Source organism: Salvia splendens, chromosome 4 (assembly GCF_004379255.2).
Source record: "Salvia splendens isolate huo1 chromosome 4, SspV2, whole genome shotgun sequence".
Lineage (NCBI taxonomy): Eukaryota > Viridiplantae > Streptophyta > Magnoliopsida > Lamiales > Lamiaceae > Salvia > Salvia splendens.
In genome coordinates, this window is record NC_056035.1 from 28,069,930 (window position 1) to 28,142,018 (window position 72,089).

Consider the following 72,089-nt stretch of genomic DNA (forward strand, 5'->3'; position numbering starts at 1 on the left):
TCGTGAGAGGAGGTTGGCAAGTTAGAAGAGCTTAGTTGACACTACAATTAGCTTCCTTTAAAACGACACTGTTAATTGAGAGCGGAGACTTTTCAAGAGTCTTAGGGAGCTTTATGGAGTTACAAATCTAGGATTGACGCCCCTAGTGTATGTAATCTACACTTGTGCCGCATGGGCAAAACTTATGTGACTCGTCCTACTGAAGTATGAACTGTATTATGGTGTTGTAGTTGGAATTTGTATAACCATAACTGCGAAAGCACATCCCTGAAATTTCCTTATGTCATCTGTTTAATCTCCTTGTTTTATCTGCAATAGTTGTTTATTTCTGTTTTTATTTTTAAAAATCTCAAATCTTTCGGTTTTCCAATTAGTAGAAGAAGCTTAGTAGAAGGTAGACAATTTGTGTCTGTTTTCCCTATGTTCGATAACCGGTACTGACCTTTAGCTATACTATATATACTTTGTATACTTGCAGGTTTATTTAGTGCTAATAAAAGGTGCATGTTGAAAACCCAAGAAAAAGCCTTAAAAATGAGTAAATTCGGCCACACAACAACAAAACAGCCTTCTGCGCTTCTACATCTCCTCATTTCACCCGGCCGGGCAAACTCACTGACCAAAATTTCCAAAACAGTGCAAGAAGCCCGGTCAGGCTTTTTCCTCCCTAAATTCGCCCGGCCGCGCGAATTCTCCGTACTCGCCATCTCTTCTGCGCGGTTTTAGTAAATAGGCCATAAATCTCTCCATTGGACTCCGATTGAGGCGTGCAAGATATTAGTGGTTTTTGGAGAGCGTTTGAATGTCGTCCTGATTGACAATTTACTGATTGAATCCAGCTGTGTTGACATCTTTAATGCACGACTTCCATAATCGTATCAACCGTCATGAGAGAAAAAAAATGGCAAGTAAGGGTTTCCTGCACTAAGTCACTAGCCACTAAATTGGTGGGTTAATATTTCCAGCATATCGAGGAAAGATTTCCGGACTTATGTAGACTTTTGAAAGTATTCTTGAACTTCAAAAGGGGCATTTTATAACAATCAAACAAATAAAATTGAGTAGCTATCCACCTTTTTCTAATTATCTCCAATCAATCAAATGAGGCCTGTGACACAATATAAAGCCCAAATTCATTAAAAAAATTATTGTGAAATTAATTATTCCTATGTTTGTTTTTCTTTTCAAAACCCAGTTGCATACTCCTTCCGTCCCATAAAAATATGTGTATTCATTTTTATCCGTCCAACAAAAATATATGCATTCCATTTTTTAGAAAGTTATATCAATTTAATAAAGTAGGTGACCCATTATCCACTAACACTACTTTAACTACTATTCTCTTCATCTATCTTAATTTATCAATTTTATCTTAATTCTCGTACTATATCCATTGCCCTTATTTTTATGGGACAAAGCGAGTATAACACAAAAACAGGTAAGATTCATGACTCACTGAGCTCACGTCACGAAATCAAACTGCCAAAATTGCATATTAGTATTATCTTATGACAAAAATTATGATTGTAATATTGTGGTAATATTATAATAATGATATATTTTGAGTTCTAATATGCCACAAAATATGGAGTATTATACTCCATATTTTAAGCCGGCTGAGCTATTATTAATTTGCTAAATAATGATTAAGTTTATCTTCTGACTTTGTACTAATATCATTTTTTGCATTTTTTACTTTATCTAAAAGTACGTAACTAAAGGAAGAATCACTATTAGATGATGGTATATTAGTTATGAACTAACCAATAAATTTAAAAAATCCTACCCCATAATTATTCATTAGAGACTGAGGTGTGAATACTAAGATATACTTAAGTAGTATTTTTAAAAATAAACTTCACAACCATCCTTTTACATCTTGGACGAAAATAAATATAAGAAAAAAAATTGGATACAGTCAAAATGGAATATTGCATTTTCGTGGATTTAATTGAGAACTTGAGTATATAGTAAATCCATTTGGTGACAAGACATCTAATGAAATTGGAAACAATATAAAGAATATTTTAACATGACTCATGCATAAGAGCATCCACAACAGGAAGAATATCCCCACAGACAAGCACTAGGACATCCCAAAAACACCTCCTGCTACCTCACTAGGACATCTCACCCCACTGCCACATCACTAGGACATCGCACTACACAATAGCGGACAAGCACTAGGACATCCCGACGGACAAGCACAATAAAAATTCACAAATTCACAAATACGCAATTACGGAATTAAAATTTCTACACGAATACGGGCGAAGAAAGTGCAATAATAATTTTATTAAATAAAAAAATTAAAATAGTACAATGCAATTTTTTTTAAAAAAAGCACATGATAGTATGCCTTGAATCTTTATAGTTTGCCGCTAGCCCCCAGCCCGACAGTATGATATGTTTATGTTTTAGGTCTTCATTTTCAACGATCGTTGTGCATGATATTACATGCGTTAGCCGGTCCGTGGTGCAAATGAAATGAAGTACAACGAGCCGGATATATAGAGTTGAAATTAAAAAAAAAATTAAAAAAAAAAATTGAAAATGCTCTCGTCCGTCGGGACGTCCGTCGACCACCTACAATAGCGGACGAGCGGACGGATGCCCGCATTATCCGACGGACGACCTCTCGTCCGTCTGGCTCGTCCGTCGAGCGCTCGCCGGTCGCAATAGTAGACGAGCGCAACGGACGAGCGCAACGGTCGCTCATCCGCCGGCTTGTCCACTATTGTGGATACTCTAAGATGACATACATAAATCGAGAAATAAACATATTATTAATGGTTAATTTCATTAAAAATACTACCTCCGTTCCACATTAAGTGTCACATTTTGCCATTTCGGTCCGTCCCACAATAAGAGTCACATTTCACTTTTTACCATAAATGGTAAGTAGACCCCACATTCCACCAACCAATACTATTTATATTTTATTATAAAACTAATATATATAAGTGGAACTCATAGTTCACTAGATTATTTAACCTATTTTTCTTTACATTTCTTATGCCCACACTAAATGTGACACTTCATGTGAGACGGAGGTAGTATGAATTATATAAGGTGGGCCTCTGATAGGCGGGACCTAAGATGATCCTGGGGCTGAACCGGGCCAATGTTTACAAAATGGCCCAAATAGAGCCTGCTTCAACCCATGAGCCCAGCTCTGGCCCGTTCTATTTCACTGATGGGCTGGGCCTGCCTGACCCAGTTGACAATTCTACATGTAAATGTGTGTTTTGAATCAGACAGTGTCCATTTCCGTTCACTGCTTGAATTTAATCTAATTCTCCGATGGGCTGGGCCTGCCTGACCCAGTTTACAATTCTACATGTAAATGTGTGTTTTGAATCAGACAGTGTCCATTTCCGTTCACTGCTTGAATTTAATCTAATTCTCTTCATATGGAGTAATCTTATATTCATTCGACTTTGACGAAAGAACTTGGATAGAAGCAAAATGGAGATATTAAACAACTTCTTGGGCAAAGCAAAAAAGGATCAAATCTTATCAACATCAATTATCGATACGATCGGAAATAGTAAGTCAATAACCAAGCACAATAGATGTTTGCTTAATAAATTAGTTCAAGAGTGGTGGGACCCGCACAACAAACCTATGTTGGTCCCTTTGCACAACTCATTCTTACCTGAATTCCACACTAAACATGAATACATTTCATTGATTATCCATTCTCTCTTTTACATTTCGTCTACTTTTTCTATTAAAACAAAAAAATAAAATGGTGTCACAAGTCGAAAACCGCGTCTCCATTCTATTTTCGACGCGTTCCTATCTGTTCAATTTATTCCATCTATTTTTACTAATAATTTTTAAATAGTTTTATAGGAATCAATTCACTTGAACATTATTATAAAATGTTACTACTTAGAAACTCTGCGAACTACATAATTAAAATTTGACAATAAAATTTAGAATGTTTTGAACTAATAATACGACACCAAAACAATAAATATTGACCCTTCGTCGTTCCAGTTTAATTGGGATATTTTCCTTTTTTTTTACTATTATCATTTCTCCTATTTTATCCTTTTATCTTTCTTATTTTATTTTTTATTTTATTCTTTTTCATACTTTACTATTAATAATTTAATTAATTATAACTATTCATGTATTAAAATTAAAATATCTTAATTAGATCGGACGGAGAAGTATCAATTTGAGCGATAAACATTTAAAATTACATAAAAGACATACACACTTATATTTGATGAGAATCCAATACTTAAATTATGTTTCTTAATTACTAATTTAATTAATTATAACTATCTAAATTCATGTATTAAAATGAAAATATTTTAATTAGGCCATAACGGAGGAAGCATCAATTTGAGTGATAAACATTTAAAATTACATAAAATACATACACACTTATATTTGATGAGAATCCAATACTTAAATTATGTTTCTTAATTACTAATTTAATTAATTATAGGGCATCCACAATGGGACGCCCGATGGCACGCCCGATGCGTGCCATTGTCCGCCCCATTGTGGGTGCCCGCCATCGTCCGCGCCCTACGCCCACGCCCGATGCATCGTCCGCGTCGTTGTAGGCTCGGCGGATGATGGTCGCGGACGATGCCACGCGTTTTTTTATATTTTTTCTATTTAAACTTCGTTTCTCATTTACTTGTTCATACGAACATCTCGCCTCTCTCGTTTCACTCCTCTCTCACATTTCTACCTATCTCACATACCAAAATGAACCACGACGATGACACCACTAGTTCTAGCTCATCGGAGTCGGGTAGTTCGCACTCGGAGACCTCAGCAGCCTTAGATGCAGCCGTTGAAGAGGCCATGGCGGAATGCTTACTCGAACTGCAGCGCAAGGAGGAGGCGGCGGCGGAGAAGATCCGCAGGCCTATTCGACGTCGAACGTCTGTCTGACGCCACCACGCGGTAGCTCACCAACGTCTGGTTGAAGACTATTTTGCCGATCAACCACGGTGGGGACCGACTGTTTTCCACAGGGGGTTTAGAATGCCGCGTTACCTATTTCTCAGCATTGTCCGGACATTGTCGTCACGTGATGAATACTTTACGTATCGGGAAGACGGCATCGGAAGACCCGGCCTTACACCGATGCAAAAGTGCACGGCTGCACTCCGTCAGTTGGCATACGGCACCACGACGGACATTTTTGATGAGTACCTCCACGTCGGGGAGACAACAGGCCGGGAGTGCTTGAAGAGAATTTGTAGGGGAGTTGTGGAGGCCTACGACGACACATATTTGCGCAAGCCGACTGCTGCTGATTGCCTGGGCCTGATGAAGATGCACGAGACGGCGCACGACTTTCCTGGGATGCTAGGGAGCATCGACTGTATGTACTGGGAGTGGAAGAATTGTCCGACGGCGTGGAGAGACCAATTTACTAGTGGATACAAGGGCAGCCACCCGACTTTGATCCTCGAAGCCGTCGCTGACCATCGGCTCTGGATCTGGCATGCGTACTTCGGCGTAGCCGGGTCGAACAACGACATCAACGTCCTCAACTCCTCCACACTCTTCGCCGAGCAATGCAACGGCAATGGCCCGACCATCGAGTTCACTGCCAACAAGCGCCGATACCACATGGGGTACTACTTGGCCGATGGCATATACCCACAGTGGCCTGTTTTTCTGAAGACGATCAGCTGCCCAATGGGTGAGAAGAGGGTTTTATTTGCGCAAAAGCAGGAGTCGGCGCGAAAGGATGTCGAGCGGGCATTTGGTGTGCTCCGATCACGGTGGGCCGTTGTGAGAGGGTCGACTCGTCTTTGGTTCAAGGAAATCATCGCCGACGTCATGTATGCGTGCATTATCATGCACAACATGATAGTCAAGCATGAAGGTGGGAGCATCACCGAGTGGAACGATGATGACGGTGCATCTAGCTCGTCCAGCACGGCGACCGAGCCCCCGCTAGAGGATTGCCGTCGGGCTTCGACGAGGTTCTAGCTAGACGGGTCTTAATGCGCAACTCATGAACGACATGATTGAAGAAGTGTGGACCCGTAACCGCCGTCATTGAGTTTGCGTATTTTTTAATTCGTATTGTAATGTATTAATATTTATATATGAAATGAAGTTTTTTTCTAATTTTTTGTTATTTAAATATTGAAATAAAATAAAATGCATAGGGCGCGCCTTAAGGCGCTTCATTACAGGTGGGGGTAGGAGGATAAAACTGCTGACGTGACGCGCTATAGGGCGCGCCTTAGAGCGCCCCATTGTGGATGCCCTGACTATCTAAATTCATGTATTAAAATGAAAGTATTTTAATTAGGCCAGAACGGAGGAAGCATCAATTCGAGTGATAAACATTTAAAATTACATAAAATAACATACGCACTCATTTAATGAGAATCCAGATACTAAACTCGCAGCTAGATTAATAGAGACCGATCAGACAGCACATATATTTCTAAATCTAAATATTTGATTACCAAATCTAGACTAAAGTCTCAAAATGGTCCTTAACATATTGTGTTTTTTTGATTTTGGTCCAAAACATTATCTTTTGAATTATTCGGTCCTTCACATTTGAAATCGGATCACATTTGGTCCATTTTGAACGGTTCCGTCAAATTTTTAAAGGTTTTAATTACCGGGTCACAAATCCTTCACTAATCCGTCATTAACTGGGAGAAACGGATCCGTCACTAATCCGTCACTAAATCCGTCACTAATACACGCAGGGTGCAGCCATTGTGGTTGAGGGAATTCCACGGTAGGGTTTCGTGGCTAAGCCCAAATTTTGGCTGATTAAGCCGATCTCATCGATACCCTACACCAAAAACACAATTTCAACACAAAACCACACTCGCTATAATCAATTCAGCTAATAATCCCAAATTTTCAGCAACTTAATCAGCCAAAATTAACCAAATCAAATAAAAAAACACACACAATCAGCTCATTTTTCAACGAAAACATAACCTTCCGGCGAACAAAATGAAAAAAATCAAACAGATTGAGCTTCAATTTATTCACCTTTCAAAAAATAAACAGATTCAGATCTGACAGTGAAAAATCAGCTGGAAGTGAATAAGCAAAAAAGGAATGAGGTCAGAGGTGCAGTAAATTGTGAAATTTGAGGTTTGAGAGAAATCGGAATAGCGCTTCTCTCTCTAGATTTGCTGCGAAGTTGGGGAGAGAGAAAGGTATAAAAATGTGACGGATTAGTGACGGATCAGTGACTCCCAGTTAGTGACGGACTAGTGACGGATTTGTGACACGATAATTAAAACCGTCAAAAATTTTACGGAACCGTCCAAAATGGACCAAATGTGATCCGATTTCAAATGTGAGGGACTGAATAATTCAAAAGATAATGTTTTGGACCAAAATAAAAAAAACGCAATATGTTAAGGAACATTTTAGGATTTTAGTCCCAAATCTATAATAAGGACAAAATTACATACATTTTGAATGAAGCATTTAAATTTAATAATCAAAATAAAGATTATTGTCAAAACATATATAAAACATTCTTCTTCCCCTCTCTCCAGCTTTTTGTGATCATATTTCCCTCTCCAAATTCAACTACACCGCCTGCAATCTGATTTACTCTCTGCTGCTTTCTTTAAAAAAAAAAAAAAAAAAAAAATTCTCTGCGCAACTTACAAATGACTTGAAGCTCGCATTTTTGGTGTTCTACTGCTGATTTTCGAGGTATTTTTTCTTGCTTATTCGTTTTTTAATTGCTGTAACCCTTGCTGTTCCTCCAAATATCTTGCTTTTCAGCTGGAATTCTTGTGGATCTGTGATTTACGCTACTTATCATTAATTTTGAGGTGTTTATAGAGGCGCTGTTGTGATTGAAATAGAAATTAGGGATATTGATGTAGCTCAATTTGATTGTTGCAGAAAATTAGGTGGCTAGGGTTTTCCATCAATCATCTATGAAGAAGAGCAATAAGGTTGTGCTGTGGTGGGCTCTGTGTTTTGTAATTGATGTAGTTTCAGCAGCTGATTACTCACCGACGGATAAGATCTTCCTGAACTGCGGAGGGCCTCCTGATTCCTCCGACACCGATGGCCGGAAATGGACGTCGGATATCGGGTCGAAGTTTGCCCTTTCGAGCACCAAATCTTCGACTGCACCCGCGTCTGTGCAGAAACCGTCAGTACCGGAGGTTCCTTACATGACTGCTAGGATTTTTCAATCCGAGTTCACCTACAGTTTCCCGGTGGGGTCGGGTCGCAAGTTCCTGCGCTTGCATTTCTATCCTGCGTCGTATAATGGTCTAAATGCTTCGGATGCTGTCTTCTCGGTGACTTCGGGAGAATTCACCCTGATGAGGAACTTTAGCGCTGCTCTGACCACGGAGGCGCTGAACTACGACTATTTGATGAAGGAGTTCTCTGTGAATGTCCCGGATCAGGTGCTGAATGTTACATTCACCCCATCCCCGAACGCGTCCAACTCGTACGCATTCGTCAATGGGATAGAGGTCGTTTCACATCCGGATATTTACACCACAGAAGGGACTGAACCTGTTGTCGTTGTTGGTCAGTCCACTGGCTTCATTATCGACAACAGCACAGCGCTGGAGAATGTTTATCGGCTGAATGTGGGTGGAAATGACATTTCCTCGTCTGGTGATACTGGTCTGTTCAGATCATGGCGTGACGATTCAGTTTATATATTTGGTGCTGCAAATGGGGTTACAGAGGTTCCTGATAACACGACGATTGCATACCCTTCCGGGAAGCCAACCTACATTGCCCCTCTTGATGTATATAGTACCCTGAGATCAATGGGTCCAAATGCATCCATCAACCAGAATTACAACCTAACTTGGCTCTTCGATATCGATTCCGGCTTCTCTTACCTAATTAGGCTCCATTTCTGCGAGGTTACAGATGCCATAACCAAGCAAAATCAAAGAGTGTTTAGTATCTACCTGAATAATCAGACTGCAGAGGAGCAGGCAGATGTAATTGCTTGGGCAGGTGGTAACGGAATCCCCGTATACAAGGACTATGTTGTCTTTGTCCCTAATGGGCCTCCCCGTCAGGATCTTTGGCTTGCATTGCATCCTTACACTCCAATGAAGCCCCAGTACTATGACGCCATCTTGAATGGAGTCGAAATATTTAAGTTAAGTGATAAAACTGGTAATCTTGCTGGTGTCAATCCACTACCTCTTCCACAGACACCAGATGAGTTGTTGGATAACCAGTCCTCTGGAGGTAAAGATAACAAAGGTATTATCGGAGGGGCGGTTGGTGGAGGAATTGGTGCACTTCTTGTTCTCGGTCTGATTGTCTGTGTGGTTGTCCAACGTCGTAGGCAGAAGAAGGATTCCAGCACTAGTGATGGCTGGCTTCCACTGTCCCTGTATGGAAATTCTCATTCTTCGGGTTCTGCCAAGACAAACACCACAGGCAGTTATGCCTCGTCCCTGCCATCGAATCTTTGCCGCCACTTTTCAGTTGCTGAGATCAAGTCTGCTACTAACGACTTTGACGAGGCTCTTCTTCTTGGAGTTGGAGGGTTTGGAAAGGTTTATCGGGGTGAGATTGATAGTGGCACGAAGGTGGCAATTAAGCGTGGAAACCCGCTCTCTGAGCAAGGTATTCATGAATTCCAAACTGAGATCGAAATGCTCTCAAAGCTTCGCCACCGCCACCTGGTTTCACTCATTGGGTATTGTGAAGAGAACTGTGAAATGATCCTTGTATACGATTACATGGATTATGGAACTCTCCGCGAGCATCTATACAAGACTCAGAAGCCCCCCTTGCCGTGGAAACAGAGGCTCGAGATTTGCATAGGTGCTGCTCGTGGCTTGCACTACTTGCACACTGGCGCGAAGCATACAATCATTCACCGTGATGTCAAGACAACCAACATCCTCTTGGATGAGAAGTGGGTGGCTAAGGTGTCCGACTTCGGTCTGTCAAAAACTTGCCCATCGCTGGACCATACTCATGTCAGTACCGTGGTCAAGGGAAGCTTCGGCTATCTGGATCCCGAGTACTTCAGGCGCCAACAACTGACCGAAAAATCTGATGTTTACTCTTATGGAGTCGTTCTGTTTGAGATCGTATGTGCTCGGCCAGCTCTAAACCCTGCACTCCCGAAAGAACAAGTCAGCTTGGCCGAGTGGGCTCAGCATTGCTACAAGAAAGGCATCCTCGACCAGATAACGGATCCCTACCTAAAGGGAAAGATAGCTCCAGAATGCTTCAAGAAATTTACAGAGACAGCAGTCAAGTGTGTGTCGGACATTGGAACAGACCGCCCTTCCATGGGGGATGTCCTGTGGAACCTTGAATTTGCGCTGCAGCTGCAGGAGAGTGCGGAGGAAAGCGGGAAGGGTCTTGGCAAGATAGATGTTGAGTCATACGACGTGAAGGACCCTGATTCATCCTCGGGTTTCGATGGAAACATCACCGATTCGAAGAGCAGTGGATTGTCGATGAGCATTGGTGGCCGAAGCCTCGCGAGTGAAGACTCGGATGGCCTAACTCCGAGTGCTGTATTTTCTCAGATAATGAATCCGAAAGGGAGGTGATATGAGCAATGAATTGGTTAATTTTTTTGGCTTGTATTATTATTTTTTTTTACAAAAAAGTTGAATATTTATTTATATATAGTGTCTGTTTGAGCCCAAATACCGAAAGATTGTGTAAACCGTGACTTGTTCCTTTGTATATTTGGCTAAGATAAAGATTGAAATTTTGAGACTCGTTTCCCTGTCTTTTTCACAATAATATTATGGTTTTGACAATTAACAGATGAAGAAAACACATTGCTTTAAACCAATTACAAATAGGGGCATTTACAATTGTGTAGCCAAAGCATAAGCATACATCTAGACTTTTTAGATGGAATAAATATTAGACATTTTAGGAAAAAATACACTCTTTACTCATATCTTATAATAGCATATCCCACACATACATACTCGAAACATTAGCACTCTTGGATTTACAATTTTATACGTCCTTAATCACAAGAAAAAGAAGAGAAGATCTGCCAATTCCTTGAGCTCGATGGCAGGATACGAGCCAAAGTAACTACGTTTGACATGGTGGGGCGACTGAATCTAGTACGGCAATCAACTTCTTCTCTAGTTCTGGCTTATTAGCACCCACAAGTTTGTCGATTTGTTGACCGTCTTTAAGGAAGAAGAAGGTCGGAGTTGCCTTTATATCCCATGATGTGCTAAATTCCTGAAGCAAGCAACAACAAAAAACTCATGTATCAGAGCTATAGTATGACTTGTCCTTTTGGTCATGTAGGAGCATAAACTTACCGTAAGTTCATCTACATCGACTGTGAGGCACATTATCGAAGGGTGTTTCTCTGACAGCTCGACGTAGAAAGGTGCAATTACTCTACAAGGGCCACACCACGCAGCACTAAAATTGGCTACTACCTGTCGTACGATTAAACCATGTTAGGAATGAAAAACACCGAAAATGCTCCAACCTTTCCAACACAACAGATAGAACTTGATTCTTGAAGTGAATAATGGTTAAACCATATATACTAAAACTAATCACTTTTGCAGGACTCTGTTTTTCCACATTAGAAAGCAGAGGTTGAAGGGAAGGACATTAGAGTCATCCCCATGTACAAATATTTATCCACAGAGGAGTTACACAAGGGATTAAAATATGACAAAGAAAGTACTCCTACAAACTTTCTATATTTGGAGATAAATCTCTCTCTCTCTCTTCTCTATTCATCAAAATATACAACTACCTTTTTATTTCTACTTACTCCACCTAACAACTCACTCCTAAAATCCCATGCCACTCAAGAATGTGGACATCTTGAGTGGGACGGAGGGAGTAGCTACTTCACTGATCACTCCCTTACAAAACACCATTAGCTAACTGTATCTCCTCCTTTCTCTAACCCAAACATGCCGCTATGAGGAAGGTAAGGTGGGAGTTGAATACAACAAAAAGATCAAGCCAAAAAAAGATCATGCCGCAATCAATGATAAGATCAAGCCAAAAAAAGAAAGAAAAAATTAAGGGATGGAGTTGTTTAAAGGATAATTCTTGCTAAGAAGAACGCCCATGTTGTGGCAATTCCACCCAGAAGGTAATGGGTTACTCCTACAGCACGTCCTTGTACAATGCTCAAAATTTCAATGAATGGGGATGATTTGGATTGATGTAAATACAGGACTCCTTTTTTTGAGTTTCGAAAGCAAAGGTTAAAACTTTATCTTTATATTTTATAGTATTATTTTTAAATGAAAATCAAGCCTTAACCCTCACCAACGAATCTTTCTTTTGTATTGACCAATTAAAAACCTTAAAACTTCAAAACAATAGAAAGATCAAGTATTAGCTCTTCCAATAATGAAATGTATGTAGCTATTAAACGATTATGTTAATTGAGACTTAACAGATTCACAAAGGCTGTCTAATTTATGAAAACAGAGTGGGAAGAAAAGCAAGAAGCAGTTACTGACAAGCTTTCCATCTCTCTTTGCTTCATCAAGCTTTTGCTCCCAAGCTTCCTTGGTTGTGATGAGATGCACATTTCCACCAGTAAAATCAACTTTGTGATCAGACCCATCCACATCATCATGCTCCTACATGATTTGAACTTATCATCAGGATTACATTTTTAAATGCATGAAAAATTAGGAAGATTAGTGCATACCTTAGTAAAGCAATTCCCCATAATTGGAAGCCGTAATCTAACAAAGAAGAGGTTGGTTAAGATTAAGAAGAATCAGCGCAATTGAAAAGTGAGGAAATGAAGAATAGTAAACCTTGACTGGGTAGAGAGGGGAGAATAAGAAGATTCCAGTTCCGGCGGATTAGACGGAGATTGAGAGACAAATCACCCAAATCCCCAATCCCCAATTGTTGTCTAATTCCTGTTCGTGTTTTCTGATTAGCCCCCTTTGGCTTTTGCTAGAGAGGACCCAAATCTTGTGGAATTATTGAAAATTAATTAGATTCAGATGAGCCATGAATTATTTACCATGGAGCCTCCTTCACTGATTACATCAATTATTTACCCTTCTAATTAACTTACACTACAATCCTTCTTTTTTTACCTCCTAAACTCGTAACACTCTCTACTTGTATACACAACAATTTTCTCTCGCTTTACAGCTCATTAGAGCATCCACAACGGTGGACGGCGGCCCCGCGTCCGTCCGTGCCAGCGGCGAGGACGCATACCGCTGCCGCTGCGCTCGCGCCGTGCCAGCGAGCAGGCGACGTGGCGGCTTACGATTGGGCAACGGCATAGCCGTTGCCTTTGAATTATTATTTTTTTATTTTAAAATTCGATTTTTAATTATATAAAATGATAAAAAATAAAAAAAATATTTTACAAATCCCAAAAATATGGCATTTTTTCCCGTTTTTTCTGATTTTTTTTATTTTTTCCCCCCAAAATCATGTATAAATACACACATTCATCATCCATTTATCACATCAAATCATCTCTCATTCATCTTTCATTCATAATTCTCATACAAACTATCAACACATTCATCCCTCACTCAAAACCTCAAATGGATTTCACTCATATTATGGCGGAAGCGGAGCGCGAAGAACAAGAATACTACGAACAACATCGTGCCGCGTACGAAGCATACGTCGCGGCGAATACCCCCGCTTCTCCTCCTCAACGAACCAGATCAAATCGCCGCTACATCCATCGTGACCGGGAGGGAGCCCACGAAAGGCTCGTTGCCGACTACTTTGCCGACCAGCCGCGGTTTCCGACAGATTACTTCAGGCGCCGTTTTCGCATGTCAAAGCGCTTGTTCATGCGAATTGTCAACACATTGTCCGCACGTGTTGAATTTTTCCAAACAGGTCCAGATGCAGCCGGCCGACAAAGTATCACACCATTGCAGAAGTGTACGCCGTTGCAGAAGTGTACGTTGGCCAGAGAATCGAGACAAGACACACAATGCGCGATACCCGAATCCACAATCAACTACAAGAAGACCTAATCAAACACATGTGGGCGAAATTCGGCAACGCTTAGTGGTTTTTTTAATTTTTAGTATTTTAATTATGTAATTTTTAATTTTTAGGATTTTAATTATGTCGTTTTTATTTTATTTGTCATTTGTAATATTATTTAGGTTTTTTTAATGAATTTTAGTATTATTGAAATGTTTTTGTTTAATTAAATTTTAAATTAATTGTGCTCGTTCTTGCGGAAGAGCACAGCTGTGGGTGTTGTGCTCTTGCCAGAGAGTAGGCAGAAAAAGTGGGGCCGGGCCCACAACCTTGCCGCTGGCAAGAGCACGGTTGTGGATGCTCTTATTCTACTTGTACCAATAATATCCCTCCAAATCATTCTCTCATACTCTCTATTCGCTCGCGAATAGGAGTTTCATTTTTTTTCATTTAGTCCGTCCGTGAATAGCAGTCTATGTTTACTTTTACCATAAATGGTAATAGGGTCTCACATTTCACTAATTAATTTTATTCATATTTTATTTAAAACTAATATATACAAGTGAGACCTATATTCCACTAATTTTTTTTCAGCCATTTTTCTTAACATTACTTAAAATACGTGCCGCCAAGAAATGGGACTGCCAATGACAAACGGAGGGAGTATGAAGAAACGCCGCGTTAACATGACTCCATTAACATAACTTGCATTAACATAGCTTGCAACTATGTGACATATATTCCATCGGTTCTACTAAATTTGAAACGTTTATTTTTAGTACGAAAATTTATATTATTATTTTACAAATTAAATAAAGACAATTTATATTATTATTTTATGAGTCTAATAAAGACAGGATAATGTAAATGTAAGAAAAGATAAAGATGATGTTACTTTTAATTTAGGAAATATGTCATTTATAATAGGACATCAAATAGAAATATGTGTTACTTTTAATAAGACGGATGAGGTACTACATTATTCATGAAAAATAGTTTTGTTTTTCTGTCTTGGACCGCCTATAAAAAAAGTTTCTTATCTAATTATAATATTCCACTAACAATATTTGAACAACTTTTTTTTCTCATCTCTAATTTACTAATTTTTATATTAAAATTTGTGTCGTCCACAATAAAGACTATTTTAGACTATTTTTTTTGAACGGATGTAATATATTCATATAATTTGTATTGATATAGATGGATGCTTGTGTTAATATTTTTGGTGACATTGTAAAATTTAACACGAGCAACAAACAGGTACAATATTGATATATCGACCAACATAATTGTTATTTTCTTTGTTTGCATTGAAACAAAAGTATTTAACTAAAAAATAATACTCTATCCGTCTCATTAAAGATGTTTTACTTTCCTTTTTAATTTGTCCTACTAAAGACATTACATTTCCATTTCAAAAAAGTGATTTCTTATAATAATATAAATATTATATTTTCTGTTTTCACCTAACATATAAAACAAAACATACTAAAATTCTATGCAGTCCCACAGGTGTGATACTATCTTTTATGAGAAAGGAGGAAGTACATATAAAGTATTGACACAACGTTCAAGTTATATTGAAATAGTTAAGATACATTGGTCGTATTATATTTGCTCTTTTTCGAAGTGTTCATCGATAAAACACTCAAGAACTTTTTCTAGTCATATAATATAAATCAATATCAATATCAATATCAATATCAATATCAATACACACCATAGTATATATTGATATGACATGTATATTATATCAACACAATTACAACATCAATATCCACAAAGTATCTATAAGTCTATAAGTATGAATCATAATGATAACATTTCAAAAATTACATCAACACAATTCAAGAACAATATAAATACAACTACGACAATATACATATAAAATGTTTGCAATCCTACTATGGTGAATTGCGTTGATTGCAGGCATTATATTTGTATATTATCATATTCAAAATAATATACTGATTTGAATATATGCAATATTTATAGACCGACGTTGTAACTCAAACACCCAAAATAGCAATACACGTCACGGTTAATATAATATAGTATTCCACTAATATTAATACATTTACGTAAACCATATCAATACAATTCAAGATAGTAAACCAACGACACACCATTTCATAATCAAATACCAATATTTCAACTTATTTTAGCAATTACATGAACGTACAATTTCAAAACCAATTTCATCTTGAAAACTCAGAACAAGCAAAAATCGAGTAAACAAAAAAAAAATCACAACATGTTCTCTACTTATACTGCATTCGCACGAGCAACAAAGTTACAAAATCAAAATTTTAATGTAGAAAACCTTGATAATTAAGATCAGAATTACAATAAAAACATGATACATGAAGATCAAGTGAAGAGAAGAAAGAGAATAGAAAATACGCATAATCAACAACTGCTGGGATTTGTGAAATTCTCATATATGATATGATTTGATTTACTTTATTTTGGTAGGATATTTTTGTATCCCCACATATGGAGTATTCCATATCATTCAATCATTGAAGAAATATAATTATCTTTTATCGTCTTTTATTTTTCTGCAATTTACTTTTCTTGTATTGGTTCATCGGTTGCTCGACGGAATTCCTTACGCAAACGGACCTCCTTTATCCTGCGAATTCTCGCTAATATCTTCAGCTTGTATCATGAATACTCAACAAAATAATTCAATATGACGACTAGAATTTTGAGCCTCTTTGAATATAAACATCACACTTTCATCAATGTAAATCTCAGTACATATATAACTCATATCGGAAGCAAAGACTAAATAATGCCTTCACGATATTTCAATGGCGTGTTGATTCGTATTATTTTCATTGTAGCACATATCATTGCAACTAATTCAGAATATGAAACACACAAATTCAATACGATGGAGCCTCTCGCACGAGGTGGATCATAACTAATACCCAATTGAGGAAGTTAGACTATTCTACCACCCCAATACAAACTCACAAATACTTGCATGATTTCTGCATCAATAAAAAATATACAAAATAACAACAATTGAGGACAATTTTTTTCTATAAACCCTAATTTAGTAAAGTAGAGACAATTTTATTGTAAACCCTAATATTATGAAATAAACATGAAAAAGAGATGAATGTTGCAAGATTGAAGAAAACTTAACAGAACCAAAATCGCCTAGAAATCACGAGTTGCTTCTTACTTTTCTTTTCACGCAGCATTCTGCTTCTAGCTACGAGTTTTGTTTAAGATAGAGACGCATGTGGCTCATGCGTAGTTAAAAAAAACGCACGAGCCTCATGCATCGTTTAATAAAAATAAATAAAAATATAGAAACGCATGACGCTCATGCGTCGTCAGCTACACGCATGACCCTCATGCATTCATTAAAAGACAACACATGAGGGACATGCGTCGCTCACAAACTGGGGATCTAAAAAAATGCAAAACACTTATGGAATTCCATTGCCATCCTAGAACAAAAATAGAAAAAATCACATCATTGCATAACAAGGTAATTGAACTTTTTCACTGAAATTAGATTTCTTGAATACTGTAGATGCATACAGTTTCAAACTTCTTTTATTTAGACAATGAACTCAAAGCGTACTAGTATTAGTATGTGTTCGTGTTTGCTTATAGTTATACAAGCTAGAATAAAGCAGTTAAAGTAGAGACTGGTGAAAATTGGAAAAGGAAAAAAGAAGCATTGATCCACAAAGAGGTAATCTTGTACCATTGTGCAATCTAGGGATTTTGGTAAATTCTTTAATTTTGTTGTATTCTCCATTTCTGTCAGCATGCATGATTTGTATAGTTCTATACTTTTTCAGTATAGTTGTGAACAGAAAATTCAACAATTACCACTACCAAAAACAACAAATTTACCGACGGACAATTCCGCCGGTAATTCCAATATTTCTGTTGGTAAACTGTGTTATCGATGGATAATTCCATTGGTAAATTACACGTAGGTAATTTATTTTTAGCTATGTCCTTCAGAAATGCCCTCGGTAACATCGTCGGTAATTTATCAAATCCGAAGGTAACACCTTTTTCCATGGGTAATTCCGTCGGTAATTAAACTTTTTTTTTGTAGTGTACAAAGGGAATTGTCAAGTGCAGAAAGATGCAATGTTACATTGTTAGATTTCTCTAACAACCTCTTTATACAACAATAGTAGTTTTCTAGGGAGAGCTCATTTATAGAGTTTTAAAATTTAATACTAATGCCATCTTCTTTTCCACTTGTAGATTAACAATATAGACTGATATAGAAACCAATATGTGAAAGGATGGTTGCTGTGTTGTTGCATTAATTGAATGACTACATGAGTGAACAAATAAGCAAGAATGATTACAACATGGGACTATTGCTGGACGACGGCGGGTTCCCGGGATCCGATAGCTCCTTGTTCGACAAAGTGACTAATACACCTCCTAAGGTTAGGAGGAGTAGTAGAGCAAGAAAAGCTAAGTCTTTTGGTGATGATTTCCAATTGTACTTGATGGAAGGATCAAGAAATGAAATTAATTTTCAATATCAATATTGTTTTAATATTGGTGATGATCCAAGGACCTACAAAGAAGCTATGGCTTCAAGGGATGCTGCATTTTGGAAAGAGGCAATCCAAGATGAGATGGATTCTATAATCCAAAATAATACATGGAAACTGACTGATTTACCACCTTAGTGTGAACCTTTGGATAGTAAATAGATTTTCGAAACAAAATTGAAGGTGGATAGAAGCATAGACAAATATAAAGCCAGATTGGTTATCCAAGGCTTTAGACAAAAGGAAGGAATTGATTTTTTTGACACCTATGCTCCTGTTACAAGGATTTTCACCATTAGATTATTGTTAGCACTTGCTGCTATACATAATCTAATAATTCACCAAATGGATGTTAAGACTGCCTTTTTGAATGGTGAATTAGATGAATAGATTTACATGAAACAACCAAAAGGCTTTGTCATGCCTGATAATGAACATAAGGTATGTAAATTGGTTAAATCTCTTTACGGACTAAAGCAAGCCCCCAAGCAATGGCATCAAAAGTTTGATGGCGTGGTGTTGTCTAATGGTTTTGTGTTAAACCAAGCAGACAAGTGTGTATATAGCAAATTCGACACTACTGGAAAAGGGGTGATCATTTGCCTATACGTAGATGACATGTTGATCTTTGGTACTAACCAAGATCAAGTGGATAAAACAAAGGAATTTTTGTCATCTAAGTTTGAGATGAAAGACATGGGGAAGGCTGATGTGATTCTTGGAATTAAGATCACATATGGAGAACAAGGAATTTTCATTTCTCAATCACATTATATTGAGAAGGTGTTGGAAAAATTTAATTTCAAAGATTGTTCTCCAGTTAAGACTCCTTTTGATCCTAGTGCAAAACTCGTGCCTAATAAAGGAGTTGCTGTGAATTAGCTTGAGTATTCAAAGGCTATTTGATCACTCATGTATGCCATGATTAGTACTAGACCCGATATAGCCTTTGCAGTTGGAAAATTGAGTCGATATACTCACAATCCAAGTTTAATCCATTGGCAAGCAATGAATCGAGTATTTAAATACTTAAAAGGAACCATGGATTATAGTTTGTCCTATTCTGGATTTCCTTATGTTCTTGAAGGTTATTCGGATGCAAGTTGGATTACCAATATGGAAGATCATTCTTCCACAAATGGTTGGGTATTCCGTCTTGGAGGTGGTGCTATATGTTGGGCATCAAAGAAACAAACTTGTATCACGAATTCAACAATGAAACCGGAGTTTGTGGCATTAGCAGCAGCTGGTAAAGAGGCTGAATGGCTAAGAAATTTAATTTATGAAATTCCATTGTGGCCTAAACCGGTATCACCTATATCTATCAGATGCGATAGTGCATCTACCTTGACTAATGCATATAGTCAAGTGTATAATGGAAAGTCAAGACACTTAGGTGTTAGACATAGCATGATACGTGAACTTATTACGGATGGTGTGATATCTGTGGAGTTTGTGAGAACTCACAACAATTTAGCCGATCATTTGACCAAAGGGTTAAGTAGAGATCTTGTGCACAAGTCGGCTATAGGGATGGGATTAAAGTCGACTACAAATCTCTGATATTAAGATACCCAATTCCCATTTAGTATGACACTAGATGCTGAATTCAATGTGGAAGGCTTGATATTTGGAGATTGGAACACATTGAAGAATCATCCCAAGGTATGTGTTCAAACCTACAAGTCAAGGAGGTTGAATGTATATATTCTTAATAGTTCTTTTGAAAAATTGCATATGTAGGTGCAAGAATAAAGGAACAACCTATATAAGCATGAAGATTAGCCGCTTCAAGAAGCTAGGACTTGGCTTCGACATGTTTATGAACGATAAGGACATAGGCTAGTAAATATAGTGTCAAGATAGAACATATTCATATGTAAAACTTTTGTGTACATTATCTTCGTGTATTCAAAGTGAGTTCCCATGGTTCAATCCTTAGAGACACCATGGGTATTCGAATGTATGGAATGTATAATGTATTAAGGTGAAATTCAATCGTTACGATATTTCATTTATGCAAAAGTTTGAATTTTGAGATGACTTGTTTTAGTTAATCAAGGATTACACTAAAATAGGGGAGGATTGTTGGATATTTTAGTATAATTGGATTAACTTGATTGATCAACGTGATAATAATGAGACATCAAATAAGTTGGAAGTACGGAGTGTACACTTATTTGGATTCGTTATGATTAGACGGGGGTTCGGGGGCAGCGCCCCCGAGTAGCGGGGTCCAAGGGGCAGAGCCCCTGGCTGGGGTCGAGCTGTTGAAGGACTATTTTGCAATTTATTATTCCCGCCAAAAACTGTTAAAAATAGTTGTGAAACGAAGAGACGTGACTCTTCGTTTTCAGCCTCTTCTTATGATCGATTTCTGGGTTCAAAAAGTAAGAGAGAATCAACGTACGAATATCTTCGAAACCTGAATTGTATCCGATCAAATATTGGTAGAACCGCCAAATTGATTTGATCTGAAAGTGTTTCACGCTTTTCAGGAAATCCGATTGTTCACATTCTCTGTAAATCTCCATAACACATAGCGGGTCTTATCTCGGGCACCTTTGCTACACAGGCCATTGCTATCTCAAGCATCCGCATCATTTCCTCTTCAACACTCTGATATCTGACCAAATCACCGTCGAAAACCTCAGCCGTCCACTCCTCTCTCACGACGGATTGGACCCATCGCGGAAGATCCATGATATCCTCTTGACTCGGTGTCTGAATGGGTGATTTGCCTGTGAGTAGTTCAAGAAGCAGAACACCGAAGCTGTAGACATCACACTTCTGAGTATGTCTCGTTGTCTCGATGAGCTCTGGCGCTCGGTAGCCAGCGCCTCTGGATGGAGTGGTGGGGACTCCCATCAGAGGAGTGAGCCCAAAATCTGCAACACAAGGATTTGTGTCTTGGCTGAGAAGGATGTTGGAAGACTTGATGTTTCCATGAGTGAATGTGTGCTATTCCTTTGGATGCTCCTAGGCAAATCTTGACTCTACTTTCCCAATCAAGGATCCTTCCATTTTCTCTATTGGCTTCAAAGATAACACCACTTTGTCAAATGAGCCTTATATTTAGGCTGCGTTTGGTATATGAAATTGGAGGCGTGAAATTAGAATTGGAGCCTTCAATTCCAAATCTAATGTTTGGTACCACAATCAATTCCAAATCCTCTCAATTCCACAATTTGAATTCTATATCAATTAAATAGCTTAACTATACATCCACAATCCACACTTCACACATTTCACACATTTCACACATTTCACACACTTTCACACACACTACACACACTTCACTCACTACAGACTTCACTACTACACACACTTCACATACTACACACGTACACTACACACATTTCACACACTCCACACATTATATACATCACACATTTCAAGCATTAGATTTTTGGATATTTTTTTTCACTTTTAAGTTTTTTTTCTATCCGAACCGAATCGAATTGAAAAAACTGAAATTTGCAAAAAGTTTAAATTGAACCCAACCGAAAAACTAAACCAAATTTGAAATTTCAGTTTGTGAATAGTGTGTGTATTTTGTGCAAAATTTGTGAAGTGTGTGTATAGCGTGTAGAGTGTCCAGTATGTGAAGTGTGTGTATTTGTATATAGTATATGTATTTTGTATAAAATGTGTACGAGTGTGTATTTTGTGTACATATGTGTGTATAATGTGTGTGTACAAATTCTTCAAATTCAATTTCATATCAACTACTCCATTTTACCAAACATAGGATTTGTTGCAACATTATGCACGTACCATGGAGTCGTGTGTAGAGGCTGCCGGAGGGTACATGGTCGTACACTAGGAGCTTCTCGTCTTTCGAATGGTAGTAAGCACGGAGAGGAACAACGTTGAGGTGAGGTTGAAGCTTGCCAATGGCCTTCATCTGCTGCTCGAACTCTCTCTTCCCGGAGATCACTTCTCTGAGGCGCTTCACCACCACCGTCGTTCCTTCTTCCAATACAGCTGTGTACGTTGTTCCGTATGTTCCTTTCCCCAGCACCTCGGCTGAGGCTCGCAGCAAGTCCTCGAGATTGAAGCTGTAGGAGCTACCTTGGAAGAATATCAGTTGGTTCTTCTCTGCCTCTTGCACTCCACTCCCAAACTCCTCCTTAGTCATCTCGTTTCTCCTCCCTACAGCCGCTTTCCCTTTGCCTTCTCCCGCTGCTGCTCCTCGTCTCTGCTTCAAGCAGAAAACTAACAGTGCCGAGGCTGCCACCGCGGCCCCACCTACTCCCAGAGCAACTATTGTATAGAGCATTATTTTGCATATTATCATATTATATTGTCATTGCATATTAAATTGTCATTTTTACTACATAGATATTAAGTGTATCATAGAGAATATATTTATGGTTATGACGACTCAATATAGTCAAATATATAGATAGTTTTGGTTCACGAGAATTTTAAATATGAATGTGTAAATACTGTATATATGGCATAATTATTTAAATATGTGTGCATGTGTTTGTGTACCATACAATACTAATACTTATATACGCACTTATAAATATAATATCTATGCATGTATTTGGATAGAAAGTTACATGCATTCAACAAATTGTTTATGTACTGTTTATGTACGTTTTGTTAGTATAATGTACTACGTTCTTATATTATTATTTATGTAGGTGGTGTGTTGCATAGTTAGCAAAAGAAAGAAAGGGTTTGAGAAAGTTTAGAGGAACAACAAAAGTAAAGAGAAAAGTTTCAGTAAGTAGACAATAAATTCATTTAAGCTACAATTTGCACAATACACACTTAATTTTAGTTGTATGTTTCATTTTATTAATATATACAATGGTATATATTTTGATTATAGGTAGATATTAATTATATAGTTATTTTTCATCCTCAATTAAATCATGCATTTAAAATTTATAGGATCGATGGTTATAAATCAAGAATCGTAGATCGTGAAGCAAGAACAAGTGCTCAACTAGATTATCTGTATCAGGTGTGTATAAATCACACTTTTAGTTTTACATGTGTTATGTGGTTGATTGTTATATGTTGAATTGGAGTGAATTATTGGATTATATGGTGTGAAATTGATATGGATTATTTGATTTTGATGGTCGAATATGATATGAATATTTGATTGCTGAAATGGACATGTTTGTTTAGATATATTGGATAATTTGATGGAATATGATGTGGATATGTTATTGGTGCAAATGATATATTTATGATACCGATTATGTGAAGCATTGGATTAAAGAGGATCTGTGACGGTTTTGCCCTGGATCTGAAATCACAGTGAATATATTGGGACCTTCGGGTCGATCATATTGGGACCTTCGGGTCAAACATATTAGGACCTTCGGGTCAAATCATAGTGGGACCTCCGGGTCAATCATATTGGGACCTTTGGGTCAAATTACAGTGGGACCTTCGGGTCAAATCATAATAGGACCTAAGGGTCAATCACATTGGAAATCCCGGGCAGATACCAGGCTTACCTGTTACAGAATAATAAACTGAATAGAGTGGCATATGCATATGAATATGAAATGGTTTGTTTTTAAATTATGTTATACATTGTTTCTGATTATATGTATTGATAAAAGAATATGCTTGATGTTTGTACCATGTGAGATTAAAGGTGAAAATTTATATATACTGAGTTGTAGCTCATATAAACCACTAAAATTTTCAGGAATAAGATACCAGTAAAGTTTTGACTGACGTGGGTCATAGGAACTCCACGTGTTATCAGGTTCGGGCGGCTGACGCATATTGGCAACCTTCTCCTCCTCATCTTTTTGCATGTAGATAAATGTATCGTATATAGAGTGGTGAGAGGGTTCCACTACTTTACAGGATATTTTGAAATATGTATAAGATAAGTGTTTGTTTGAACTTATATAATATGGGTGTTTGATAAGGCTCATTTCATGCATCAGTTTAGGGGTAAAATGTACGCTACTTGATCAGTTTATCGCGCAAAGCAAGTGTTAAATATGCAGGAATGCCGCTTGACCAAAGCAACAAGGCCAAACTGATCAAGCGAGTACAATAGGCAAAAAAGACCAAATATCGAGGGAGTTGATCAAGGGGAGTAATCAAGCAGTCAAGGAGGGGACCACTGTTTCAGAAGAAGGACACATGAGGCTATGAGCTGGTGGTGCGCATCATTCTCTTATCAATGATAACGTTCTAGAAGGGGACACATGCTGATATATGAGACGCAAGGACAGAGCTGCGTCACGAATCTATTACTGAAAAGCGTCGTCATTCTAGAAGGAGAGCACGTAGCAATCAATGAGTCGCGCACTCTCAGCATGGGCGAATATTCCCTGCCAAGATCGTTATCCAGCTTGAGGTCGTGCCGAGCCTATAGATAGAGGATGTGTCACCACATTAAAAGGGGGGATCCTTTACTTTCCGTCTTTAGTTTAGCTCTCTAGTTCAGTTCCCTAGATAACTTAGATAAAGTAATGCTTAGTTAGAAAGGGCGATTGAAGGAGCGCTGCAGAATACTTGATATCTGTCGGCGTATTCTTAAGTTTCCCGCCGAGGATCTCCTCGGTTTACTTGCTTTCATAGTTCCGAAGTGTTAGCTTAGTTTAAATTTCACGCTGTACTGTTCTGAGTTTTAGTTTTAACCAAAGTTGCTTTCGTTTTCATCATCGTGTTTACTGTTCTGAGTAGTTAATTTTCATTCCAGTATGAGATTTATTTGACCCAGTAGTTAAAGTTCCCTTGAGCAAGTAGTTAGTTACTTTTTTTCCTAAGTTAAAATCAGTAGTTAAAAATTCCCAAAAGTAAAGCGTGGCAGCAGCCAACCCCCCTTGTTCACTACTCACACACTTGATACACTAGCTTCTCTGTGGGATCGACCCCGAACTTGCCGCTTTATTGTTAAAGTAGTGCAAAATTGGGAGTTTATAAATTACATTGGTGGCGTGCGAAAGCGAGATCAACTTGATCAAGTGGCAACGACATTTGCTAACTGATCCATCCGGTTCAGTTATCTCTTCCATATAACTTGAATAAAAACCGCAACTTCGCAGCCCGCCAGTGTTCTATGAATTAGACACGTGTATTGATTGCTTATATGATAATGGATTTATTTATTAAAAGAGTATACGTCAGAGGGGTTGAGGTGTGACAACTATTCTTGATGTGCCTAAGCTTTTGCCCGACTTTTGTGTTTGAGGAAGTGTTGGGGAAAATGGGGAGAGATCTCGAGATGGTGGAGACAAAGGTGGAGGCGAAGGTGAAGGAGATGGAGGTGGTGATTCTACATGGCATGTCTGGAGTGGCTTCCCACACAACATGGAATTGCTAGTGAATGAAGAAGCAGGGAACCTCTGGAGGTGAGATGGGACGGAGCCATTGAGGTTGTTGTTGCTGAAATTCAATTGCACAAGGTCAGGAAGGGTGAGGTCAGGGATGGAGCCAGAGAGGGAGTTGGTTTGCAAGAATAAAGCAGTGAGATGTGTGAGATTCTGTACTGTTTGAGGGATGTTTCCTGTCAATGAGTTGAAGGATAGGTCAATGACATTGAGGAGGGGAGACTGGAAGGAAGGGATGGCGCCCGAGAATCTGTTGCGTTGGAGATTGACATAGCGTAGGGAGTCGAGAGAGAGGAGGTCGGTCGGGAGGGTCCCGTTGAGGTAGTTTGATCTGAGGCTGAGAGTGGCGAGGGCGTCCAGCCTTGCCAGGGTGTTGTCCGGGAGAGGGCCGAGGAGGCCGTAGGCGGGGAGGCGGAGGGCCACGGCCCGAGCAGCGCCACGCGATGAAGAGCAAGTGACTCCGGCCAAAGAGGTGCAAATCAGGGAAGTGTTTATCCATGCCCGTCTCTTGGAGCAAATTGGATGATCGTGCCAAGGAGTTTTCGGGGCATTTGATGCTCACTAATGTAATTATTTGGTAGTGAATAATTTAAGGTTGAATATAGTAATTAATTTATTATTAATTAAAAATTAACTAGGTTGAATTAGTTTTTACATTAATTGTAGCATAAGGAAAGGAGTTTATTTTCCAAGGAACACACCGCAAGAGAAGGGAAGGGAAGGGAAGGGAAGGGGATGACTAGATACATGATATTCGACATCACAAATTCAACATCCATCTCGGAAATGACCACAAGAGATGAAAGTAGATGACCAATCAGAGCCGAAATAGACACAACATAATGGGAACGAAGATGAACGACCGCAAGAAGAATAGTAGCTAACCAAAGCCGTATGTTCAACACCAAATTTTGAAGCCCAACTCAAAATCGATTGTCGGAAATAACTAGCGAAAAGACAACCTAAGATATCAAGAACTCGGCCAATAATGATGATCTTATAAGATACATATGATGTCTCACACTTTGCATTCCATACACAACGATGTCAAACACAGTGAATATGAAAAAATTTGCATCAAAATTTGGCTTCAAAAATTTGTTTAAATGTTCTAAACTATACTGTTTAAATCATTATCTAATGTAAGACACAGTTTAAATCATTATCTAATGTAATACACACAATTTTATCAGTTACAATAGATCAAATACACGCCCTCAGTCGTTAAATGGAGATGAGGCCGTGTTGTTCGTGTACCACAACTGCAAAACTCGGCTTACATACAATCATTGGCTAGATAAAATCTTTTGATGAAAGAGAATAAACGAAATAAGTATAACATGATATAATTTCAAGTGAGTTGGTGCTTGGCTGGGGCCAGGGTTTCGCTTCAAACAGACTTGATTCTAGCTTTTAAGAGCATCCCCATCCGTGCTCTTACCAACGAGCATGGATGTGGACTCGGACCCACTTTTACTCTCTGTTCTTAGGAAATAGCACAACATCCACACCCGTGCTCTTACGCAAGGACAAGCTCAAGAGTCCTACTATTGTATTATTCAATTTAAATAAAAACATTTCCACAATATTAAAATGCATTAAAATTACCCGAAATACTATTACAAATTATAAAAAAAATAAAAATTACATAATTACTAAAATCCTAAAAATTAAAAATTACATAATTAAACTCCTAAAAATAAAAATTATATAATTAAAAGCTAAAAATACCCCCGTGGAAGACTATTCATCCGGTTATTACATAATTAAAGACTATTCTTTGGAGACCCCGTATCATTGCCACATGCGATCGAAGTTGCTCGGGGGTCATAGTTGACCTATCGGCCAAATTGAGTGGGGCCAAAACCCCCCACAACGAGTTGTTGGGGGTTGAGGTGGCACAAAGGGAGCGGGATCGGGGGCGGATGGAGTCGCGGCGCGACGGCAGTTGGCCGTCGACTTCTTCATTCCTTGCGGCCGGCGTTGGGAACTAATCGGGCCGGCGTCGGGGCTACCCAAGTTAGCTCCGGCGAGCTGGGTGGACACCTTATCGGAGCCGGCGTCGAATAGGGATACCGACCTCGACCGTTTGCTGGAGAAACTAGAGGAGGAGGATACGCCTCCCCTATACTTCGGATGCACACGCACCTCCTGTCAAACATTGAGGTACTTGAACGGTTTGTAGTGTTGGGATTGGTAGGTCGCCAACGCGGCACTGATGATGTCGACCTCGCTTCTGCCGCTCCCCGCCGACTGCTCTTCCTGGAGGTAATACCCCTGGAACTTTTAGATTTCTCCGTTGGCTCTGTATATATGGCATTGCGCACCATACTCTCGTTGCGCTCGATTGTTCCAGCCGGTCGGTTTTGATTGTACCGGCGACAGACGCGCCATAAAAAATGGTCCCCGGATTGATTCGTGTCAATCTCCAGATCTTCGGAGATAGACAAAAACGCTTTGAATAATTGATCCATCTCCCCCGGAGTGTACGGGGTGCGGACACCACGAGTAAGAAGATGGGGAGTTTGAGAGCTACCGCTCCCTCCCGCTCTAGGTTCGGGTGCCCACCCGTATTGCCCATCGAGGGCATCTTGGTCGTCCACCGGATAAGGCCGATAGCCACCCGGAGCTTGCGAACTTTGGGTTTGAGAAGGGGCCAAAAATTTTGTTTCCGAACTAGGAAATGGTTGCGAGCCGAACCATTTGTGGTTCCAACCGCGAGAGTCTGAGGGGTGATCACCGGAGCCGGACATTTTTTTGTTGTAAGAGTGAAAGAAAGATTGAGAATGGTAAGAATGGAAATGAGAGAATTTAGATGAGAATTGTGTAGTGTGGTGTGAAATTTTTTGTGTGGAAGTGAGAGTATTTATAGATGAAAATGTGAATTTTTGGGGAAAAAAATTGAAAAATAAATTAAAAGTGGAGAGAAAACGGATATAATTTTTTGGGAAGTGGGAAAATATACATATTTTTATTTTTAATCGGATTTTTTAATTAAAATCTGATTTTTTTTAAAAAAAAAGGAAATTCCAACGGCATTGCCGTTGGCCAATCAGGCGTTGACACGTGTGCTGCTCTCTGGCATGGACGTACTCGATGTATCGGGCAGCTCCGCGCCGCTGGCACGGACGAACGGACTGCGTGGTATCACCCCTGCGGATGCTCTAAAAAGCGCTAAATCGCAACGCGGTTCAAGTGAGTGGCAGTGCCCATTTAAATCCAAAGGCTAAACTATATCGGGTGGAGGCAGTGTACTCTTAATTAATAATTATAATATGCACTCTAATGACTTATTCATTGAGATTTTAATGTCTGTCTCTCATTAAGGTTAATATGCAAATAACAAGATTCAACGTACAACATGAATATAAAAAACCATGAAATTGAAACCCACTCCTGTTTAATTCATAATATTGAAACACCACCATTTCCATTTCAATTAAGCCAGCCAAAACTAGAGTAAAGAGATAACCAAGTGAAAATTGATAAGTAAAAAAAAAAAATTTATGAATCCCTTCAAATGGGGAGATGACCACAATATAGCTCGTACAACAATGCGCCTCATGAAAAAAAAATATAAAGAAAAAAATAGCCATAAAACCTATAAAGGATCAAATGGTTCTGGCAGAAGTTCAAATCCATTATCGAAGATGGATCCTTGGTCAGACTTATCATCAATACTATGTAGCCAATTTGTGTTCTTCAGATCTTCTTTTAGAAGAATCATGTCGTACCGTGAACTTTCGTAAATATCAATGTTGCTCAATTTCGCACAAGACTGAGACTTGTCTTCCTCGCTGCCACTCTCGGAAAATCGGCTGCTGTTATCAGCCACGGACAGGCTTCCGTTGCTGGACGCTGTACCTGGGTGTACTTTCTGGTTGCTGGATCGAATGCTTTGAGGGAAAATATTCGATCCTCGAAACCCATTGTTGCCATTCCGTATGTCCTGCCACATATAGAACAGGATTTAATCAACCCTCGGTTTAGACTTTAGAAAATCAAATATCGTTAAGGAAAATGCGTACCATATGCCGTATGGCCATGTCAAGGGATTTTTTTGAGATAGTACGGCCAAATCCTGTGCTATCTGTTGATGTCTTTGCAGGTCTCCGAGATGACAACTCTCTCCTTGAGTCAACGACATCATTCAATGGTCCATTGGAAAGTGTTCGGCTTCTTCCAGTGGGTTCTGCAACTCTTCCCCTGCTTACCACTGGAGATGACTGTCGCCTAGTGACGCTAGCATTGTTTGTGATGGGCTCTTCATTCCCTTTTCCAGTGAGAGCGACACCAGGTCTGGACCTCCCGGCAGATATTGGTCTATCTGGTAAACTAGTTCTAAGGTTAGGTGGTGTATCATGTGGAAAATCATGGAGTACGATTGGTTGTGATGGAGCCCGAACTCGTGGTCCAGGGGAGCTCGGTCGTGAAACTGGAGTTGCAGTTTTCCCATTTGTGAGACTACGCCCCCCAGGGGTTGATGGTCCAGACTGAGAATATGATGGCGCCGAATTTCGACGGGTGGGCGTTGATGGCCTTGATGTAGTTCGAGGAGCAGGGGAATTCAAGTTTGCAGAAATTTGAGGCCTTGAAGTAGGAGTAGATGGTCTCGAAGTTGCTCTTGGTTTATCAATCGAAGAGGTACTGTGTGTAGGGCGGGGTTTAGAAGGAGTAGAAGATCTCGACACTGATGGACGCGAAGGAGTAGAAGGCCTTGTAATTGAGGAGGAGCGGTTGGTAGGGGTAGACGGTCTGATATAAGATGAAACAGAAGCAGAACTTGTGTTGAGAATGGATGTTTGTTTATTGGAATAGGTGCTATACTGGGAACTCGAAATAGAAGGCCTGGTCACCGAACTGCTTCGAGTTGGTTTTGCCACATGATTGCTCTCTGAATGAGACACTGATAACTGGAAACAAAAAACTCTGGTTGTAGTTGCGACATTAAAAAACAACGTAGATTCCCTAACATATATAATTAGCTTGGTTCACTCAACAAACCAAAGTAAATGAGATAAAAATATTAAGTCAAGTTCAGCAAAAATAACAAAGATAGAACTAAAAAAGTAATAAACACACTGGCAGCAGAGATAGGGAGTAAATATAGCATGGCAAATTGGCATACCCGGGAAGCTTTGGCTGTCGAGACTGAACGGTTCAACGGACCACATCTTGGAGCCATAAGACCAGCCTGCGATTCTTTTCCATCAAAAGCAGGGACCAACGGAGTTCCCGGAGGAGTAAGAAGCCTATCAGATGAGGGAAATGAGGATTAATAGGTAGGAGTGATTGAACAAGACACAGCCTCCTCCTACATCTATCTACAAATAAATTCCTCAACAAACAATATTTTAAATCTAAGATGAATCGAATTATCTTGAGATTCATCCTTGTATCACCTAAATAAAGTCTATTGGTTGTAAAAAATGATTATCAAATTCAGATTCAATTTTCATAAGAAGTAGTAATTCAACTGCCAAATTAGTCTTCAATAAGGTTGATTAGAGTGATTATCAAGTTATCCTAGGGCTTGATCCGTAAAAGAGTGATAGAAATGGAAATTGATTGGGAAACAGTAAGGTAGATCTGATTCGGAAAAAATGAAAGTAATAATTGAAAAGAGAGTTACCAATCATAATCGTGCTTGCCTCCATCAGCGGATGACAACAAATCATCCAATCCAGTCCTCCCCGTTTTGGCGGATCCAAGCGAAAGCCTCCCGAGTTTCAGCGAGACTATACACAAAACACAAAAATGAGCGCGAGATCAAAGCAAACGGCAGAGGCGTGATATATCTACTGAAGTTAAGCTAGTAGATGCAGATAATAGAGAAATAGCATACCGTCGGAAGGGGCAAGGGAGAGGCTGCGGCGGCTTTTGGAGAAGAGATCTAGGTTGTCGTCGGTGGAATTGGGGAGTCCATTGATGGTGTGGCCGCGGCGGTGGTTGCGGGAGGATTCTCTCATGGAGTGGACTAGAGAGAGAAAGAGTGAGGGAAGTGAAGAAGACTTGTGGTGTTTGATTTGAGAGCAGTAGTTGTTGGGTCGTGATACCGCCGATCTCACACACGCACGAACGAGGAAATAAAGCACGCAAACGATATAACGTGGTTCGGTGATAATCCACCTACGTCCACGGAGAAGATGACCGGAATCTTATTGATGGAACTCTCAATACAAGAACTTCACACTCACAATCTATCACTCTAAGCAAACGCTAGCTAGTGCAAGAATTCTCTTCTAATTGTGTGTGTAATCTGTGTTCTACGTCGTTCACTACTGAGCTCTATCGAGCTATTTATACAAGATGCAATCAAGAAATAAAATCCAACTAACTCTATTTCCCAAAGTTAGTTATAACCGCTGCTCGGCTAAAACCGAACTGCCATTCTTGGTTAGCAACCGAACTGCATTTCTCGGCTATCAACCGAACTGCCATTCTTGGTTAGCAACCGAACTGCATTTCTCGGCTATCAACCGAACTGCCTTTCTCGGTTATCAACCGAACTGCCTTTCTCGGCTAGCTCAAAGCCGAGCTTTATTTCTTGATCTCTTCTCGGAGCTGCCGAGGCTCCACCACTCGATCACAACCGGACTCAAAGCCGAGCTTCATTTCCGAGCTCAGAAGCCGAGCTCCAGTAGTTTGCATGGACACACTTTCACAAATCTCCACCTTGTCCTTGCAAAACTCCATCAATATCTGGATTCCCTTCTCAATCCTTGTTACAAGCTTCAACACTCCACAATCTCAACCAACTTCAAACAATGTTTGAATTTCGAAGTTGGCAGAGATTTTGTCAACATGTCTGATGCATTTTCTTCGGTAGGAACTTTCACCACATTGATCTTTCCACTTTGAATCTCATCTCTGATGAAGTGTCTCCTCACATCTATATGCTTCGACCTCTCATGGAACATTTGATGTTTTGCTAAACATATAGCTGAGTTGCTGTCACAGTTAATCTTCACTGCTCCCAGCTTCATTCCTAAATCTTCCAAGATTCCTTGCAACCATTTTCCTTCCTTTGCAGCCTCAGTCAGAGAAATATACTCAGCTTCGGTTGTGGACAGTGCAACCACAGACTGCAAATTTGATTTCCAGCTGATTGCTGTGCCATATAGTGTGAAGATGTAACCACTCTGAGACTTTCTGTTGTCTAAGTTAGCCGCATAATCCGAGTCACAGAATCCTTCTAGGACTTCCCTCTCCTCAGACCAAACTCCACCACCAAACTTCAAGCCAACCATGACAGACCCTTTCAGATATTTCAGAATCCACTTTAGTGCTGCCCAGTGATCCCTACCTGGATCAGCCATATATCTGCTTGCAACGCTTATGGCATGAGCCACATCCGGCCTTGTACATATCATCAAGTACATCACACTTCCCACTATATTTGCATAGGGTATCCTGCTCATCTCTTCTCTATCTTCAGCTGTCTTTGGCATCTGTTCTTTACTGAGTTTGAAGCAGCTAGCCAATGGAGTGGATACTGACTTTTCACTCCTTACCTGGTATTTTTCTACCACCTTTCTGATATAATCAGCCTGAACCAATTTCAGTTCTTTCTTCTTTCTGTTCCTGACAATATCCATACCCAAGATTCTCTTGGCTTCCCCAAGATCTTTCATATCAAATCTCTGCTTCAACTCCTCCTTGACAGACAGCAGCTCACTTTTGCTTGATCCTGCCAGCAGAATATCATCCACATACAGCAGTAGATAGGCCAGTATTAGATTTCCACTTCTCTTGACATACACGCAGCTATCAAAACTGGATCTCTCAAATGCCATCAATTCCATCTGCTCATGAAACTTCTTGTTCCACTGCCGGCTGCTTTGCTTGAGCCCATATAGGCTTTTCTTTAACAAGCAAACTTTCTTTTCTTCTCCCGGCTTCTCAAAACCCTTAGGCTGCATCATATAGATCGTTTCCTCTAGATCTCCATGCAAAAATGCTGTCTTCACATCAAGTTGATGCAGCTCCCAGTTGAAATGAGCAGTCATGGCCAATAAGATCCGAATGGAAGTGTGCTTCACCACTGGAGAGAACACCTCTGTGTAGTCAATACCCTCTACTTGTGTGAATCCTCTAGCAACCAGCCTTGCCTTAAACCGTATGCTTTCAACTTCCCCCACCTCTACTTTCTTCTTAAACAGCCATTTGCAACTGATCAGCTTCTGAGTCCCTGGATCAGTCACCAAAATCCAAGTCCCATTTTTCAGCAAGGACTCTATTTCTTCTTCCATGGCCTTGATCCATTTCTGACTTTCCTTGCAACTCATGGCTTCTTCATAGGTTGAGGGTTCTGAAAACATGAGTACTTCTGCTACACATAGAGCAAAGAAGCTCATGTCATAATCTGAGAATCTGCTAGGTAGGCCTGCATTTCTTCTTGGATTTCTTCTGGCCCCTTGAGCTGCAGCAGCCTGCTGCACTGGTGACTCCTGCTCACCTGTGTTCTGAGTATGTTGAGAGCTAGTTGCTCCACCTTCTTCTTGATTTCCTGTGATCACAACATCCTCATCAGTGTCTGTTCCAGCAGATTCTCCACCAAACTCAAGGTTTTGCATTTCAGAGCTACTGCCACCACCAGAGGGCTTCCCATCATCTTTAAATGGCATCTCCTCTTCATTGAATGTCACATCTCTGCTCACAATGATATTTCTGCCTTCTCTATCCAAATTCCACAATCTGTATCCTTTTACCCCATCTTGGTATCCCAACAACACACATTTCTTTGCCCTTGGCTCCAATTTACTCTGCTTAATGTGTGCATAAGCAGCACACCCAAACACCTTCAAGGCTGAGTAATCACCTAGGCTTCCATACCATCTTTGATCTGGGGTCTCATTGGATATAGCAGATGATGGACACTTATTGATCAGATTAGCTGCAGTAGAGACAGCCTCTGCCCAGAATCTCTTTGGCATTCCAGAGTAGAATAGCATGCACCTCACCCTTTCTAGCAATGTCCTATTCATTCTTTCTGCCAGCCCGTTCTGTTGAGGATTTCTTGGCACGGTCCTATGCCTTCTTATCCCTTTCACCTTACAGAAACTATCAAACTCCGCAGACAGAAACTCCATGCCATTATCAGTCCTTAGATATTTAAGCACTGAGCCCTTTTCATTCTCATATCTAGCATGCCATTCTCTAAATTTTTCAAAAGCTTGGGACTTCTCTCTTAGAATGTAAATCCACACTTTTCTTGAGTAATCATCTATGATGGAGATGAAATACTTACCTCCACCTATGGATTCAGTTTGGGATGGCCCCCACAAGTCACTGTGGGCATACACAAATGGGGCTGATGAAGTGTGTTTCCCACCAGAAAATGGCAGCTTCTTTGCCTTTCCTAGAATGCAAGATTCACATTTCTTTAGGCTGTCTGATGCACTTAACTTCATCACTCCTTGTTTAGCCAGCTCTCTTATGCCTTTCTCACCCACATGTCCAAGCCTGGCATGCCATAGATGCAGGTCTTCTGTCTGGGCAAGATTCACAGCATCAACCACGGTTTCACCCAGCAAATAGTATAGGCTGTTCTTTCTCTGGGCCTCCATTACAATTCTGGTGCCTTTTGTTACTGTGAGGATCCCATCACCAGAGTTGAATCTGCACCCTTTTGACTCTAGCATTCCAAGAGATATTAAATTTCTCTTGATTTGAGGAATGAATCTGACTTCTGTGAGAGTCTTCATACTCCCATCCTTCATCCTCAATCTGATGTTCCCAATGCCCTTGACATTGCACACTTGATCATTTCCTAGCATCACTGATCCTTCACAAGCTGATAATTCTTGGAACCAAGATTTGTGTGAGCAAATGTGGAAGGAGCACCCTGAATCCATGATCCAGCATTCTTCAATCTTGGCCCCTGAGTGGATATTCAAAGCTTCATTATCTTCAACATCCTGAGCCAGATCAGCAGTCTCTATGTTCCCAGCCTTTTCTTGCTCTTGTTTCCTCTTCCAAGCAAAACAATGCTTCTTTAAATGGCCCGGTTTCTTACAGTAGTGACAGCTTCTCTTCTCCTTCCATACTCCACCTTCTTCCTTCTTCTGGAACTTCTTCTTGGAACCCCTTTTATTCTGATTATTTTTCACATGCAGACTCTCAGCTACTGGATCAGTTTGTTTGTTATTAGCCTTCTGCGATTCCTTCATCTTCAATGCAGAATGAATCTCTTCATAGGTGACCTTGGTTTCTCTTCCAAGAAGCACTGCATCCTTGAAGTGCTCATAACTTTTAGGCAGGGAATTGAGCAACATCAATGCCTTATCCTCATCTTTAATGACCTCATCGATATTCTCAAGATCATCTATGCATTTCCCAAACTCCTCGAGCTGTTCAGAAATGCTCTTCCCATCTGAAAACTTGAAAGCAAGAAGCCTTTGCTTCAAATGTAACCGGTTCGCCAGAGACTTGGTCATGTACAATGACTCAAGTTTCCCCCATACTCCTGCAGCCGTCTCCTCCTTGGAAACTTCCCTTAGCACCCTGTCCGTGAGGTTCAAGATCAGGGTGCTATAAGCCTTATACTGCATATCTTGAAGCCTTTGCTTCTCCTTTTCATCAGCATCAGGTTTGCCTTCTTTAGCGTCACCTTCATTCTTCAAGATATCCCATAGGCCTTGCTGCATCAAGATGGCCTTCATCTTCAGCCTCCACAGCCCAAAATCGTTTCTCCCGGTGAACTTTTCCACCTCGAACTTGGCTGTAGACATTTCTCAAAACGAGCGGTGGGCAATCGCCAAGATCAGCTTATACAACGGAACCTCTAGACACGAACTCACCCAGAAACCAATCAATCGGCAAATCGTGGAAGTCTTCCCACAGACGGCGCCACTTGTTGGGTCGTGATACCGCCGATCTCACACACGCACGAACGAGGAAATAAAGCACGCAAACGATATAACGTGGTTCGGTGATAATCCACCTACGTCCACGGAGAAGATGACCGGAATCTTATTGATGGAACTCTCAATACAAGAACTTCACACTCACAATCTATCACTCTAAGCAAACGCTAGCTAGTGCAAGAATTCTCTTCTAATTGTGTGTGTAATCTGTGTTCTACGTCGTTCACTACTGAGCTCTATCGAGCTATTTATACAAGATGCAATCAAGAAATAAAATCCAACTAACTCTATTTCCCAAAGTTAGTTATAACCGCTGCTCGGCTAAAACCGAACTGCCATTCTTGGTTAGCAACCGAACTGCATTTCTCGGCTATCAACCGAACTGCCATTCTTGGTTAGCAACCGAACTGCATTTCTCGGCTATCAACCGAACTGCCTTTCTCGGTTATCAACCGAACTGCCTTTCTCGGCTAGCTCAAAGCCGAGCTTTATTTCTTGATCTCTTCTCGGAGCTGCCGAGGCTCCACCACTCGATCACAACCGGACTCAAAGCCGAGCTTCATTTCCGAGCTCAGAAGCCGAGCTCCAGTAGTTTGCATGGACACACTTTCACAGTAGTAATGGGGAAACGACGTCGTAGGATGAATGATGAGCAAAGGAATGGAAGAGAAAGGTGGTAGTGGTGAGTGAGTGAGTGAGTGAGTGAGTCAGTCAGAATTGAAGAGGCATGTTCGCTTTTACACGGTAAATGAGGAAATTCTGGAATAAATGAGGTGTAAATTTATAGTTGTTTTAATTGAATTGATGGGAAACATTAATTTCACTGCCTTGGATCTCAAAATTTCAACTTGCTTAATCATTATCTCTCAATAAACACCTCCATAATTGGACATAGTTGTTTTAAATCTATAAAATCAGGATTTTTTTTATATGAAGAAATTATATATTTTTTTCTTTTTGAGGAAAAAGAAAACGAAAATGAAAAAGAAAAAGAAATTATACTTTACCCACGAGATGCAGCGGAGTAGTAGCGATTGGCTAATCATAAATGCGGGTGGGTTTTGGCGGTAAATGAAGATTATGGTTTGTCGAGGAAGAGAATAGTTGAATCCATCATCTATGTAATATAGGGTTGGGGAAAAATATGGGAAAAATGATATATCGCTCGTATCATATTGAAAAATATTGAAAAATTATCGGATTTTCGATATATCGTAATTTTCGATACGAAATGATACCGTACCGTACGTTTTCGATACGATAACGATATGAATTTCCCTATATCGCGATATATCGTTTTATATCGAATATACGATATATATCGATATTTTCGATATATCGTTTTATATCGAATATTCGAATATATCGAAACATATTGAAATTCAATACACATTAAAATTTAAAATTATAAATAAATATAAATCCATTTAATTCATTAATATATTTAGAAAATATATATATGAAACAATTAGGATTTGGAACCCTATCGCTCACCTCACGCCGTCTATCTCTCAATCTCGCTTAGTCGCTCTCATTCTCACGATTCTCTCGCAATTGGTCGTCCACGCCTCCACGGTCCATCTCCGGCGACGTCCTCCAGCTTCTCTCACGCTCCCCACCGCATCTCTTATCTCCGGCGAGCGGCTGCAGGCTTGCAGCTCCTATATTCTACAGCCCTTCAGCTCCAGTAGACTCAAAGTACTGCCGCTCCTATATTCTACAGCCCTTCAGGCTTCAGCTCCAGTAGACTCAAAGTAATTAAGTGAGTATTTTAATTTATGTCATGTATAAGCAATTTCATGGTTTATAAACTTCCAAGATGATTCCATTCTTTAATTATCTTAACAAATTAAGTCGGTCACTTTTTATTTGAAACCAAGTTGTTGTACAAATATGGTATGCTATTTGTTTGCAATGGGTTTAATTAAGTAGTGATTAAATATGAATGCATCAACATCATAAACGAAAAGTATTAAGTATACTCCAAATCCAATCGTTCTCAATATGTCTTCAATATGTGTAGATATTAAGGAATTAGGAGCAATATCTCATCATTTTCACTAAACATTATCTAGTTTATTTGTTAAAGGAAATGGTTTAGAAACTATTTCGACAGTTTGATTTCAAACCCAATATATTTGATTTTGTAGTGTTGGAAACCTCTTTCAACTTATTGCTGCTTATTCATAAAAATAAGATATTCACTTTATTGTTATTTATTCAGAATGGAATCAACAGCTTCTCATTCGCATCCACTGCCACTTACTTCTGAACCATCAAAGCAACAAAGCGCTTTCACAAATGATGAGGGTACTAGTAGAAAACGATCAGCAGCAGAAGATTCCTCAGAAAAACCTCCTTTAGCTCCTATAAAGAGAGGTAGAAGTCAATATTGGAAGCACTTCGAAAAACAATGAAGAAAACGAGTCAAGGAGAAAGAAAAATAGGGATATGCAACTACTGCAAATCTGAAGTACCAACTCTTACTGTGAGTACTACTGGACTGAAGTATCACTTGGAGAAGAAGTGTGAATTAAGTCCATTTTATCCTGCGAGTGGAAATGACAAGGGCCAAACTGTGTTGACAAAGGAGACTATGGGAAAAGGAAGTCAAATAGTGCCTCATTCTTTTAATAAAAAAAGGTGTGAGTTGAAGGTCACGGAATATGTTATTACAGATGAAGTGTCCTTTCGGGCTGTTGAGGGAAAATGATTCGTTGCGCTTGTCCATGAATTAGAACCAAGGTTTCGAATTCCCGACCGAAAGAAGGTAGCAGGTATGGTTTTTGAATTGTTTTTAGATATGAAGAAGAGGATTAAAAGTGTGCTCAATGGGAAGAGAGTGAGTATTAATACAAACACATGGACATCAGTTCAGAATATCAATTACATGGTCATCACTGCTCACTTTCTAGATAATGATTGGAAATTACATAAGAGAATAATTAATTTCACGAAAATCACTAGTCATGCAAGATGATTGAGGTTTGCTTGAGAGAATGGGGGATAGAAAAATTATTTTCCATTGTGGTTGATAATGCTTCTTCGAATGATATTGCGATTGATTATTTGAAGAAAAGATTGCATATTGAAAACACATTGCAATTTGATGGAAAGTATTTGCATTTGAGATGTGCTTCCATATACTCAACTTGATTGTCAAGGATGGATTAAAGGAGCTTAATTATGCAATTGAGTCTATAAGAAATGTTGTTGTGTTTATTCATTCTTCCCCTTCTAGATTGAGTAAATTTAGAGAGTATGCGGTACTAGCTAAGTTTTCTTGTATGTCAACGATGCCCATGGATGTGAAAACGAGGTGGAATTCAACATATAAAATGCTTGATGTTGCATTGAAATATAGAAGGGTGTTTGAAAGAATGGTTGACGAATGGATTCCTTTCATGAGATACTTTGATGAAAAGGATGACAAGGGTAAACAAAGAATGGGACCTCCACTTAAAGAGGATTGGGATAATGCAAAAGCATTTGTTCATTTTCTCAAAAAATTTTATGATGTCACTTTAGAGTTAAGTGCATCAAAAACTCCTACATCCCAAATGATTTCTGTGTCTATGTTTGCTCTAAAAATCGAGATTGAAAAAAATGTGATGATTCGGATCCGATTATGTCAGAGGTTGCAAAAGCAATGAAGGTGAAATTTGACAAGTACAGGGGTGATTGGAATAAAATGAATCCAGTAATTTTTATTGCCAATGTTTTGGACCCGAGGAACAAGCTGAAAATGCTTCAAGTTAGTGTGAATAAATTGAAGAGATTTGGAGATTCTAACCAAGAGGTTCGAGAGTTGTGTGACCGATTTAAAAATGACTTGGTGACTTTGTGGGTTGAGTATAAGGGAGTGAGTTGGTTACTCAGAAACCACTTCCAGAAAATAGTGGTAATGGAGTTCAAGAAGAAGTTTCTCAAGACCAACTAAATCAGATATCTAATGAAGTGGATAAGTACTTAGCCGATGAGATGGAGAAGCGATCTAATCCCTGTTTTGATCATTTAGAATGGTGGAAAGGAAGTGGAACAAGGTATCCAATCCTTTCGCTCATTGCAAAAGATATCTTTGCAATTCCAAGCTCAACCGTAGCTAGTGAATCCGCTTTTAGCTTGGGCAAAAGAGTTGTAGATCCTTTTAGGACTAGTTTGAGTCTAAAAATGGTTGAGACATTGGTGTGCACCAATGATTGGCTCAAAGCGGATGATTTTAGCTTATACAAGGATCCGATCGATGATGACCTTGCTTTTTATCAAGAAATTGAAGAAATCGAAAAAAGTAAGTGTTTCTTTAATTTATAAACTTTATTTGTCATATATGATTAATTCCATTTTATGTTTCTTTTTATGCTCAAGTCACTCAACCATTACTCAAGAGACTCGAGATGGTTCTCCAAATTAATCTTCTACTAGTTGATCCACCAAATGATGAGGTATTAATATTAAATTTGGTTGCTATCTGATATGCGGTAGCCATTAGGATTCTTAATTGAGATTGAGTTCGTAAGTAAATTATATGAGTAGATATGACTGGATCGGTCTTATTATTATAGACTTTGATTTATAAATTGTGATTGAGTTCATAAGTAGTACTACATGAGAATATATGACAGGATTGGTCTATTGTTCTAGACTTTGATTTTAGCTTGTGTTTGAAGAGCTCTCATTTTGCTAAAGTAGATAGTTTAAATTATTAATTCATTTGATAACATTGATATGAAACTCACTTCATTAAACTATCTGCTAATATCTGATATTTTGATATCTTCTACTAGTTGATCCACCAAATGGTGAGGTATTAGTCTTAATTTTGTGTTTGTAATTTGTCAATTAAATGTCCACTTCTTTGTGTTGTATATCTAATTTGTATATGCCCATTTTATTGTTCAATTCTAATCTCTCATCTCTCTTGGTCTTGGATTATGTAGGTTAATATTTCTAGATGATTTCGACAAGATGAAGGGTTTGGTGTTCAAGAATCAAGATCAAGACAACTACTCCCTCTGTCCCATTAAAAATGAAACGTTTTCCTTTTTGGCCTGTCCCATTAAAAATGAAACGTTTCTAAAAATGGAAACAATACTCTCTCTACTTTTTCTTTTCTCTTACTTTACTCTCTCTTCATTAACTCACAAAACAACACTACATAAAATCTCGTGCCAAAAAGCAAATGTTGCATATTTAATGGGACGGAGGGAGTACTAGTTTTTGCTAATTATTGTGATGGAGTTTGTTCAAACTTTATGGTGTGTTTTTTTGTACTTGGTTGTGTTGTATTTTGATTATGGAGATAAGAACACTATTAATTTTATTGTGTTGAAGTTTTATTAATTTTTGTGTGAATTTTAAGTTTTGAAATTATAATTTTCGATATACAGGTATTCGATACGATATCGATATTTCGATATAACGTACCGAAATTCGATATATTGAATTTCGGTACGATATATCGAAATATCGATATGATAACGATATTGATATTATCCATATCGAAAGTTCGATATATCGAAACTTTCGATACGATAACGATATGAAATTCTTTCATATCGATATTTTCGATACGATATACGATACAATGTTTTCGATACGATATCTCGTATCGACCCACCCCTAATGTAATATCACCATTTACGAAGTCATTTTAATTTGGCACGAGTTTTAAGAACATTTTTAACTTGGTGACATATTGTAAAAGAAAACACTCCCTCCATCCCAATTAAGTTGATACAAAACTATTGGGCACAAAGATTAAGAAATTGTATTGAAAAGTTGGAGAGATAAAAGATAAAGAGAGAGTAAAGTAGGTCATGAAAAAAAAGTAAGAGGTATGAGATGATTTATTTTTAATCAAGAAAGGAAATGACTCAACTTAGTTGGGACGGAGGGTATAGTAAGTAGAATAAATCTGATTTTTAATATTAGTTCTATAATAGATTTAAAGTAAAAAAGAGTTTGCGGAATGAGGGATCCACATACAAAAAATAGAATAACGTAAATGATTGTTTCAATTACGGACATCTCAAAATAACAAAATAAATTTTCAAATCATGGATAAAGGGAGCATACTGAGTACTCCACCCGTCCGTGAAATGTTGTCCAATTTTGTCATTTTAGTCTGCCTGCAAAATGTTGTCCACTTTTCTTTTCTCCATTTTTGATAAATAGCTTTCACTTTCCGTAACTCGTTACACTCACTATCTATTATAAAATGAATCTATTAATGTGAAACCTACATCCCACCATAACTTTTTTCACTCACTTTTCTGCATATTTCTTTATTTTACCAAATGTGGACAATATTTAACAAGCAAGCAAAGGAGTATCAAAATAGGAGAAAATAAATTAACCTACAAACCTACAAACTTTAGGCTTTTCGATTTCTGTCATGCAGAAATTGCTGATTTCTTGAGTTTTACCCGTCGAAATTCGTTCCAGATTATTTCATTGGATTCCTCGTGTCTTGTTCTTATTTTCCACCGATTTTGTTTTAGGTTTTTAGCGTCGTTAGGGTTCTTTTTGTCGTTTTCTTCAATTCTGGTGCGCCGTCGAGTTTGTTCACGTTTTCAGGCGACCGGCCGTCCCTTCCGGTGAGGTCGTGTCGTGGTTGTATCGGGGAGGTCTGGAGGTGTTGGGTGTTGGGCGGGCGCCGAGCGGTGGAGACCTGTGGCGGCGGCTGGGTGTGGCGGCGCATTTTAGGGTTCAGTAGGGTTTGTTCGTTTTTCCTTCGTTTTCATTCACCGGAGCTGGTTTGTCCGGCCAACTCCAGTCCGGTATGGTCTGTGTCAGTTCTGAGAGAGGTGATCGGGTTAGGGGTTGTCGTCGTTCACCAGTTGTGGACGCACTAAGCGCGTGGCGGCTAACCCAAAACCTAGGGTTCCCGCCATGGTTGCTCCTCACGGTGGGGCGACGATCGCGGCGGTAGTGCGACAGAGATGGAGGGGAAGGAACCGTGGGTGGCTGGTAGTGATGGGAAGGCCGCCGGCGTAGACGCTCCACAAACTGACGGGGGCGCGGATGATCGAGTCTCACCGTCGGACTTGTCCGACGACTCAGGAGTTGGTTTGAAGCTGATGGCGGATGAAGAAAGGAACATTATTGTCATTGATCTTTGCGATACTGGAGGTGATCTGAAGGTTTTCACTTTGGAATCGTCGAATAATACCAAACCCAGATCATGAATTACATGCTACTATTGAGGTATTAGTCTTAATTTTGTGTTTGTAATTTGTCAATTAAATGTCCACTTCTTTGTGTTGTATATCTAATTTGTATATGCCCATTTTATTGTTCAATTCTAATCTCTCATCTCTCTTGGTCTTGGATTATGTAGGTTAATATTTCTAGATGATTTCGACAAGATGAAGGGTTTGGTGTTCAAGAATCAAGATCAAGACAACTACTCCCTCTGTCCCATTAGAAATGAAACGTTTTCCTTTTTGGCCTGTCCCATTAAAAATGAAACGTTTATAAAAATGGAAACAATACTCTCTCTACTTTTTCTTTTCTCTTACTTTACTCTCTCTTCATTAACTCACAAAATAACACTACATAAAATCTCGTGCCAAAAAGCAAATGTTGCATATTTAATGGGACGGAGGGAGTACTAGTTTTTGCTAATTATTGTGATGGAGTTTGTTCAAACTTTATGGTGTGTTTTTTTGTACTTGGTTGTGTTGTATTTTGGTTATGGAGATAAGAACACTATTAATTTTATTGTGTTGAAGTTTTATTAATTTTTGTGTGAATTTTAAGTTTTGAAATTATAATTTTCGATATACAGGTATTCGATATGATATCGATATTTCGATATAACGTACCGAAATTCGATATATTGAATTTCGGTACGATATATCGAAATATCGATATGATAACGATATTGATATTATCCATATCGAAAGTTCGATATATCGAAACTTTCGGTACGATAACGATATGAAATTCTTTCATATCGATATTTTCGATACGATATACGATACAATGTTTTCGATACGATATCTCATATCGACCCACCCCTAATGTAATATCACCATTTACGAAGTCATTTTAATTCGGCACGAGTTTTTAGAAATTTTTTAACTTGGTGACAAATTGTAAAAGAAAACACTCCCTCCATCCCAATTAAGTTGATACAAAACTATTGAGCACAAAGATTAAGAAATTGTATTGAAAAGTTGGAGAGATAAAAGATAAAGAGAGAGTAAAGTAGGTCATGAAAAAAAAGTAAGAGGTATGAGATGATTTATTTTTAATCAAGAAAGGAAATGACTCAACTTAGTTGGGACGGAGGGTAGAGTAAGTAGAATAAATCTGATTTTTAATATTAGTTCTATAATAGATTTTAAGTAAAAAAGAGTTTGCGGAATGAGGGATCCACATACAAAAAATAGAATAACGTAAATGATTGTTTCAATTACGGACATCTCAAAATAACAAAATAATTTTTCAAATCAGGGATAAAGGGAGCATATTGAGTACTCCACCCATCCGTGAAATGTTGTCCAATTTTGTCATTTTAGTCTGCCCGCTAAATGTTATCCACTTTTCTTTTCTCCATTTTTGATAAATAGCGTTCACTTTCCACTAACTCGTTACACTCACTATCTATTATAAAATTAATCTATTAATGTGAAACCCACATCCCACCATAACTTTTTGCACTCACTTTTCTGCATATTTCTTTATTTTACCAAATGTGGACAATATTTAACAAGCAAGCAAAGGAGTATCAAAATAGGAGAAAATAAATTAACCTACAAACCTACAAACTTTAGGCTTTTCGATTTATGTCATGCAGAAATTGCTGATTTCTTGAGTTTTACCCGTCGAAATTCGTTCCAGATTATTTCATTGGATTCCTCGTGTCTTGTTCTTATTTTCAACCGATTTTGTTTTAGGTTTTTAGCGTCGTTAGGGTTCTTTTTGTCGTTTTCTTCAATTCTAGTGCGCCGTCGAGTTTGTTCACATTTTCAGGTGACCCGCCGTCCCTTCGGCGAGGTCGTGTCGTGGTTGTATCGGGGAGGTCTGGAGGTTTTGGGTGTTGGGCGGGCGCCGAGCGGTAGAGGCCTGTGGCGGCGGCTGGGTGTGGCGGCGCACTTTAGGGTTCGGTAGGGTTTGTTCGTTTTTCCTTCGTTTTCATTCACCGGAGCTGGTTTGTTCCGCCAACTCCAGTCCGGTCTGGTCTGTGTCAGTTCTGAGAGAGGTGATCGGGTTAAGGGCTGTCGTCGTTCACCAGTTGTGGACGCACTCAGCGCGTGGCGGCTAGAGTTTTGGCGGCTAACCCAAAACCTAGAATTTCCGCCATGGTTGCTCCTCACGGTGGGGCGACGATCGCGGCGGTAGTGCGACAGAGATGGAGGGGAAGGAACCGTGGGTGGCTGGTTGTGATGGGAAGGCCGCCGGCGTAGACGCTCCACAAACTGACGGGGGCGCGGATGATCGAGTCTCACCGTCGGACTTGTCCGACGACTCAGGAGTTGGTTTGAAGCCGATGGCGGATGAAGAAAGGAGCATTATTGTCACTGATCTTTGCGATACTGCAGGTGATCTGAAGGTTTTCACTTTGGAATCGTCGAATAATACCAAACCTAGATCATGAATTACATGCCACTATTGAGGTATTAGTCTTAATTTTGTGTTTGTAATTTGTCAATTAAATGTCCACTTCTTTGTGTTGTATATCTAATTTGTATATGCCCATTTTATTGTTCAATTCTAATCTCTCATCTCTCTTGGTCTTGGATTATGTAGGTTTATATTTCTAGATGATTTCGACAAGATGAAGGGTTTGGTGTTCAAGAATCAAGATCAAGACAACTACTCCCTCTGTCCCATTAGAAATGAAACGTTTTCCTTTTTGGTCTGTCCCATTAAAAATGAAACGTTTCTAAAAATGGAAACAATACTCTCTCTACTTTTTCTTTTCTCTTACTTTACTCTCTCTTCATTAACTCACAAAACAACACTACATAAAATCTCGTGCCAAAAAGCAAATGTTGCATATTTAATGGTAACGGAGGGAGTACTAGTTTTTGCTAATTATTGTGATGGAGTTTGTTCAAACTTTATGGTGTGTTTTTTTGTACTTGGTTGTGTTGTATTTTGATTATGGAGATAAGAACACTATTAATTTTATTGTGTTGAAGTTTTATTAATTTTTGTGTGAATTTTAAGTTTTGAAATTATAATTTTCGATATACAGGTATTCGATACGATATCGATATTTTGATATAACGTACCGAAATTCGATATATTGAATTTCGGTACGATATATCGAAATATCGATATGATAACGATATTGATATTATCCATATCGAAAGTTCGATATATCGAAACTTTCGGTACGATAACGATATGAAATTCTTTCATATCGATATTTTCGATACGATATACGATACAATGTTTTCGATACGATATCTCCTATCGACCCACCCCTAATGTAATATCACCATTTACGAAGTCATTTTAATTCGGCACGAGTTTTTAGAAATTTTTTAACTTGGTGACAAATTGTAAAAGAAAACACTCCCTCCATCCCAATTAAGTTGATACAAAACTATTGAGCACAAAGATTAAGAAATTGTATTGAAAAGTTGGAGAGATAAAAGATAAAGAGAGAGTAAAGTAGGTCATGAAAAAAAAGTAAGAGGTATGAGATGATTTATTTTTAATCAAGAAAGGAAATGACTCAACTTAGTTGGGACGGAGGGTAGAGTAAGTAGAATAAATCTGATTTTTAATATTAGTTCTATAATAGATTTTAAGTAAAAAAGAGTTTGCGGAATGAGGGATCCACATACAAAAAATAGAATAACGTAAATGATTGTTTCAATTACGGACATCTCAAAATAACAAAATAATTTTTCAAATCAGGGATAAAGGGAGCATACTGAGTACTCCACCCGTCCGTGAAATGTTGTCCAATTTTGTCATTTTAGTCTGCCCGCAAAATGTTATCCACTTTTCTTTTCTCCATTTTTGATAAATAGCGTGCACTTTCCACTAACTCGTTACACTCACTATCTATTATAAAATTAATCTATTAATGTGAAACCCACATCCCACCATAACTTTTTGCACTCACTTTTCTGCATATTTCTTTATTTTACCAAATGTGGACAATATTTAACAAGCAAGCAAAGGAGTATCAAAATAGGAGAAAATAAATTAACCTACAAACCTACAAACTTTAGGCTTTTCGATTTATGTCATGCAGAAATTGCTGATTTCTTGAGTTTTACCCGTCGAAATTCGTTCCAGATTATTTCATTGGATTCCTCGTGTCTTGTTCTTATTTTCAACCGATTTTGTTTTAGGTTTTTAGCGTCGTTAGGGTTCTTTTTGTCGTTTTCTTCAATTCTAGTGCGCCGTCGAGTTTGTTCACATTTTCAGGTGACCCGCCGTCCCTTCGGCGAGGTCGTGTCGTGGTTGTATCGGGGAGGTCTGGAGGTTTTGGGTGTTGGGCGGGCGCCGAGCGGTAGAGGCCTGTGGCGGCGGCTGGGTGTGGCGGCGCACTTTAGGGTTCGGTAGGGTTTGTTCGTTTTTCCTTCGTTTTCATTCACCGGAGCTGGTTTGTTCCGCCAACTCCAGTCCGGTCTGGTCTGTGTCAGTTCTGAGAGAGGTGATCGGGTTAAGGGCTGTCGTCGTTCACCAGTTGTGGACGCACTCAGCGCGTGGCGGCTAGAGTTTTGGCGGCTAACCCAAAACCTAGAATTTCCGCCATGGTTGCTCCTCACGGTGGGGCGACGATCGCGGCGGTAGTGCGACAGAGATGGAGGGGAAGGAACCGTGGGTGGCTGGTTGTGATGGGAAGGCCGCCGGCGTAGACGCTCCACAAACTGACGGGGGCGCGGATGATCGAGTCTCACCGTCGGACTTGTCCGACGACTCAGGAGTTGGTTTGAAGCCGATGGCGGATGAAGAAAGGAGCATTATTGTCACTGATCTTTGCGATACTGCAGGTGATCTGAAGGTTTTCACTTTGGAATCGTCGAATAATACCAAACCTAGATCATGAATTACATGCCACTATTGAGGTATTAGTCTTAATTTTGTGTTTGTAATTTGTCAATTAAATGTCCACTTCTTTGTGTTGTATATCTAATTTGTATATGCCCATTTTATTGTTCAATTCTAATCTCTCATCTCTCTTGGTCTTGGATTATGTAGGTTTATATTTCTAGATGATTTCGACAAGATGAAGGGTTTGGTGTTCAAGAATCAAGATCAAGACAACTACTCCCTCTGTCCCATTAGAAATGAAACGTTTTCCTTTTTGGTCTGTCCCATTAAAAATGAAACGTTTCTAAAAATGGAAACAATACTCTCTCTACTTTTTCTTTTCTCTTACTTTACTCTCTCTTCATTAACTCACAAAACAACACTACATAAAATCTCGTGCCAAAAAGCAAATGTTGCATATTTAATGGTAACGGAGGGAGTACTAGTTTTTGCTAATTATTGTGATGGAGTTTGTTCAAACTTTATGGTGTGTTTTTTTGTACTTGGTTGTGTTGTATTTTGATTATGGAGATAAGAACACTATTAATTTTATTGTGTTGAAGTTTTATTAATTTTTGTGTGAATTTTAAGTTTTGAAATTATAATTTTCGATATACAGGTATTCGATACGATATCGATATTTTGATATAACGTACCGAAATTCGATATATTGAATTTCGGTACGATATATCGAAATATCGATATGATAACGATATTGATATTATCCATATCGAAAGTTCGATATATCGAAACTTTCGGTACGATAACGATATGAAATTCTTTCATATCGATATTTTCGATACGATATACGATACAATGTTTTCGATACGATATCTCCTATCGACCCACCCCTAATGTAATATCACCATTTACGAAGTCATTTTAATTCGGCACGAGTTTTTAGAAATTTTTTAACTTGGTGACAAATTGTAAAAGAAAACACTCCCTCCATCCCAATTAAGTTGATACAAAACTATTGAGCACAAAGATTAAGAAATTGTATTGAAAAGTTGGAGAGATAAAAGATAAAGAGAGAGTAAAGTAGGTCATGAAAAAAAAGTAAGAGGTATGAGATGATTTATTTTTAATCAAGAAAGGAAATGACTCAACTTAGTTGGGACGGAGGGTAGAGTAAGTAGAATAAATCTGATTTTTAATATTAGTTCTATAATAGATTTTAAGTAAAAAAGAGTTTGCGGAATGAGGGATCCACATACAAAAAATAGAATAACGTAAATGATTGTTTCAATTACGGACATCTCAAAATAACAAAATAATTTTTCAAATCAGGGATAAAGGGAGCATACTGAGTACTCCACCCGTCCGTGAAATGTTGTCCAATTTTGTCATTTTAGTCTGCCCGCAAAATGTTATCCACTTTTCTTTTCTCCATTTTTGATAAATAGCGTGCACTTTCCACTAACTCGTTACACTCACTATCTATTATAAAATTAATCTATTAATGTGAAACCCACATCCCACCATAACTTTTTGCACTCACTTTTCTGCATATTTCTTTATTTTACCAAATGTGGACAATATTTAACAAGCAAGCAAAGGAGTATCAAAATAGGAGAAAATAAATTAACCTACAAACCTACAAACTTTAGGCTTTTCGATTTATGTCATGCAGAAATTGCTGATTTCTTGAGTTTTACCCGTCGAAATTCGTTCCAGATTATTTCATTGGATTCCTCGTGTCTTGTTCTTATTTTCAACCGATTTTGTTTTAGGTTTTTAGCGTCGTTAGGGTTCTTTTTGTCGTTTTCTTCAATTCTAGTGCGCCGTCGAGTTTGTTCACATTTTCAGGTGACCCGCCGTCCCTTCGGCGAGGTCGTGTCGTGGTTGTATCGGGGAGGTCTGGAGGTTTTGGGTGTTGGGCGGGCGCCGAGCGGTAGAGGCCTGTGGCGGCGGCTGGGTGTGGCGGCGCACTTTAGGGTTCGGTAGGGTTTGTTCGTTTTTCCTTCGTTTTCATTCACCGGAGCTGGTTTGTTCCGCCAACTCCAGTCCGGTCTGGTCTGTGTCAGTTCTGAGAGAGGTGATCGGGTTAAGGGCTGTCGTCGTTCACCAGTTGTGGACGCACTCAGCGCGTGGCGGCTAGAGTTTTGGCGGCTAACCCAAAACCTAGAATTTCCGCCATGGTTGCTCCTCACGGTGGGGCGACGATCGCGGCGGTAGTGCGACAGAGATGGAGGGGAAGGAACCGTGGGTGGCTGGTTGTGATGGGAAGGCCGCCGGCGTAGACGCTCCACAAACTGACGGGGGCGCGGATGATCGAGTCTCACCGTCGGACTTGTCCGACGACTCAGGAGTTGGTTTGAAGCCGATGGCGGATGAAGAAAGGAGCATTATTGTCACTGATCTTTGCGATACTGCAGGTGATCTGAAGGTTTTCACTTTGGAATCGTCGAATAATACCAAACCTAGATCATGAATTACATGCCACTATTGAGGTATTAGTCTTAATTTTGTGTTTGTAATTTGTCAATTAAATGTCCACTTCTTTGTGTTGTATATCTAATTTGTATATGCCCATTTTATTGTTCAATTCTAATCTCTCATCTCTCTTGGTCTTGGATTATGTAGGTTTATATTTCTAGATGATTTCGACAAGATGAAGGGTTTGGTGTTCAAGAATCAAGATCAAGACAACTACTCCCTCTGTCCCATTAGAAATGAAACGTTTTCCTTTTTGGTCTGTCCCATTAAAAATGAAACGTTTCTAAAAATGGAAACAATACTCTCTCTACTTTTTCTTTTCTCTTACTTTACTCTCTCTTCATTAACTCACAAAACAACACTACATAAAATCTCGTGCCAAAAAGCAAATGTTGCATATTTAATGGTAACGGAGGGAGTACTAGTTTTTGCTAATTATTGTGATGGAGTTTGTTCAAACTTTATGGTGTGTTTTTTTGTACTTGGTTGTGTTGTATTTTGATTATGGAGATAAGAACACTATTAATTTTATTGTGTTGAAGTTTTATTAATTTTTGTGTGAATTTTAAGTTTTGAAATTATAATTTTCGATATACAGGTATTCGATACGATATCGATATTTTGATATAACGTACCGAAATTCGATATATTGAATTTCGGTACGATATATCGAAATATCGATATGATAACGATATTGATATTATCCATATCGAAAGTTCGATATATCGAAACTTTCGGTACGATAACGATATGAAATTCTTTCATATCGATATTTTCGATACGATATACGATACAATGTTTTCGATACGATATCTCCTATCGACCCACCCCTAATGTAATATCACCATTTACGAAGTCATTTTAATTCGGCACGAGTTTTTAGAAATTTTTTAACTTGGTGACAAATTGTAAAAGAAAACACTCCCTCCATCCCAATTAAGTTGATACAAAACTATTGAGCACAAAGATTAAGAAATTGTATTGAAAAGTTGGAGAGATAAAAGATAAAGAGAGAGTAAAGTAGGTCATGAAAAAAAAGTAAGAGGTATGAGATGATTTATTTTTAATCAAGAAAGGAAATGACTCAACTTAGTTGGGACGGAGGGTAGAGTAAGTAGAATAAATCTGATTTTTAATATTAGTTCTATAATAGATTTTAAGTAAAAAAGAGTTTGCGGAATGAGGGATCCACATACAAAAAATAGAATAACGTAAATGATTGTTTCAATTACGGACATCTCAAAATAACAAAATAATTTTTCAAATCAGGGATAAAGGGAGCATACTGAGTACTCCACCCGTCCGTGAAATGTTGTCCAATTTTGTCATTTTAGTCTGCCCGCAAAATGTTATCCACTTTTCTTTTCTCCATTTTTGATAAATAGCGTGCACTTTCCACTAACTCGTTACACTCACTATCTATTATAAAATTAATCTATTAATGTGAAACCCACATCCCACCATAACTTTTTGCACTCACTTTTCTGCATATTTCTTTATTTTACCAAATGTGGACAATATTTAACAAGCAAGCAAAGGAGTATCAAAATAGGAGAAAATAAATTAACCTACAAACCTACAAACTTTAGGCTTTTCGATTTATGTCATGCAGAAATTGCTGATTTCTTGAGTTTTACCCGTCGAAATTCGTTCCAGATTATTTCATTGGATTCCTCGTGTCTTGTTCTTATTTTCAACCGATTTTGTTTTAGGTTTTTAGCGTCGTTAGGGTTCTTTTTGTCGTTTTCTTCAATTCTAGTGCGCCGTCGAGTTTGTTCACATTTTCAGGTGACCCGCCGTCCCTTCGGCGAGGTCGTGTCGTGGTTGTATCGGGGAGGTCTGGAGGTTTTGGGTGTTGGGCGGGCGCCGAGCGGTAGAGGCCTGTGGCGGCGGCTGGGTGTGGCGGCGCACTTTAGGGTTCGGTAGGGTTTGTTCGTTTTTCCTTCGTTTTCATTCACCGGAGCTGGTTTGTTCCGCCAACTCCAGTCCGGTCTGGTCTGTGTCAGTTCTGAGAGAGGTGATCGGGTTAAGGGCTGTCGTCGTTCACCAGTTGTGGACGCACTCAGCGCGTGGCGGCTAGAGTTTTGGCGGCTAACCCAAAACCTAGAATTTCCGCCATGGTTGCTCCTCACGGTGGGGCGACGATCGCGGCGGTAGTGCGACAGAGATGGAGGGGAAGGAACCGTGGGTGGCTGGTTGTGATGGGAAGGCCGCCGGCGTAGACGCTCCACAAACTGACGGGGGCGCGGATGATCGAGTCTCACCGTCGGACTTGTCCGACGACTCAGGAGTTGGTTTGAAGCCGATGGCGGATGAAGAAAGGAGCATTATTGTCACTGATCTTTGCGATACTGCAGGTGATCTGAAGGTTTTCACTTTGGAATCGTCGAATAATACCAAACCTAGATCATGAATTACATGCCACTATTGAGGTATTAGTCTTAATTTTGTGTTTGTAATTTGTCAATTAAATGTCCACTTCTTTGTGTTGTATATCTAATTTGTATATGCCCATTTTATTGTTCAATTCTAATCTCTCATCTCTCTTGGTCTTGGATTATGTAGGTTTATATTTCTAGATGATTTCGACAAGATGAAGGGTTTGGTGTTCAAGAATCAAGATCAAGACAACTACTCCCTCTGTCCCATTAGAAATGAAACATTTTCCTTTTTGGTCTGTCCCATTAAAAATGAAACGTTTCTAAAAATGGAAACAATACTCTCTCTACTTTTTCTTTTCTCTTACTTTACTCTCTCTTCATTAACTCACAAAACAACACTACATAAAATCTCGTGCCAAAAAGCAAATGTTGCATATTTAATGGTAACGGAGGGAGTACTAGTTTTTGCTAATTATTGTGATGGAGTTTGTTCAAACTTTATGGTGTGTTTTTTTGTACTTGGTTGTGTTGTATTTTGATTATGGAGATAAGAACACTATTAATTTTATTGTGTTGAAGTTTTATTAATTTTTGTGTGAATTTTAAGTTTTGAAATTATAATTTTCGATATACAGGTATTCGATACGATATCGATATTTTGATATAACGTACCAAAATTTGATATATTGAATTTCGGTACGATATATCGAAATATCGATATGATAACGATATTGATATTATCCATATCGAAAGTTCGATACATCGAAACTTTCGATACGATAACGATATGAAATTCTTTCATATCGATATTTTCGATACGATATACGATACAATGTTTTCGATACGATATCTCGTATCGACCCACCCCTAATGTAATATCACCATTTACGAAGTCATTTTAATTCGGCACGAGTTTTAAGAAATTTTTTAACTTGGTGACAAATTGTAAAAGAAAACACTCCCTCCATCCCAATTAAGTTGATACAAAACTATTGAGCACAAAGATTAAGAAATTGTATTGAAAAGTTGGAGAGATAAAAGATAAAGAGAGAGTAAAGTAGGTCATGAAAAAAAAGTAAGAGGTATGAGATGATTTATTTTTAATCAAGAAAGGAAATGACTCAACTTAGTTGGGACGGAGGGTATAGTAAGTAGAATAAATCTGATTTTTAATATTAGTTCTATAATAGATTATAAGTAAAAAAGAGTTTGCGGAATGAGGGATCCACATACAAAAAATAGAATAACGTAAATGATTGTTTCAATTACGGACATCTCAAAATAACAAAATAATTTTTCAAATCAGGGATAAAGGGAGCATACTGAGTACTCCACCCGTCCGTGAAATGTTGTCCAATTTTGTCATTTTAGTCTGCCCGCAAAATGTTGTCCACTTTTCTTTTCTCCATTTTTGATAAATAGCGTTCACTTTCCACTAACTCGTTACACTCACTATCTATTATAAAATTAATCTATTAATGTGAAACCCACATCCCACCATAACTTTTTTCACTCACTTTTCTGCATATTTCTTTATTTTACCAAATGTGGACAATATTTAACAAGCAAGCAAAGGAGTATCAAAATAGGAGAAAATAAATTAACCTACAAACCTACAAACTTTAGGCTTTTCGATTTCTGTCATGCAGAAATTGCTGATTTCTTGAGTGTTACCCGTCGAAATTCGTCCAGATTATTTCATTGGATTCCTCGTGTCTTGTTCTTATTTTCCACCAATTTTGTTTTAGGTTTTTAGCATCGTTAGGGTTCTTTTTGTCGTTTTCTTCAATTCTGGTGCGCCGTCGAGTTTGTTCACGTTGTCAGGCGACCGGCCGTCCCTTCCGGTGAGGTCGTGTCATGGTTGTATCGGGGAGGTCTGGAGGTGTTGGGTGTTGGACGGGCGCCGAGCGGTGGAGGCCTGTGGCGGCGGCTGGGTGTGGCGGCGCACTTTTGGGTTCAGTAGGGTTTGTTCATTTTTTCCTTCGTTTTCATTCACCGGAGCTGGTTTGTCCGGCCAACTCCAGTCCGGTCTGGTCTGTGTCAGTTCTGAGAGAGGTGATCGGGTTAGGGGCTGTCGTCGTTCACCAGTTGTGGACGCACTAAGCGCGTGGCGGCTAACCCAAAACCTATGGTTTCCGCCATGGTTGCTCCTCACGGTGGGGCGACGATCGCGGCGGTAGTGCGACAGAGATGGAGGGGAAGGAACCGTGGGTGGCTGGTTGTGATGGGAAGGCCGCCGGCGTAGACGCTCCACAAACTGACGGGGGTGCGGATGATCGAGTCTCACCGTCGGACTTGTCCGACGACTCAGGAGTTGGTTTGAAGCCGATGGCAGATGAAGAAAGGAGCATTATTGTCACTGATCTTTGCGATACTGCAGGTGATCTGAAGGTTTTCACTTTGGAATCGTCGAATAATACCAAACCCAGATCATGAATTACATGCTACTATTGACTTGGCGGAATCACGTGTACTACAAGTTGCAAACTTCGAGATCAGCCGTGCCATATCCACCGTGGCAGGCTCGGGATCAATTGAAAGACATTTTGGCATGTGGGAAAAGATAGACCTAATCCTAGCATCCATCCCGGGGGCTAGAAACGCACCCATACCTAGGCCGAGCTCTAAACTAAAGGTACGTGATTTTTGAAAATCCCACACCCAAGAAGGTCTAAATATTAACCCATCCTCCATCCACACTTCACCCAAGCCTCGAAAAACCTTACTCAACCCCAAAACTGGCCACCTTCTATTCCCTTCTTCTGAACCGTCTCCTACAAACAAATTGCCAAAAAACCTCTAATACTTCCCGGCCCTCTCGGCCATCCAAGATCACCCGCAATCCCAAACCCCCCTCCCAGCACCAAAAACCCAAAAAGCAAGACATCCCTCCTATACCCTCCCCGTAATGGATGGCGATGATGGATCGCCCTCTGATACATGAACCAAGCCAAGAAGGCTTATCCCGTACTTCAGAGAGGTCGGGGAAAGATAAGCCAAACCTTGTGATGAAGACAAGTAAAACCATGGCAGATGTGCTTAAGGGCGGGCGGTCAGCCAAAGACATCGAATGTACCTTTCATCTTGGACCCTAATAAAGTAAAGCAAATGGGCACGACATCTGAGGAAGACGGTATTCCTTGCCTTCATTTACCTGATACTGACAACTCTGAGCTTGCAGATCGCATGGGGCTCGCCCTGATTGGAAAGTTCTCACACTCCATCCCAACCCCCACTCGATTTGCAAGGCCCTGTCAAACTTCAAATTGAAAGGTACGCTTAACTGGAACTTTATTAATGCCAAGCATATCCTCATCACCCTATCTGAGATTGATGACTATGTGAAAGTTTTATGCGGAGCTAGTAACAATAATACTTGGTTTATTGAGCATCATCCGATGAGAATGTTTAAATAGACTCCTGATTTTGATCTATATTTTGAGACTCCCATTGCTGCTGTTTGGTGCAATTTGCATGCATTACCTATCCACCTCTTTGAGGAATCTATGTTACTTTCCATTGGTAAATTGTTCGGTGAACCCATTCAGATTGATCATAACACTATCACACGTGCACGATTGTCATATGCACGCATTTTCATTGAAATAGACAACTCAAAGCCTGTTGCAGAGAAATACATACTTCGACTTGGAGGAAAGGATGTGACTTTGCAGGTGAGGAGGGATAAGATCCCACACTACTGTTCATCCTGCAAGCATGTTGGCCACTCAGAGGAACATTGCTATGCAAATGGGAAGAAACCAGCCCCACCCAAGAAAGACTTCTCCAGACCGGCACAACAAAAGCAGAATGAGATGAGAGGAGAGCAAGGGGATCAACCCCGGGGAAAGCAACCAGCCGTGCAAAGAGAGACAGAGTCAAGTTGGAATTGTGTGGGTAAGAAAGGCAGTGTTCTGAGAGACTCAGCGGTGCAGGGACAAAATAAGGGAATTCTGGCACCAAGGTATGAATAGAGAGCATTAGCAAACCGAAATGACAACAACCCTGACATGGTGCCTACAGATTCGTGAACCTCTTCTTGCTCCGAACTCGGGCATGGTTGACCAGCATCCATCTGGAAAGGGCAAGAAAAAGAAGAGGAGAAGTCCAGAGAGCAGAGCCAGATACAGAGAGAGAAGAAGGTTAAGGAGACTAGAGGAGATTGAGGGTCGAGCCATGTCAGAGATTGAGGGACTGATGATGGTGGGGGGAGTCACAGAGCAGACCGAGATCACTCTCACCCACCTTTAGAGGGAGCCTTAGCCCTAACCTAGAGACTTATATGGGACTCGGCGTTCATAGTAGCAGTTTTGACATTCTGGAGCATGATGAGCTTGATACAGAGTCGTCTATGGCCTTGGTCATGCACGATTGGACCGCGGATGCTCAGATTATTCACGAGGCAAGAAGGGCAAAGGGTGTACAGATTGGGGCTGCCAGAAATGGGAGCCTGCCGATGGAGATCGCCAGCAATGGGGATCGACGCCATGTGATTAAATCACCGATGAAGAAAGCGAGGGGTTTCTACCTCGCGCACAAACTGATTTGTTTCCTCATGACGAGCCAGTTCCTAGTGTGGAACGCGCAGGGTATGGCGAATGCCCGCACTAAGAGACATCTGAGATACCTAATTCGGGAACACAAGATTTTGTTTGCAGCAGTGATTGAACCACAGAGGACACCGCCAGCTTTAGGAAGGAACTTCCAGGACCTTCGGTTTGTGGGATCTAATGAAAGTGGTCACATGTGGATTCTTGCTCATGAAGATTGGACAGTGGAAGTGGTTGATGACTCCAGACAGGCTTTACACGTTAAGGTCTCTGCCGCAGTCTTTCCATTCCCGATCTACATCACCATAGTCTATGGGCGGAATACGAGAGAGACAAGACAGACACTTTGGGAAAAGTTGGAGGACATCTCGCTAGCTGTGGAGGGCAGACCGTGGCTAGTGGGAGGAGACTTCAACATGTTCCTAACCAATGAAGAGAGGCAGGGGAGTGACACAGACAGACACAGAGACATGATGGAGTTTGCTGATGCTATTGCCGAGTGCAGCTCATTGACCCGGGTTTTGATGGTCCGATCTTCACTTGGCATAGGGAGAGCTTTGGGAGAGACTGGACCGCATCTTGATTGGAGAGCATTGGACATCAGTTTTTGCCACGACCCGAGTGAGACATTTGGCGAGATTCATGATAAGTCGTATTCTAGGCCTTGGTTACTGGTCAGTATGACGTGCATAATTGGAATATATCTGCAAAACAGTTGCTAAAATGTGCAGGGAAAGGGTTCCAGTCAGAAGGAAAGGTATCAAATAACTCAGGTAAAAAGGGCATCAGAATGTTGCTATAATGACCAGTATGCATGCCAAAAAGGCTCGAGATGGAGAAGAAGGATTGCTGGGAAGATCAGCCACAAGTAAGGGCAAAACGGTCATTTCGCAAAGAGAGTCTACCCTAAAAATCAAGGGCAGGCCACCATATAAAAGGGAGCCACTTGGAGAGAGAAACCATCATCGATCATAGGGAATCAACTTTAGGAGCTCTACACTTAGTTAGAATTCTCTCTCGGCAGTTAGTTCCTTCAGCTTTGTCCTTCATATTCTCGTTCCTCGCCACAGCCATGGTCACCTGAAGTCCACCAGTTCGCCGGAGTTCCGCATTATCTCGTTCCAGCCAGCGTGTTTCGTAGTGTTAGCAGTTTCATCGGCCGGAGTGGCAAATAATCTTTATTTGCTTTCTTAGTTAATCTTTACGTGTTTCCTTACGTTGGACCTGTTGCACTTTCAATTTCCGTTTGCTTTTGAAGTATTTCGTTTAGATCCAAACACCTTTTTATGCAATGAAGTTGTTTTTATGCATTTCTTTCTGTTTGATTCTGTTTCTTTCTGCCTAGATAGCTTAGATCTAGTTATTACTGTAATTTCCAAGTGTTGCGAGCATGTTTTCATGAATTTAGATAGCTGTTAGATTTTAGATCTGAAATGGTTAAGTTTGAAAGCCTAGTCTACGTGATTTCTGTCACCTTGCATGTTACCCAGTAAGCGTAATTTCAGTTTCGTTAGTTTAATCTTTAGATTTGGAGTTTAGATTGTAGATCTATTCTTGTGAAGTTGTTAATCTGCATTTCTCGTCCATGAATATGGGTTTGTTAATCTGAGTTTATTCATGTTGAAGAAGAAGACATCCACATCCAAGTTTGGGACCACTTTTACTTTTTAGTTACTTTTTGCTTTTGTCCTTACTTTTATCTACATTTTCTGCTGGTACCCTACAGATCTGTCAGCCTAGTCACCTAACTATCACTTATTCTCTGATATTCCGTTTAGTCTTTTATAGTAACCCCGTACCTCCCACTTATTTTCTGAAACATAATGTTCCCCCACTCTCACGTACACAGCTGCTTATCAATTATCTTTCACCCCTCCTAGTCAGTAAAGTACCACCTTAGTTTCCAGTCTAGTTAGAATCTCAACCCCAAGTGTGGTAGCTAACCAACCTTTCCAGAATATCACCACAATTACCAAAGCGCATTCATCTCTGTGGGATTCGACCCTTACATCCACTATACTAGTCAGTAGAAGTGGGTTGAGGAATTATTGATACCAGGTTCAGGCTTTAGCTGGGACTTCCATCCTGATTAGTAGGATACATCCTTTGCTTGACGCGACACCTGCTCAAACCTGGCACTTATCAAATGGCACCGTTGCTTGGGATGAATGGCGTTATTTCCTATTCTTGTGTGTGATACTTTGGCGTACATATTGTGTATAACTTTTCTCTTTTCTTTTTCTTCCAGTTTATGAGAAGCAGTTTGGCTTCTGGCCATTGGAGACTAAAGATACTTCAACGAGGGACTATACTCGTGACCACTCATTCTGGCCTGTCGACAACCCTGTCTGACCTAAGCACGAGTAGTGACGAAGAGAAAGACACCATAGAAGGAGGAATTCCAGAACAGGTGCTACAGTTGGAGGGTAACCCAAGGATAATGGCTGCCCATATAGATGAAGACTCGGAGATAGGGACGTTGAACGCGCATACCGAAGGAGAACCGCCACAAGCTATAGTTGTCACCCCAGGACAGACGGCTTGTGATGTGAAGCCCCATGTTATTGCAATCCTGCCCACATACTGTGGGAAAAGCTTTGAAAGCCCTTACGAATTCTTTCATGAGTTCTGTAAAATTTGTAGGGCACAGAGAAGGCCAGCGGGGGCAACCGAGGATGACTACAGATTGAAAGCTTTGCCGTTCGTCCTAAAAGGGGAGGCCAACACATGGTTCATGCGCCTGGCACCCGACTCCATTGAGAGTTGGGCCGATTTCAAGTCAGCATTCTTAGGCGAATTTTTTCCGTCATCTAAGACGAGTGCGCTGAAGAGAGATAACCAGTGTGAAGCAAGGTTTCGATGAACCCTTGAGTGATTATTGGGTGAAGTATATGAGTCTTTTGGATGCATGTCCGAACCATCGTATGACCGATATAGAGATACATACCTTTTATGAGGGGATGAATAAGGCAAAAAAGACTTGGCAAACTCGTCGTCAGGTGGAAGCTTCACACAACTAAGGGTCAGTGAAGTGAAAAAGGTCCTAGGGAAGCTTTTGAGCGCAAAGAAGGAGTACGACAATTCAAAGGGTGGCTACAGCAGAGAAAGAATTGCGAGTGCTTCGTCTACCAGGAGCAGAAGATAAAGCAGAAGATGGATTTGAAAATGGAAGAGCTGAAAAAGACACTCCTGAGCGCAATCGAGAAAAACGCACCACCACCTTCCCCAACTAGGAGCTATAAGGATGCAGAGCAGGGGAGTCAAGAGCCAGCCTACGATCAGCCGAATGACTTCGTCAACATGGAGCAAGTCTATGCTGCAGGGTACTATAACTCTAGTGGGAATTGGATCCAAGGGAGACAGCGGGACGCACCATGGAGGGACCATCCAAATTTTCGATGGGGAGATGAGAACCAAAATCAGAACCAAGGTCTAGGTCAGAACCAATACAACCCCCACCCAAACCAGAATTCCAACCGTGGCCCAGCAAATCCCGACCACCAATCCAACTGGTCAGGAAGGAACCAACAACCCCATAACCAGAACCCACAGAACCAAAACTCAAACTCAATCTATGTACCACCCCACCAGAGAAACTTCCAAAATACCAGAGTCAGCATAATCAAGGTTCCCAACCTCAGCAGAACCAAAACCAGTTCCAAAACCAAAATCATTTCCAAGGCCAGAACCAGAATCAATATCACCAAGACCAGTACAACCCTCCTGACCAGTATAACCACTATCCACCTAACCAGAACCAGCAAAACTTCCAAAATTACCCACCCAACCAAAACTCCCAGTATAACCAACACCAAAGGCCAAATCAATCCCAATATCCTAACAGGTCAAGGAGATCTATGTAGGACATGATGGGAGAATTGCTCGCTTCGCAGCAAAGTATCAAGGGTGAGTTGCAGTCCAATAATGAAGTAGTGCAGGGGATGCAGAATGCCCGGAAGGAGCATAAGGCGAACATAGACATGATGAATATGCAATTGGCTCAGCTGGCGAGTTCAATGGGTGAAATGAAGGGGAATTCAGGAAAACTTCCATCTACAGTCCATGTTCGTGAAAAGGCAAACGTGAGCAAGGTCACATTGCGGTCCGGTACTGCCTATGAAGGACCCCAACCGAAGAAGTCCAACGGAGAGCCTAGTGGGACGAATATACTGAAGGATGTCGTCTCGGAAGGAGAGCTCAACAGACCTCTACCTCAGATGCAGGATCCATTCTTTTTGGATGAAGCGCCATTGGAAAAAGGTGAAACAAAAGGCGTACTACCCAGGAGAGACTCTCTTAAGGAAACGGAACCCACGAAGGAGACTCCAACCTCGAATGTGCCCCAGAGAGACTCTGGAAAGGTTGTTGAAGAACCGGTTGAAGAGGAGAAAGGAAAAAAACCATTCCCTTACCGTTTCGTGACCAAGAGGAAGAAGGAAAATCCAGTGGATTACTTGTCAATTTTTGGAAAGCTGGATGTCACCATACCATTCCTTCAAGCTGTGAAGCTGCCCCCACTTGGAAAATTTATCAAGGAGTTCATAGCCGCGAAGGCCCAGAAGGATGGAAAGATCATGTTGGAAGGGATAGCGTCAGCGATTGTGCAGGAAAAGCTACCGCCCAAGAGAGCCGATCCAGGTATGTTCACTTTGCCTATAACTATAGGAGATGTAAAAATCGAGCATGCGATGTGTGATCTGGGAGCTTCTATAAATGTTATGCCATTGTCAGTTTATAATAGGCTGAAGGGAGTAACATTATCGAGCACTAGGGTATTAATCCAACTGGCTGATAGGTCATGCATAAATCCTGAGGGTGTGTTAGAAAATGTGTTGGTGAGAGTGCATGATTTTACTTATCCTGCTGACTTTTATGTGATCAAGATGAGTGAGTCTGAAGCTAGGGAGTCTAGTGGTATTTTGCTAGGGAGACCGTTTTTAAGAACAACTAAGACAATCGTGGACATGGCTGAAGGGACAATTTACATTGATTTTCATGGGGAGAAATTCACATTTGATATCAATGAGGCAATGAAAAATCCTATCGATTCTGAGAATCTATGCTACGTTGATGTAATTGACCCCCTAGTCCAAGATTTTCTTGAGACTGAATTATTACAGGAAAAACTCCAAGCGTTGGATGTGTATGAGCAGGCTGACGTAGAAGCGGCTGCATGGTGCGATCTGATCAGTAGCCAAGGGTTAACTGACAAAGAGATAGAAGGAGCAATTAAGGATTTCTGTCAGAAATCAGAATTTATTGGAGCCGCAGGGGCTCAGCTACCAGTCAGTACAGAGGAATTTTCAGATGAAGAGTTAGGAAAAGAAGGGAATGCTGTGAGAAGCATTCTACCGGCTGACATACTTTCCCCACAAGTTGAATTGAAAAAACTACCAGCAACCCTAAAGTATGCTTTCTTAGGGGAGGAAAACTCATACCCAGTGATTATCAGCAGCAGCCTGACGAAAGAACAAGAGGCAAGACTACTGACCGTTCTAGGCAAGAACAAAAAAGCAATTGGATGGAGCCTTACAGATCTGGTAGGGATAAGCCTGATGTCTGTATGCATCATATCAGGCTAGAAGAAGGAGTGAAAGCACATCGAGATTCGCAGAGGAAGGTGAACCCAAACATGCGGGAGGAAATATTGAAAGAAATCTTGAAGTTGCTGTCATTGAGAATTATTTATTCGGTACCCGATAGCGAGTGGGTCAGCCCCGTCCACATGGTCCCAAAGAAGTCAGGGATTCAAGTGGTTCAGAATGAGAAGAATGAGCTGATACCAACAAGGCTAGTTACTGGTTGGCGGATGTGCATAGATTACAGCAAACTGAACGCCGCAACCAGGAAAGACCACTTCCCCCTACCGTTCATCGACCAGATGTTGGAGCGACTAGCTGGGAAGAAGTACTTTTGTTTTTTAGATGGGTACAACGGGTATTTTCAAATCTACGTAGACCCTGAAGACCAGGACAAAACCACCTTTACCTGCCCATTTGGAACTTACGCGTACAGACGCATGCCATTCGGTCTTTGCAACGCTCCAGGAACATTCCAACGATGCATGATGAGCATATTTTCCGATCTGATCGAGGAGTGCATAGAGATATTCATGGATGACTTTACAGTCTACGGGGACTCTTTCGACTCATGCCTACATCACTTGGACATAGTTTTGGGGAGGTGTCAAGCAAAGAGCCTGGTTTTGAATTTTAAGAAGTGCCATTTCATGGTCACAGAAGGGATCGTCCTAGGACACGTGGTGTCAGAGAGAGGTATCCAGGTGGATCAAGCCAAAGTGGACGTCATTTCCAAACTGCCTTTGCCTACTGACCAGAAGGAAATAAGGGGTTTCCTCGGGCATGCAGAATTTTATCGACGATTTATTAAGGACTTCGCCAAAATAGCCCAACCCCTTACCAGACTTCTTCAAAATGAGGTGGAATTCAATTTTGATGAACAGTGCAAGGCTTCTTTCAACCTCCTCAAAGAAAAGCTGGTATCTGCACAATTATCCAGGCCCCTGACTGGGATCATCCGTTCGAAGTGATGTGTGATGCCAGCGACTATGCAGTGGGAGCTGTTCTGGGCCAGAAAATCGAGGGAAAAGGTATGTGATCTTTTATGCGTCTAAAACTTTAAATCAAGCTCAAAGGAATTATGACACCACTGAGAAGGAGATGCTGGCCGTGGTGTATTCGTTGGACAAGTTTCGGCAGTACTTGTTGGGATCCAAGGTCATCGTGTATACTGACCATGCAGCCATTAAGTACCTGATTGCCAAGAAAGAATCCAAACCCCACTTGATCCGGTGGGTGCTCCTGTTACAAGAATTTGATTGGGAGGTGGAAGATAAGAAAGGGGTCGAGAACAAGGTAGCAGACCATTTGAGCAGAATAGTGCAAGATGGAAACAACGAGGAGGTGCAAGATAGGTTTCCAGAGGAACAGTTATGTGAAGTAATTTTTGCTGTCAGAAAAATCGATTGGGAAGAAGTGATGAAGCTTACTGGCCAGGATGTCACAACAAAAGGAAAGGAAAAGGTAGGGCAGGAACCATGGTATGTGGACCTAGCCAACTACCTAGTTTCAGGGGAGCTTCCAGAAGTACCTAGCATCACCAAGGCTCAAAGAATGAAGATCAAGAGTGAAGCAAAATACTACTTTTGGGATGACCCATATCTTTGGAAAGTAGGAGCAGATCAAGTGATAAGAAGGTGCGTTCCTGACTGGGAGCAGAGGGACGTATTGACACATTGCCATTCATTGGCATATGGATGACACTTCGGTCCCAAGAAGACGGCAAGAAAGATTTTGGATGGCGGTTTTATTGGCCAACACTCAACAAAGATGCCTATGAATTCTGTAGAAGTTGTGAGCGTTGTCAACTGACCGGTGGGATATCTGCACGAGAAGAAATGTCACAAGTACCGATTATCATTTGTGAGCTGTTCGACATATGGGGAATGGACTTCATGGGTCCTTTTCCCTCGTCATATGGAAACTTGTATATCTTAGTTGCAGTTGACTACGTCTCTAAAAGGGTAGAAGCCAAGGCCACGAGCACGTGTGAAGCAAAAGAGGTGGCCAAGTTCCTCAAGAGCAATATCTTCAGTCGGTTCGGAGTACCAAGGGCCATCATATCCGACCAGGGAACACACTTCTATAACCGTACTATCGAAGCCTTGATGAAGAAGTACGGTGTATACCACAAATTATCTAGCCCCTACCACCCACTAGCAAACGGTCAAGCGGAAATCTCTAATCGAGAGATAAAGAACATTCTGGAGAAAACCGTCAACCCTTCTAGGAAGGACTGGAGTGTGAGGTTAGAGGATGCTTTGTGGGCGTATCGGACAGTCTACAAAACTCCAATAGGCATGTCCCCGTACCAGATCATTTTTGGGAAGATGTGCCACTTACCAGTGGGGATCGAGCACCGAGCATACTGGGCAGTACAGAAACTTAACATGGATGCTAGGGCCTGTGAAGAGGAAAGGAAGCTGCAGCTACAAGAGTTAGAAGAACTTAGATTGGAATCGTTTGATTCCGCCATGTGGTATAAGGAGAGAACTAAATTATGGCACGACAGAAATCTACGGACCAAAGACCTCCATGTTGGCCAGAAAGTACTACTCTTCCAGTCGAGATTGAAGCTAATGCCTGGGAAGCTCAAGTCGAAGTGGACAGGACCTTATGTCATGACCGCACTCCTTTCTAATGGAGCAGTGGAGATTTCAGGGAGTCTTCCTAACTCTGAACCATTTATCGTAAATGGACATAGGCTGAAGGTGTTTAGGGAAAATAGTGATGTGGGTGTAGTGGATGAGATTCCACTGCAACCACATGTTAAGGGTACATACTGACCGGTAGGATAGGAATTTGGAGTTTCACTAGCTAGCTTCTTTTAGCGTAATTTACATACGCTTGCCAAGTAGAATTCCAAATTTCCTAAGGGAAGATGTAAATATTGTAAATACGTGGTAGTTAATGTAATTTCTTTTCATGCAAGTTAAATTTTAAATCCTAAAAATATTTTTCGGACCTCAAATATTAATTTGGAGTACGTACTGACCACCAGAATACCAATTTGGTGATACTTCCAATTTTATTTAAGTGTCATTTTTACTTTGTTACTAATCTGGGAAAATATAGGGGGAAATCGTTGAGGGACGAAATTTGAATTGGGGTTGTTGCAGCTTTGCATGCGGACATCGACTGGGAGGGCGCGTGTGCAGAGAAGGACAGACGACGTCCAATCAGGAGGCAGCGCTCTCAACCGTCTCCCACACGAATCGACGCCAACCTGGAAACCGCTCATAGCCGGTTACAAACCCTCAACTACCCATTCTACTCTCATATCCAAACCATTTCCCCTCTTCATCTTACAAACCCTCACATGCAATTCCTCTCTTCCAAAAATTTCCGCCATCATCCACAGAAACCAACACCCATATTACCACCCAAAATCGTCAATTTAAGCCATGGGAAAAAAGAAATGGGCAAAGAAACAAACCGGTGAGAAAACCCCTTCAACCCGCAGGGAAGAAACCCTAGAATCACATCCGCCACTGGGAGAGCGGCCGCCGAACCCGCAACCACAGGAGCCGATTCCTCAGGCTCCAGTTTCTTTGGACGTAATGACGGAGTTCCTCAGACAGCAGGACCCGAATCAAGATTGGGCGGCCGAGTTAGCTGGTTTTAGCCGAATCGGAGGCAAATGGAGCATGACCGGAGAAGCCCCGGCAGTACCTGCAGCAGAATCGAATGTCCAACCCAGAGTACAACCACCCACCTCCATTCCGACCTCCTCAACGACTCCTCCAGAACAGGAATCTCCCTCGGCGACCGCACCATCAGAACCCTCAAAACCCTCCCCGACTCAACAACAAAGCGACTCGATTGATGTTGACCCTATCTCTGCCTATTACGACTCTGACCAAGGGGAACGTGACGAGAGGAGAAGCAAGGAGCCGACGAACTAGGAGGAGGGAGATGAACTACAGAGAAGGCTGACAGCGGAAACCATTCCCCAAGAAATGGCAAGGGAAGAAATAGATCTGAATGAAACGGCTAGAAAGCAAGGCCTGATGACCGATGAGGAGTTTGTGGCGCTTTTAGATGAGGTAAACCGGATGGAAGATGACACTGCCACGATGGTTGAGGGTCTGGACCTCGCATCAAGGGCAGTAGGAGAGGGTGAAGAAGCCGGTGCCGAGAACTAGAACCAGCCAGTAGACCAGGTGGAAGAAGGGCAGACAAGAGCCGAAGAACCAAAGTCAATGACTCCCCAGCCAGACGCAGGGGAGAGTGATGCGCGCATTGATCAGGAGGAGACCGTGGTACGAATAGAGGAGCCAGAACCAGTGGCACCTCCAGTGTTGAAACCGAAAGCAGTCAAAAAGAAATTGGTTATGAGGGACGATCCCAAGGCAGCACGACCGAAGCCCAAGAGAGTGTCGCAGAGATGCCTAGGAAAATGGACATCCATCAAGACGAAGGCGAACACAGCATCAGATCCAGTTCAAGTTTTAAGTGAAGAGGATAGGACTACTCCTACAAAACCTGTGGATGAGTCCTTACCAGCTACTAACCTGGAGGATGCTCAGAGGGAAACTGAAGTGGTCTCACCAACGCCGAGTGACCAGACAGATGAGACTGAGCAGATGGCTGAGGGTCTGGACCTCGCATCTGAGTCAGTAGGTCACGAAGAGCCAAGGAATGACAGTACCCGTATCCGCATAGAGACCAGCCCTACTGCCCAGGACCAGCCTTCGACACAAGCAGAGAAGGAACCGGAAGGCGAGGATGATAGAGATGAGGACAAGTACCAAGAAGAGAGAAAAAGGAAGGGGATAGCCCCTGTTACAAGGAAACCAAGCCACAAGAAGCAACGCACAGTCAATACCGACATCGTCATCACGGAACCCGACCAAAGAGCACCACCAAGCCGAAGGGAGCCGAACGACAACGACTATAATGCCAGTGAAGAATCGGACTCCGACAGTGATATATCCTGGAGGTTGAGGAGTACAGAGAACAACAACTCCAGCACAATCATCGGGAGCTAATACATCCTCCGATAGAGAGACTGAAGTACCGACGCTGGACAGTGGAACTCAGTGATGAGCTGGTGGAGAGATGAAGTTGTTCGACTCCAAAAAGCTACAAGATGCTTTCGATAATAAGGATGACGGGAGCAAACAAGTTAAGTGTAGAAATGTACTCCATTTCCCTTCCCTCGATGAGTTGGATGCCCGTGAACCTTTTCTATCTTATGTGCGTGCGTTAGGATTTGATTGGTTATTGGAGAATAGGGATCTGAATATCCCTATTAGGCTAGCGAAGGAGTTTTTCACTACATTCAGATTTAGGGTCACCTCAGACTTGGACGAGGAGTCAATAAGCTTTAGGTCGTTTGGAGGAGAGATAAGCATGAGTTTGATTGAGTAGACAGTCCGTTTGGGGATGTGTAGCTTGGAGGAGGCCATAGGGCCAGAGTGGAGAAGCAGGGAACGGGGAATTCCCCGCAGGCACGTCGATTTTGAGCCACAGGAGGCATGGGAAGAATTAACTCACCCTGCTGGGCAGTTTTCATCCACTATCTCCCGCTCCATCCACTTCAACAACCCGATCTTACGCCTGGTACAGCTCTACTTGGATTTCAACTTGCTGGGACAGTCGAATTCAGCCGTCCGAACATCGATGACAGAACTATACCTCCTTTGGTGCGCCAAGCGCGGGAGGAAAATACATCTGGGTTTCTGGACAGCTTATCAATGTCATCTCATTGTTATGGTTTGTATACTAGAAATCACCTTTCGAGTGATTGAATACTGTAAAACTCTAATAATTATTTTCCAATGAATTCAACAGATTATTTTTGTCATAATGTTGTTATGTTTTACATTTAATGGATGTTTATTGCATATTTAAATGTATAAGCGAACATAACATAAGTCTAAGTCTTTGTTCTAGTAGACCGGTTGTGGGCTGCGCTCAATTTAAGGTACGCGGTCAGTTCTGAACAAAGAAAAATAAGAATTTCACAACCCAGATAGACCTAGACTACCTATTGTGAAAGGTTGCAATGTCAGTCCGATTATTTCTAAGCCTTATTGAAATATGATGACGTTGGTGTGGTATAACACTGAATGGATCTAACAGCAAGACGAGTCTTTATGCTATCTACTGAAAGACGACGTCTTGATAATTAATTTCTTAATCAATGTACATTAGCATTGAGCATACGATATTGAGTACCTACTACTTTAACTTACCAAATATGCGGGTTTTTCGTCACCCAACGATCCAAGTATATTGGGTAGTGGTGATCATTGTCTAGCGGTGCTAGGATTGCTATTATGTTGAATCATGCGCGAGGAGAGTCTCGTTTGATAACATCCACAAGAGGAGCTCGAAACGAGGTTTTATTATTCGGAACCTAGCTAGTTGGAATTTAATTACTCTATGAATAATAAATAAGAGTTTCTTGCTAAGTCCACTGTTGGAGAATAAAATATGTTAATTAATTAAGTCCATAGCAGAGATTAATTAATTAATGGATATTTCTATCTTAAGCGCGGGAAATAAATTAAACAAATAAAAGGAAACCCGGAATACTTGTAATTTCGGACTTGGAAAGGCAGTGCAATATTACTTCTGTAGTGGCTGTTTGTAATATTCCAATATAAGCTTATATTAAATTGTGGGTTCAATTTAATTAGGAAAAAGCTAGTTGGGTGACTGGGCCAAATATGTGACTTTATAAATAGGAGAATAAAGGAGACAGAAAATATAATTATTATTGCTAAGAATTTTCATCCCCCTCAGAGATAGAGAGAGAATTCGAAAATTGCTCCCTCTGTGAGCTGAGTTATGTCTTCATTATTCGAGTCCTAGTATTCTGGTGAGAATTGCCCACACAAATATCAGTATACAGTCCGGGACACCAGTCTTCACATGGAGACGGAGCAAGCCATCATCGATTCTTGATTGAATCAACGAGGTAAATTGGCTAATTCCGTAGTGAGCATGTTTTAGGGATTTTATATGCTAAAGCATGTTTTAATTCAAGTTATGAGCATGATACATGTGATAATTACGCGATTAGAATTTGTCTGAATAATCTGCTAAATAGATCAAATTTATGTGAGTATGATCTCATGCACGCTTCCGCTGCCAACACCTTCAATTGGTATCAGAGCCAGTCTTTGGCTCTGATTATTTGGATTTAAATTTCAAGAAATTCATGTATGCATGTATTATTTGATTGCGAAGCATGTTTTTGGTGTTTTCTTTAATTTATTATGCATGATGAACTCAAGAACTATCGAATCAAAGTACTTGAATTGCTCGATCGTACGAGACGTGCAATCCGTCGGCGCTTGCGCCGAGGCGGATCGCACCACGCGCGATCGAGGTAGGGTAGTCGAGACAGTGGGAGCCAGGGAACCGCGATCACGGGGCGACGTGCAGACGAGTATGGGCTCGTGCAAGCCGCTGGCCGAGACCGCACACCCCAGACGGAGCTCGAGTCGAGATCGACACGGCGGAAGGCGTGGCACGTCAGTTCGACTGAGAAAATGCCGAGGTGCTGAGCCACCAGACCGAGAACCCTAGGCGGAAGGGTCGAGACGGATGGCGACGCTGGACGAGAGCTGCTGCGCTGTCGCGCAAGCAGCTGGCCGGGAGCGCGCACCACCCTGCGCATTGATGATGCCGAGACACGCGGTCGGAGCTGGCCGAGAGCAGGCGCGCAACCGTGCGCTCTGCTGGCCTAGAGCTCAAGCTGCCTGATGGAACGCTGGGCCGAGACGCGTCGGCACCTGACGGTAGACACGACCGAGACGGGTGCTCGCCGCTGGCCGAGACGGAGGCGACACCCGATTGCTCGACGGGCCGAGACGCAGGCGCGCCACCTGCGCGCCGGTGGCTGAGACCCTGCGTGCGTCGTGGTCCGATGAAGAACTCGTCGGATTTTCGTCGTTCACCGTTCGTGCGAACCTCGTACGATGAGATAACGATGAAGGATTATTTTAATGATTATTTAATTATTTTATTAAAAGATATCATGAAAATATTATTATTTAATGGAAATAAAATCTTTTTGGAAGATTTATCGAGATTTAAGGAATATTTTTATTATTTTCTATATCTATGGAATTAAATAATATTATTTTGATTCCTAGATGATATGGATGAGAATAATTTAATAGTTTCCTAATATTTATCTAGATTTAAAGAATATTTTTATTATTTTCTATATCTATGGAAATAAATAATATTATTTTGATTCCTAGATGATATGGATGAGAATAAATTAATAGTTTCCTAATATTTATATATATCTAAGATCCTAATAAGGATAGATATGTATGAATACATTAAATAATAAAATATCTCTTCCTAATCTTGAACAAGGAAATAATTTGAATTTATTTTTCATGTCTTATTAATGATTAAATAATTTGTTTATTTTAGATATACCTTATAGCAGACATGAATAAGAATTAAATTCTAGAATAATAGTTTTCTAAAAGAAG

General features: G+C 40.4%; 3 protein-coding genes, 1 long non-coding RNA gene and 1 pseudogene across 4 annotated transcripts; 2 read left to right on the forward strand and 3 right to left on the reverse strand.

The window, feature by feature from the left end:
• The first annotated feature begins 7,500 nt into the window (after positions 1-7,500).
• LOC121799290 (receptor-like protein kinase FERONIA) lies at positions 7,501-10,718 on the forward strand. Its single transcript, XM_042198612.1, has 2 exons — positions 7,501-7,692; positions 7,888-10,718. The coding sequence occupies exon 2, from the start codon at positions 7,923-7,925 to the stop codon at positions 10,542-10,544; it is 2,622 nt and encodes an 873-aa protein (XP_042054546.1). The 5' UTR covers positions 7,501-7,692; positions 7,888-7,922; the 3' UTR covers positions 10,545-10,718.
• A 158-nt stretch (positions 10,719-10,876) lies between these two features.
• Positions 10,877-12,943, reverse strand: LOC121799291 (thioredoxin H9-like). Its single transcript, XM_042198613.1, has 5 exons — positions 12,771-12,943; positions 12,659-12,695; positions 12,465-12,587; positions 11,289-11,411; positions 10,877-11,205 (listed from the first exon to the last, which is right to left on the reverse strand). The coding sequence occupies exons 2-5, from the start codon at positions 12,677-12,679 to the stop codon at positions 11,050-11,052; spliced, it is 423 nt and encodes a 140-aa protein (XP_042054547.1). The 5' UTR covers positions 12,680-12,695; positions 12,771-12,943; the 3' UTR covers positions 10,877-11,049.
• Positions 12,944-16,494: 3,551 nt separating this feature from the next.
• LOC121800914 lies at positions 16,495-26,580 on the reverse strand (annotated as a pseudogene).
• Positions 26,581-29,256: 2,676 nt separating this feature from the next.
• LOC121801385 (DNA-directed RNA polymerase II subunit RPB1-like) lies at positions 29,257-31,821 on the reverse strand. Its single transcript, XM_042200866.1, has 5 exons — positions 31,647-31,821; positions 31,434-31,539; positions 30,930-31,053; positions 29,830-30,714; positions 29,257-29,750 (listed from the first exon to the last, which is right to left on the reverse strand). The coding sequence occupies exons 1-5, from the start codon at positions 31,768-31,770 to the stop codon at positions 29,403-29,405; spliced, it is 1,587 nt and encodes a 528-aa protein (XP_042056800.1). The 5' UTR covers positions 31,771-31,821; the 3' UTR covers positions 29,257-29,402.
• A 6,338-nt stretch (positions 31,822-38,159) lies between these two features.
• LOC121799293 lies at positions 38,160-42,009 on the forward strand. Its single transcript, XR_006050237.1, has 4 exons — positions 38,160-38,431; positions 38,894-40,957; positions 41,035-41,111; positions 41,607-42,009. It is a non-coding gene; the product is annotated as an uncharacterized LOC121799293 (long non-coding RNA).
• Positions 42,010-72,089: the final 30,080 nt, after the last annotated feature.

Bases quoted from the DNA above. Each gene is read 5' to 3' on its own strand.
- LOC121799291 (XM_042198613.1), bottom strand. From the start codon at position 12,679: ATGGGGAATTGCTTTACTAAG. The intron at 12,588-12,658 runs GTATGCACTAAT...CAAATCATGTAG, and splicing joins TGGGGAATTGCTTTACTAAG to GAGCATGATGATGTGGATGG. The intron at 11,206-11,288 runs GTAAGTTTATGC...TGCTTGCTTCAG, and splicing joins TCGATGTAGATGAACTTACG to GAATTTAGCACATCATGGGA.
- LOC121799290 (XM_042198612.1), top strand. From the start codon at position 7,923: ATGAAGAAGAGCAATAAGGTTGTGCTGTGGTGGGCTCTGTGTTTTGTA.
- LOC121801385 (XM_042200866.1), bottom strand. From the start codon at position 31,770: ATGAGAGAATCCTCCCGCAACCACCGCCGCGGCCACACCATCAATGGA. The intron at 31,540-31,646 runs GTATGCTATTTC...TTTTGTGTATAG, and splicing joins CTCCCTTGCCCCTTCCGACG to TCTCGCTGAAACTCGGGAGG. The intron at 30,715-30,929 runs GTATGCCAATTT...TTTTGTTTCCAG, and splicing joins CGACAGCCAAAGCTTCCCGG to TTATCAGTGTCTCATTCAGA.